Consider the following 70,061-nt stretch of genomic DNA (forward strand, 5'->3'; position numbering starts at 1 on the left):
TTTAACCCTTTGTTAACTTCTGCATTTGTTTCTTTGCTTTTAAAATAACACTACTGTTTTTGTTCTTTACTGTCTGAGAGCAACCCCCACTTCCTTTGTTTCTGCTTCATTGTTTTTTTGCCTGAGTGTGAAATGTTGTGCATTGTGTTGAAATTAACTATTTTCTGACAGAAGCACTCAGAAGTTTCCATTCTGACAAAATCAACTTTCTGGAATAAAATAGATTATCAATAACAGTTGCTAGCTATCCATTCAGCTTGTATACTGATTCATTCATTCAGTACAGGTTTAAAAAGAGAGCACCAGCCTCTTGGTGAAACTGAAACTACTCAGTTTTCCGGTTCTTTCATTGTCTCTGAGAGTTTCGGAACCAGGTTCATCCTAAAAACAGTAAGTTAATCTACTTGTAAGCCGGTTGATAATTCATGGAGCATATTGGAGTGAAGGTAAACCTGTCATTTACAATCTTCATTTTGATGCTTTTTCAGTTATTTAATTTCAGTAAAACTGTTTTTTGTATGAATAACTCTTTTATTCATAAGGACATTTGTGGAAATTATACGTGTGTGTACACACACACACACACACACACACACACACACACACACACACACACACACATATATATATATATATATATATATACATATAATATGTACTTTTTTATGCTCCAATAAGATCTGGTGTCCAGTGTCTTTAGTCAATCTTCTATCAAGTGATGGCTGTTGTATTCCCCTCTTCCAACTTTAAGCATCATTTTGGCCTGCAAAATAAAGAGGAACAACTGATTCTAAATCACATGGAAAATTCATCTACAGGTTTGTAGGATTTTCATGAAGATTCTAATAAGTGCCTGATAATCAACTTAAAAACAAAAAGAAGAAGAAGCAAAAGCTTGTCTATATTTTTATGTTTACTTTACTGAAACCAACATGAACTTCATTTGCAATTTGAAATATAAAATTTGACTAAAACTGTGATTTACTATCGAAACCTAAATTTGAATATAGCTAATTGGCCAAACAGACCTTAAGAAACAGGCTTCTTGGCGTTTCAGTTGATGATAGATCATCATGGGGAAGCCACATTGAACATGTTTGCAGCAAAGTGATGAAGTCTCATCAGAAGTTAATAGGTCATGCCTTAATTAAGCAAGACCTTCCAGACGCATTCCACTTTTTTTTCTCTCGTCATCAGACATTCACTCCAACCCAACAAGGAACCACATCAACTTCCGATCACATTCTTCATTTGTTCCTTCATCCTTTCTATTTTTATTTCCATTACAGTAAGGTGATGTTGAAAGTTTCATAGAAGCTTGTTCGGCTTCTTCCCCCTCTTGCAAGGCTTGGTTTCATAATCTTGGAATTCTACATGATATTGTTATTTTGTGCAAATAAGAAGAAAAGTAAAAGTCCCTTAAATCAAAGCATGGCGGAGGCAGTATCATGATTTGGGGGTGCATTAGCACTGGCATCTGTCCAGCCAGGCTTAGAGCGCCACTGCATGCTAATGGAAGTAAACTAAATATTCATTTGGTGATGTGATGGTTTATTTATTTATTTATTTATTTCAGTTTTGAACACATTCTCTGTTATTTGTTGACTTTGATACTGGCAGTGTTTAGAATTCACATTTTGAAACTGTCGAGAATTTAGAGCAGTTACTTTTTCTTGTAAACATTAAATCCTCAGTCCTCAATCCTCGGGACATGAATCCCAGTGGAAATCCGTGGTGGATTATCAAAAAGCCTGATTCCGAATGTAAACCAACAAATCACATTCAAAGAATTAAAAGCAATAATTCAAGAAGAATGAAACCAGATTACCTCTCAACTGTGTGAAAGGCTCATGGGGAACATGCCAGCCAGGATTAGAGCTCCACTGCAGGCTAATGGAAGGACATCTAAATATTCATTTGATGATGTGATGGTGTCTTTCTTTCTTTCAATTTATTTTCTTCAGTTTTGAAAACATTTTCTATTTATTTTTTTACTTTAGTATTGACATTTTGGAACTTTTGAGAATTTAGAGCAGTTATTTTTTTCTTATAAACATTAAACCAAAAAAAAAAAATAATTAAATGTAGCCACGCCTTTTGAAACAAAAAAACAAACAAAAAAAAACTTTTCCATAAATATTTCAGGATAATATTTGAGATTTTGTAAAATTTAAGGATGTCGAAAAAGTTTTCATTTTCATTTTTTCAAATAAATAAAGTGCAGTAGAAGTGTAAGCGCTTGGCGCCTGGCCTCCTCGTGAGGAGTGAATGCAGCGCAGCTCGTGCGCCGCTGCCGGTGATGTGATGTCAGACGGCGGGCGGGTCATGTGAAGGGCAGCAGCCGCGAGGTTCACGGAGAGTTCAGCCGCATACATTAGGTAACACATCGCTCCTCTGACATAACCGGTGCGAAGCAGGCCGAGTTGAGACATCCGTCAATAAAGAGGCGATAAGAGAAGAGAGGAGAACAGAGACAAGTCCCGCAAAAAAAAAAACTTTGTTATGCAAAGCAGCCCCGCACCGCAGACCTGGACGCGTCACGCGCTCTCCTCTCCTCCGGTGGACCGAGCGCGCGTCCAACATGCGCACGGTCTTTATGATCGTCTGCGGGAAATATAGGTTCGCCCCTGCGTGCACACGCCCCTCCGAGTGCAACACAGGCATGTCTGAGCCATAAACACTGCTTGCATGAAGTAGAGAGGAAACTGCACGTGAGGAATCGACCGTTTTCCGTTCTTTTTTTCGTCACTATACGCGCGACTCCAGACGGATTTTATTCATCATGTTTGACTTCATGGAATTTCAAGTTTTCTGTCCCGGAGAAATGACGGACTTCTACGGCAGCTCCAGCCCGGCGTGCATGCTGCAGGAGCAGGAGGAGGATTTGGCAGCTTTCTTTCCCGAGCTGATCGAGGCAGATTGGCAGGAGCGTCGATGCTCGCAATGTAGGTGCAAACTGCAGATGTTCGCTAAAATAACCCAGGAAAAGTTCATTTCTGTGCATTTTCTCAATAGGGATTGCGTTGAGTCAATGCATGTGATCGTTTCTCCTCACAGGCCCGTTTGCACCCTAAATTCTTCCCGAGTGTGATATGATACCTCATGAGGACTCAGCCATATTCAGCCTGAATGTGTGATGTTGTGCTAATGATTTAAATGCAAATCTTACAGATATTGCATATGTGTGCGCATATTAATTGAATAGCACACATTACCTATTCAAATTATACCTGCAGAAAAGCTTTGAAACATGCACACAGACATGCAAGAGAAACTCCAACACCCTGAAGTAATAAAACCATCAAACTGCTAAATAGGTCTTGATGAAGGTTTGTGACTGCACCTAGAAGTGCTTGCAAACTGAGCAAAACAGGAAGTCAATGTATGGATTGTAAAGTATCATGTATAGTGTGTATCTTAAGTTCAATCTAATGACTTGTGAAGTGTTTTATGTACTTAAATGCAAGCAACTAACTCCATATACAACAACATTGAAGCCTGAGTCTGTGTAGCAGAATTCATAGCATGCTGCCATATATATATAGCTGCAAGATAATAATTGAAGTTTGTCTTTAATTATATTGGATAGGTCTTCATCAATATTTAGTTTTAATGGTATCATAAATGGATGTTTAAAAGTTTGCTGCTCTGAAGCTGTTAAATGTCTGGTTTTAATGTGAAGTGTTGCTCTCTTTCACTCTCTGCTGAAGCTTTCTCTCCCCACAGATAAAGAGTTATATTGTGAAGCAGAGCTGCTGTGTTTGAGGACCGGGCAGCTCATGTCCGTGAGGTGCTCTGTGTTTGGGCCTGTGCAGGGCAGGGCCGGTCAGTTTGGGGTCACCGCGGGTTCACCGGACGGTCACTGGCTCAGGAGGTTAGGAGAGAGCCAGACTGCTGTCAGTGCTTCAGTGAAAGCACCAGGAGAGCACTGAGAGAATGTAAAGTCCCAACATAAGAAGTCCTGCATCACAAATGTCTCTAAGACAGACTATATGTACATTAGTACAAATACACAAACAAAGGAGGCAGTTATTCTCTTTCTAAATTGTCCACGATTGTGGATTCAATAAATTTATATCACTGTTTTTAACATTTCATCCAGAATGTTTTGAATTAATTTATTTTTTCTGTTTTTAAAAATGTTCTTTAACATTTTTTCCTCTTTTTCAGCCCATTTAATACTTGTAAATCAATAATAGGTAAATATTAAAGTGAATGATGGAGTACTCATACTTGGTAAGAGGGAAGAGTTTGCCTCCTGGTTTTGATAAAGCAATAATTTCTTGCATTTTCCAGATTAATATTTACTGTAAAAATACTAAAAAAAACATAAAAGTATGTTTGAACTGTGCACATGATTGTTTCTCATGATTGTGCAGGTATGAAGTTAATCCAGTGTCATTGAAAGGAGCTTTCCCAAAAAAGTTATAAAATAGTCAAGTGTAGTTGTAATCTCAACTTTTCTGAGAGTTTCTGCTGCTCTGCATTGATTTTTTTTTCAATTGAGAAGTTTTTTTTACAAGTAGAATTTGTATATCCTTAGCAATTTAATCCAACAGATTTTGTGTTTGTTATCTGTATTGACTATAAATTCTGGACATTTCCTTTAGTTTTACTATTTCATTGAATTTTCCAGTGATTTTCATGAGTGCCCTAAAGGGATGAAGCAGTTAAAAACAGTTTTAGGGTTAAAAAAAACAAAAAAAATATGAAATGAAAAAACATTAATTACCATGAGATCAGACAGTTATTTGTTTTTTTGGATAATCTATAGGGAACATTTCTTGGAAAAATACCAGCCTGGATTTAAATCTCTTGTTTAGACTTGATGTTCTCTGAGGTTAGGCATACATTAAATTGATATTTTCACTGAATTTGTATATATAATTCATATGCAATGAAAGCCTCATTTATGAATAAATCACACACATTTAAAAGTCACATTAAATCCATATGGAAAAAAGAATGCCGAAGGAACTTTTTCACACATGCAAACTGAAACTGTCTGAAAGAGGTTCAGAAAAGAAATAACCTTTTGAACTCTCATTAACAATTATGGCTTTTTACCTCATCAGCTCCAAGAATGCAGCACTTGTGTGGCGAAAATCTGAATATCGCAATGAAAATTATAATGTTAAATAATCTGCTTCGGAGATTTTTGAGGAAATTTCCAAAGAAAAAAAACTGAATTAAAAAAGAGTAAAGATGGATATTCATAGATCTCAAAGTGAGAGACACTTATGAGTGATTTGTTTTTTTCATGTAGCATCACCTATGGAAATTCTGTAGTTGAAATGACTTCATATTAAATATTCAAAAAGCTGGTAAATGATGCAACATTACAAGAGAAAAACAGATTAAAAAGTAATTTGAGATTAAAAACATCAATTTAGGATGACATGAGTTAATGAAAACTAAAAGTTAAGATAGTGGATTATGTGATAGAAAATGATAATATTAGAATAGATGTGAAAGGAGATTATGTCAGTTAAGTAATCTGGGATAAAAACTGAAAAGGCTCACTGACATAAATGCAGATGAAGCAAAGGGAGTTAAATGTTGAGATTATATATGAAGTGCATTTTAAAATACTTTTGAATAATAAAAAAATTTGAAGATCAGTTATCTTGCATCATTAATGAATCCAAAAGAAAATAAATAGGACTGGAGATCAGAGGTAGAACATGCAAACTCTGCACAGAAAGGCCTGAACCGGGGGTCGGAGTGAAGCGACAGTGCGAACCACTTCACCACTGCGCCCCCACCGCTCATATCGGCGATTCAGCAGCATTTTGCGTGTGTGAGTCGGTTTGTCCGGGCGTTTCAGCGGCAGACTGAGCCTTTGTGTTTCCATTCAGCTTTTCACTCCTGCCCGTCTTTCTTTACTGTAAAACAGAGCCTCATAAGTTACCTTTAAAAATGATCCGAGCCTTCAAAATCGCCGACACCCTCCAAAACTCCGGGCTGATTGAGTGTCTGCCCCGCACAATGCCTCACATCAAACAATACCACCCAAATTGGGATGGAGGCAGCCGTTTCCCTCCCTGCCCCCGACCACATCACTTTCCGCCGCCTCGGCACACACACACTCTTTCTGCCGCTCTCATCAGTCAGCGGGGCTCGTTTCAGGCTCCTGCATTGTTTTGCGTTGGGGGGAGCGGTCGGCCTGACGGGGGTGTCCTCATTTGACCCGCCGGCTCCAGGTTCAGCCAGAGGCCACGGGTTCAAGGGGATGGAGATGAGCAATTTTTCTCGTTTTTGTCCCCTTTTCAAAACAGCTCTCGTCGTTTTCTGTCAGGACGGGAGTGGTGGAGGTGAGCGGAGCAGCCGGGATCTCTGTTCTGGAGCCGTCCGGATGTGGGACGGCCGTGTGGGACAGACCAGTGTCTCAAAGTGTTGCATGACATTCAAAACTAAATATAAGACTCAGAAAACTTTTCCTCGGTCAGTTCTCTCTGCTTAGCCAGAAAAAAAAAAGAATAATGTCTTGCAAGGGTCAGAGGCATCATAGAAATTCTTAATGTCCTTTAAAGAGATGAAATGCCTCATCGGAAAGATGCGGCAGCTTGAGGGCATTAAGAGGGAAAAGTGGCAAAAGTACTGGCATGAATTACTAGAGGTAGAAAAAAAATAAGTTCTTATTTATCATTTCTCAAGTAAAAATGTGCGGACTGACACGCACACGCACACGCACGCACACACACACACACACACACACGCACACGCACACACACACACACACACACACACACACACACACACACACACACACACACACCATAATTGAAGTCATTGTAACATTGTTAGTGCAGCCACACCAGCTTAATCATTAACTCTGACACTGATATGATTCATGTTGTGTCATTTTCTTAATAACAACCTGCAATCACTTTAAACACAATGACTTCCAGTTATCTTAGACGTAGTGGCAAGGTGTTGGCATTAATTCAGAACTGGCGTAACGTGATGACAGCTCCTCAAGTTTGGGTAGTTGCTCTAATTTATTCTCTGCAGCTGTGAATAAGCGTCTGCAGAGCTTCATACTAATGACATCTCAGTTTTATTCATTTTATAAGCATTTTTTTAAAGCTTCATGCCTCCTGAAGCCAACTGGCAGAAATTTAACTTCAGTGTAACTTTAATTTGTGCAAACCTGAAGGGGCATTGATATTATTCAGAACTGGGTCTGAGGGACCTTCCGTGCTGACGAGGAAACATTTAAAGCTAATACCCACACGTGCATTCACATTTATTGCCAACTTTGAGTCATCAGCCACCCCAACATGCATGTATTTGAACTGCACTTGTAGAATTATGTAAACAGCTCAAACTCCGGTATTGTAGGTCATCTGGTTGTGAGGCCACTGTGTTAAATTCTCTACCTGCAGACTGCAGTGTTTGCAAATCGGTCAGAGATAAAATAAAGGCTGATAAGAGGAGTGCAGATTTGCACAAAGGGCCCAAACAGATAACGGAGAACTGTGAACTCCTGCAGTCTCTCTGTGATCATCTTGAATTATTTTGTGATGAGTTTTGTGCAGGAAATTGCAGATTTTTGTGTTATTCTGTTTTTCTTTTGTGCACAAATTTGCAAAAACTCCTGAAAGTTACAAAAATAATGAAATAATTTTGGTTTATTGAGAATTACTCTCACAGTGTAACTGTTTTCCTGCATGCTTTAATGCCACCTGACTTATTTTGAATTGCTTCAAGTTGTGTTTGGAACTGTGCTTCAAGCAGAGATAGCAGCAGGGATTGCATCAAGGTTCTGTGTTTTTTTTGTTTTTTTTTTTCCTTTGAGAAGACACATCAATTGTGCATCTTCTTGACGTGTGTGTGTGTGTAATAATATCTTGTGATGGACTGGTGGCTTGTAGGCTGTTTTCATTGGTTGAATCATTCGAGCATAGAATAGCTTATCTTCACTGAAGAGTTTTAACTTTCCTTGTGTTTAGTTTTTTTCATAATCACACAGATTTATAACTTATGGGGAATTTATCGTAATTAATTAGCTGTTTCTCAGTACCTAGAGAAAACATATATGCATAGAGAGAACATGCAAACTCAATACAGAAAGCTTTTGCCTTTCATGTTTAATCAGATCCGAGCCTCAATCCAACACAAGTACATTTCTCCCTAATTGGATTGGACACAAAGGGCTCTTGTTTCATTTAGTTTTGTGAGCTACTGCTGGATAAAAGCAGAATATTTCCATCAATAGCCACATTAGTTCTCTTTATTTCATCCTCAGAGTGTCAGATCAGAGTGTGAGCTTACATCAGTTTCATTCTACAGCACTTCGGATTTCAGAAAAAGGTTCGAGCGTGACGAAAAGCGTCATGAATTATCTCCTGTTACCGATCATTTTCTCAAGTAATAGATTCAATAGCGTGACTCATAAGAGACTTGACCTCCTGTTTATGATCTCATATGACAAACTAAGTCCTTCTCATTTTAAAAGCTGCGCCGCTCGACAGTTAAATGGCTTCAGCGTGACAAACGATGCCAAGATTCATCCTAAGTGGGTCAATTTTCCGTCTGTCTCAACAACCCTGCCAGCAGAGCGATGGCGTTACGGACTCGGCTCCGGATCCCTCCGCATGAATCAAAGCACGATCCGGTCGCTGATTGTTTTAATGTTCTGAGGTGTCGTATTGTGTTTCTGCAGCAGTGGAAAGCCAGAGTTCCAGCTCCAGCTCCAGCTCGGATGACTTGTTCGCCAGCCCGCCGTCCCCGCCGCCGCCCCCACGCACTTACAAGCCCTGCTTTGTGTGTCAGGATAAGTCCTCGGGCTACCACTACGGAGTCAGCGCCTGTGAGGGCTGCAAGGTAACACACACTGTCCCCTCTGTCCCGCTCTCAGGAAGCAGCAGCTGCTCTGCATCCAGCGATGCCCTTCAATCCAAAGTGCTCTTGTCTTTGAGTGATCAGAAGCAGCTCGAGAGAGGGGTTTCAAACATGCGGCTCGCAGGCCAGAACCAACCGCAAAGGGTCTCAGTGATCCCCCACAACATGAGAGAAGCATTTTATTGTTTCCTGTAGATATAAAATGTTATTTTACTTGTGCAGCTCAAATTGTTTGGTCCCTGAACACATCCTTTGGCACTCCCTGTAGTACATGCAGTAAATCTGCATGTATGAAGTGTGTTTTATCAGGATATTTTATTGCATTTTCTCATATTATTTGTTATCACTTATAGGAAAAATCATTTTTGCAACATTGAACTTGGGACATGACGCCACATGACTGTGATCAACCCGGTACATATGACAATAAAATCCATTTTCAAACATACCTCAGAAACTTGTATTATCCTGTGTTTTCGTTCCATTTTATCATGTATTATTATTTCACCAGTCTTATAATTTTGAATCTGCTCAACAGGCTTAAAAAACTGTTTATTGTGTCTTTTTCAAATGCTGTACCAAGGTTAGATCCGTATAGTCTATAATTTTTTATATAGATAATGTATTTACAATCATGCATTTTTTAACTGTTGCAGGAATCTTAACTGGATGTATTGGAGTTGTCATTACTTTATTCCTGTACTCTCTTGTCATTTTTAAGTTACCATTTGTCACATTTTTAACTGTAAGCTCCACACCTAAACAAGGTGTTTTAATTTAAACAATTTTATCGACTACATTCGTTCAAGTTCATGTTTTACTGTGTGGATTTTTTTTTTCTGCCTAAATCCATTTGTGAGCGTTGTATTTGCACATGTGTCATTATTACTGCATGAACTTCAGGCGGCTCTTCATCATCTTCAGCACTTCGGCGTCTTCGATCGTAGTAAACAAATCCGTCCTCGTGGCCTTGTGGTTCATGCATGATTACTGTCACATCCTGGTGAGGTGAATTATTAACCTCTTCCTGCGGCGTCTCCGCAGGGCTTCTTCCGCCGCAGCGTGCAGAAAAACATGGCGTACACGTGTCACCGCGACAGGAACTGCATCATCAACAAGATCACCAGGAACCGCTGCCAGTACTGCCGGCTGCAGAGATGCTTTGCTGTGGGAATGTCCAAAGAGTGTGAGTGCACGACGCATCCTGAGTCTGCAGCGGGCTTTGTGGAAGCTCATCTGCACCAACCAGACATTTACTGTTTTTGTACATTCTGGTATTTAGGAAAACTGAAATTCCATACAAAAAGGTTAGGAAAGGACTTTGTTACAATGTTTCTTGACATTAAATCACATACTTTTACTATGCTGGGTTTATTTCCCTTTCAAATGTTCCACATGTGTTACTGAGAGACATTTCTGTTGATTCCTTTTTTTATTTTCATGAAATCTGTGCCATAGAGAGCGGGTTGTGGATAGTGGATATGAGGCAGTGGGTAACTGAGCGAAGGGGGTGAAGCGAGCAAGATGTGAGAGGTGACTGAAAGTACAGTACAGAGCAATTTCAACGTCAATTATTAACTATCAGCTTGTTGTTGTTTTGTTTTTTTTGGATGCAAGTAGGACAACAGGAACAAACTGCAAGCAAATTTAAATGTTGAAAACAAGTGGAAAGGAAGCTTATCAGTCTGTAAGAACATTCAATTTTCTATTATTCTGGGTTTTTTTTTTTACAATCACCTGTCCATTTGTTAAGTTTCTGCTGGAAACTGTGCCATCTTTCACCAATACCTCATACTGTTGCTGCTGTCAGTGTTATTTATATAGCTCTTTAAAACCGACTACAGCTGACCCAGAGTGCTATAGACATAAAAACCACATGCAGGTTATATTGAAGCCATTATCCTGTCACAGTTCACAACTCTTCTCTTGAACAGCAAACATGCAAACATATCAGGAAGCCTTGAGATAAGATAAGTGCTTTATTGGCTTGTTCAGGGTTGTAGTTTTGTGGTGGGATGGACTCAAAGTGCAGACGGGGTCAAAGCGTAATGTTTAATAGTGCTGTAAAAATTCAAAATAAGAATGGCTTGTTTGGAGGAGGGGTTAAAAAAAAAAAAAAAAAAAAGCTAAGCAGTTCAGGACCAAAAAGCAGGTAAATAACTAAAGCGACTCAATACTGACACCCAATGTTCAGCAGAGGCATGATTTTACAAAGACCTGGTTTCTGTTGTTATATCATTGCAGTTAATTTGTAATCTATCAGAGACGCTGCAGGTGTTAAAGCAGCTCAACCATTTGCTTATATAAGATTTCATTTGCAGGTTTCTGATCATTAGGATAAGAAATACATTCCTCCGAACACTTCCCCAGTTTCACTTGATCTGACTCAGACCGTGAGCTGTTTGGCACGTGGGGATATTTTGGCTTCCTAAAGATCTTGAGACTCTCATCAGAGTGTCCCAGTTCTGATCACAGTGCACTGGGAACAATGCGGCCCGTCGGCCCCGGGCTGTGGCTCTCGGGCAGTATTCAGGACGGCCCAGCTTCTTTTGGTGGAAGTTATTGGGGCTGAACGTCTCAGGACAAAAAGATCCACAGACAATGTTAAGGCCTGAGCGAATGACTGAACATCCTGCGTGTGTTTGTAAAAGAAAACCGAAAATCTTCCTCTAATGTGAACTGAATCGATAAGTAATGATGGCCAACAACTGAATACCTTTAGATATTTTAAATATAGTAATGCCAGTACTACAGGTAGATAGTGTATGTATGCTTAGACAATGAATATAATGACTATGCCGTCCATTTTTTCTATTTTTGGGAAGCAAACTGCAAAAAAACTAAATGTTTCCAAGAAATCAAGTGCTGATTTTGTATTATTAATTCATCCACTGCATTTTAAAGATATTTTTATGCATCCTGTAGTGAATTGATGATAGATGCCAAGATTCATCTGTAATATTGATATTTGTAAATGGAAATTATTCCTTCTGTGTATGTTAGTTTTATATAAGTAAGTGTTGATAGTGAGAACTGAAAGACTGAACTGAGTCTGATGGGATTCAGTTCCACGTGTGAAGACCGTGATAAAAAAAGGAAAATTTATTGTTGTTGATGAAGAAATTATAAACCTGCTTTTTTTTTAAACGTGAACATTCACATTCTTTGAGATTTAAGCCATTTCGTATATTTTTTAGTTTTAAAGCATTAAAACAACTGAATTGTCTGTGACTCTAGATAAGAAGCACTTGTCAGCTTATTGCATGTTTGAACAACTCCAATTCTGCACCAGAGGGTTTCATTAGAATTGGCTTCATGTTGAAATTGGAGTCATTTTCTATAGTAATTGTCTGGTTTTGAGAAAATATAGACAAGAAATAAAACCTTTCACATTCAAATTTAAGACTCTAAGAATTTAGGAATTTAACACTCAGAATTAAATAAGACTGTACATGACCCCTGAATTGAAATGTGTTTGACACCCCTGATATAGAGAATCTAGAAATTCACAGATTCATTCACAGATTCATACACTCATTTTTGACGGTGAGCTCTAGAATGAACTTCAGTTTTCTTCAATTCATCAATTCCTCTGTGTGTATGCAGGCCACATTTATCACTTTAACATGAAGCAGAACTCCTACTCCATAGAAAATAGGATTTACAGTAAAAAAGGATCACAAACCAGACTGAAGTCAGCGTTTTGTCGGTTTGAGTGAAGTAACCCTCCACTGTACTTACACACAGCCCAGATCTCTGTCTCGTTGCAGTACACTGACCTAGATAAGTGAGAGTGTGTTATGTGAAATGTGTGGCGATGGGGCGGCTCTGAAGGATCCACCCATCCACATGCTGGCGTTGCTGCTCGCCGGCGCTCAGACGTACACACGTTACATAAACGCATCACATGTAGCAGACGGATGCAGGCTATGCAACCGCGCATTGGCCGCCGGAGCCGGCGTGTAATTTGATCGTGCTCGGAGTGTTTACACAATGACAGAAAGATGTGGGGCATGCAGAGGGAGGAGGAGGAGGAGGAGGAGGAGGAGGAGGAGGAGGAGGAGGAAGGCCGGGACGTGTTGCGTAATCCTGAGCTCCCCTGACATGTGCGTGGCTGCCTGAGCCAAATCAGTGGGACGCTGCAGAAACGTGCTGACACCGTTACCAAATCCATTCCCAGAAAACTAACCGGGTTATCTGGCTTCACGTGCTCCCCGTAGTGAGAAATAATCCACACCACTCGCTGCATGTCGATCCAGTTAACACGCTAGTGTTTGGTGGATACTGCAGTTCTTTATGCTTTATTGGGCTTTTTGATTTCTTGTGAGGAACAGAGTGTTCGTCCCCTTTTCCTTCACTAAATCATTGCATGTTTTATGCATTTTATCTTAATTATATGAAAAATCAAATAAGAAGATGCAAGAAAACTGCTCTATGTTTTTAAAAGTGACACCAGATAGTGTAGTAACACACATTTATTTTATTGTTAAGTCACTAACATTGTATTGGAAAATGTTATTTCCCAAAAAACTACAGTACAGACATTTTTTTCAATAGGATAAAGCCGATTTGTAGATTTTGTTTTTTAAACTACAAATGGGAAAAAAAAAAAAAATGTGTGATTTAAATCTTTGTTTTGCATTTTGCAAGAGTGAATCTTCATATTAACTTCAGTGTCTAAGTATGGAAGTAGCAGCATGTTTAGGTTTAAAGTATTCAGTTTGCACATATTTTACATGCCTAACACACTAACCTGGGTAAGTGTGCTGGAGTGACTGACCGAAGTGGCTTCTTGAAGCAATGTAGGTGAAAACCTGCCAGCAAAGTTGCTGCACACGAATAACCCAGAGCTTCCTGGCTCCCTAATCCCAATTAAAGGACTTATGAGTCCGAGGCTTTGCAGCAGTCCTGCCACGTTTTTGCACAGCTCCTCCTGATGCCTAAAAATGCTTCCCTGTGACATGGCTTGGATGTTTTCACTGACGTTGCCGACTCCTCCCTTGTTATATCATGACATCTGTCAGTGTGTAAACAGCTGAAGTGCTTTCCAAGAATGGGAGTGGTGGCAAGCGTTGTTTTTATAAGAGAAAGGTTGGACGCAGCCTGTATTCATGCAACACATTCAATTATTTTGTCAACACAAGCTGTAGTCTAGGAACGAAGAGAGGAATTATTTTAAAGTGATAGATGATTTCCTGAAGCATTTGTACCATTGTGACAAAAAAAAAAACAAGAAGGACAAAAAAAGAGAACGTGATGGCTCCACTTGAAATATCATATTTTCCAGAATATAAGTTGTGCTTGTTTTAGATTTACCATCTGGCACAGCTGAATTGTAGAATATGAGACAATGAATCAATGAATGTGTCTTATTTATATAATTTATATGTCTTTTTTGTCCATTTTATGATGCATTTTTTTAAAAATAGGACTTACTATATTAAGGTGTAGTCGACTATGGTAATGGAAAAAATGTCCTTTAATTCAAAAATATCGACAGCCTTTAGCAGTTTATCAGAAGAAATTTGTCACAAACAGCATCACAAATGCACAAGCAATTTAAAAATTAAAGATGTTATACAACTAATTAAACCAAAGTCCGACAGCCACATCAACCATAAGCCATTTATACAGTCTGAAAACTCTGCGACCAAAGAAAAGACATTTTATAGATAATAGAAATGTAAATGTTTTGATTTGAGAGCAGAAGCAAAAAAAAAAAAATGTGGGCGTTAAAATTATAATAATGCCACTTCTGTCCTCTGGGAGGCAGCAGGGAGTCACTGTTCTTTGTTGGCAAAAACTTAAGTACTTAAGATTTTTTAAGCCTTTTTAGTGTGAATCTGCTGCTTCTGTTCTGATTTAGGAATATCAGTAGAGTGACTCACTGCACCCTCTTGTGGTACAATATGGTATTACAAGAATGAATTCAACCATTAATTAAAAGTTTTATTTTAAGTTTTCACTCTAAAATGATCACATATCACTTCCACTGTCTATTTTTATTCCTGTAAAAGATGCACAATCACCATGTCTACAGAATTATTACACATGCAAAATGCCCTTTCATGACCTTAAAACAAAATCATTATATCCTCTTCAAAATCGTGAATTTATACTTCTTAAACAATGTATTGACTGGTGTTTTTTCTCCTCGGCAGCTGTGAGAAATGACAGAAACAAGAGAAAGGGGAAGAAGGAAGCGGTGAAGATGACCATCATGGAGACGTACGAGCTGACGGCAGAGCTCGGCCTGATCGTGGAGAAGATCTGCAGAGCTCACAGAGAGACCTTCCCTGCCCTCTGCCAGCTGGGCAAATACACCACGGTGAGTTACAACGCCACAGCTGAAGGTCGGAGTCCTTCTAGCACAGAGTTTATTCATGAAAAGACTCCAAGTTTGAAAACACTGGTCAAGAGAAGCATTTTTAAAGTATGTAGTTTGCATGTTCTCTATGTGTGTGGGTGGATTTTCTGAATGTGCTCGAGTTTCGATCCGTAATCATAAACGTGCTTGTCAAGGTTGAATAGTAATAAAAGTAAGTAAGTAATAAAAATTAATAATGAGTGAAGGATTGACGTCATTTCAATGACTTAAAGTATTTTATAGATGGCTAAAAGACTGGAAGAATTGAGTAATCAGTCCTTTTGAATGCTGAGGAAATAATTCCAAAAAGTTTTATGATTTAAGCTCTCTCTGGAACTTCTTCAAGATTTTTTAGTGCTATTTTTATGTTCAATAACCAGATTGACTTGTGGTTGAATTAACAGGAAACAACACAGCTGGCTCGTCCGTCACACACAGGACAAACTGCATTCTTCCTCATGAACCAGTCCTCCTCTGACAGTAAATATCAATGCGGTGACAAGTTAACATGATGACGCCCTTTATGAAAACTTTTCAAAACACGTCGGCTCAAATAAGAGCGAATGGTGCCTTGCGGGCGTGTGCTGGAATAGAAGCTCTAACAGGAACACAACCTGACTGGAACACATTCCTCTGCTGTTCAGACGATGGTTTCGAATCAGTCAGGCTCTCTGCCACACCAACAATCTTTTCTTCAGTTACTGTCTCAAAAAGTTTGGTAAAACTTTGAATGTTGTACAAAAAGTTCCACATTATTTCGGCTGGCATTTCAACATAGAGTTGTGTTGTGAAATGCCAGTGATTGAATCCAGACCGTCTTGTTGTGAAGCAACAAAAAGGACCACTGCACCATAATTATATAGAACAAAAAAAAGTATGTATAAAAGAAGATGGTGTCTGGGGACAGCATAAGAAGGTCCGTAACAAAAACAACCACACAAATGTTAAGTTTAACAGTTAAACATGGCATCAGTGGTGCAGTGGTTTGCAGTCTCTGCTTTTAGGAAGAATGTCCTGGGTTTGAGTCTGTTTTGTGTGGGGGAGTTAGAGTGTGTCCCTTTTCTTGAATTTGCTCCAGTTTCAGTGACCTGTGATGGACTCGCTGTGCCCTGATTAGAGAAGATGAATGGATATTAAATACAACTTTGCCTGCATCTGCATGAATAACCAGCTGTTTGCCTCCATGTTCATCATGTAAACTTCATAAATAGACAATCTAAGCGTCATGAAGGAAAGCAGTTGTGTCATTTCATGTTCGAATCGTGTCTTGGTGCCGTTTTGACTGGTGTTTTTCCTCCGTTTTCCAGAACTCCAGTTCGGACCACCGGATCCAGCTGGACCTCGGGCTGTGGGACAAGTTCAGCGAGCTCGCCACCAAGTGCATCATCAAAGTGGTGGAGTTCGCGAAGCGAGTGCCCGGCTTCACCGGCCTGACCATCGCCGACCAGATCACTCTGCTGAAAGCCGCCTGCCTCGACATCCTGGTGGAGTATCGTTCTGACTCTCCGCCTCACTGTCTTACTCTCACCCGGTGGCACTCTCGCACTGACGTGCAGAGAAGCTCTTTCTGTGACTCACGCCTTCTTGGAAATCTTGACTCACATTGTCAGTGGATGTTTGCGCCAAAGACGAACTGGAATCCAGGCTGGCAGACAGACAGCAGCCCTCAGGCTGTGTTTCCACTCTGCTTCAGCTTCCTCTGTCATTCAGTGCCAAGGCCGTCTGCAGAGTTTACCCACATCAGAGAAATCACACTGATCAGCTGTTTATAGATATTTTAATTTTTTTTTAAAACAAAATTAATAATTTGAACAAAAAGCTCATTACTCTAGAGCTTCTAGAGTGTCTCAAACTTCAGCTTCGTTTACCCATCATCATTTTTGTGTTTTCATTTCACAAAAGTTTGGTGTTTCCACAGGAATGGCTGAAACGCCACTCGTGCCAGCTGTTGTGATAAAACAGAGAACAGTACGCTGAAAACATTGAAGCCCCGTTAAACTGTCATCATTTTGTTCCACAGTATCCGTATGAGAATGAAATGTGTCTCCTCGTGATCCAGATGACTGTGTAGTAAATGTAAACTTTATTGGAGAAGCGCTGTGAAGTGTGAAGCGCACACACTGCGTTCACTGTTATGAATGAATCCCTCTTCCACATGTGGAGAATTATTTACTATGAACGTATCGGCGTTCGTGTCGGTCTTATCCTGCTGTGTCTTGTCTCGTCTCAGATCCTGAGGATTTGCACCCGCTACACTCCTGACAAGGACACCATGACCTTCTCTGACGGGCTGACCCTGACCCGCACTCAGATCCACAACGCCGGGTTCGGGCCGCTCACGGATCAGGTCTTCACTTTTGCCGGGCAGCTGCTGCCGCTGGAGATGGACGACACGGAAAGTGGGCTCCTCAGCGCCATCTGCCTCGTCTCTGGAGGTACTGAACCAGCGCCGCCTTCGGGTCGCAGCGTCATGAAGCGACAGATGCTTTTATCTCCTGTCGTCTCCGTCCCGACAGACCGGCAGGACCTGGAGGAGCCGTCGAAGGTGGAGGTGCTGCAGGAGCCGCTGCTGGAGGCGCTGAAGATCTACTCCCGGAAGCGGCGGCCCAGCATGCCGCTCATGTTTCCCAAGGCCCTCATGAAGATCACAGATCTGCGCAGCATCAGCGCCAAAGGTGAGAGCGGCTAGAAAAGTGTCTGAACGCTGTGCCGCGACCTATGAACAGAAATATGCATCTATCAGTGTTTACTTCTGGCTTATCTGCTTCTTTTATTGCAGCCTTTTGTTTGTGAGTGAACGATAAGATGGAACTTTATTCCTGTCATGATTCTGGAATTCCTGCTTTATTCACTGGAACTCTGCACACTTTATGTTGGCCGCCAGTCTGAAGCCCCGTTTACATGTTTTCAATGGAAAACTTTTGCTGTGTTTTAGATGTCAGTTCACACAACAGTAGCACAACGATCCACATTACTGACCAGTTATTATGTTATTGGCTTTAAGTGTTGTGTTCTAAATGAACAAAAGTGACTAATTATTTTCAGCTTTAAAGTTAGTGCAGTTTTTCTTTTCTTTTAAGAGATGTTGAAACAAAGGAATTTCCTGTAAAGCAGAATTCTATTCTATTCTAAAATTACATTATTGTTTTCATTATTACCAGGGCTGTCAAAAGAAAAAAAATTTAAAATCGCGATTAATCACAGGATTGTGATTGTTAATCTTGATTCATCACATTTTTAAATTGCATGTTTGAAATTCTTTTATTGATTTATTTTTTTTATTTCAAGGCAGTTTTAATCCCTTGATTTAAAGCCTTTCTTAACAAGTGTCTCAATTGGGAATCAAATGAACACAAAGAAAGAATTTTCATTTTGATCTTTTGTATTTAAAAAAAAAAAAAAAAAAAAAAGCCATATAGACCGACTGGTCTACTTCAAAACTACATCTTAAACAAAAATGCTTCTCCAGTCTGGTCATGAAACCATGACTTAGGTGGAGGTAACAACTTCCAAGTATTAAGAGGAATAAAAAAACATTGTGCTTACTCTGAGAGATTCAATGTATAAAATCGTAACATTAGCAGAACGATTAATCACATCCTAACCTGAAGTAACATCAAGCAAGTGATCTGTGACACTGGCGAGAAATTTCTTCTTCATTCGTGGAAATCAGAACACTCTAGAATATAGATGGCCACATTAAGATATTTGTAACATTTTCAAGCCTCAAATGAAGAATGTGATCCTCATAATTCACCTGCACTGCACGGGGCTGAAACAAACAAATCACGTTTATTTCACCAGGAGCGGAGCGCGTGGTGACGCTGAAGATGGAGATCCCCGGCTCGATGCCACCGCTCATCGAGGAGATGCTGGAGGATCTGCAGAACCTGGAGCAGCAGCAGAAGCAGCTGGTTCTCGCGCCGCCTCCTCGCAGCACATGAGGCGTTTCCTCCCTCTGAGACTCCCTCCACGCAGCCCGGAGGCCTTCTAGTGTCTTACCTCGGTTATTGTCCAGACCAGTGAATGATCACAGCTGGATCTGCTGAAGTGACTCAGTGTCTATTAAAAGAAACTCAGCGGTCACATTAACACCACTCTGTGAGCTCCGTCCGGTTGAATGTGGACAGATGCAGTGATGTTTCCAGCTCCACTTCATAAAACCTCCTGAGAATCAGCGTTTCTTCACTGTAACTCGTCTTTACAGTATTTATGTCTGCATGAGCTGCCACACACATTCATTTTTACCTCACCAAATAACACTTCTAGCATTAGTTTTATATAGATAGCAAGCATTGTTACTTTTTTTTTATTGTTAAAATGTCTTGTATGTTAATTTTTTTATCCATTTGTGTATAAAGAAAAGGGAATTACACATTTTAAATACATTTGAAATCAAGTTTTCTCTCACAAAGTTGAATGTTGAAAAAAATTAGAAAAAAAATAATGTAGCTGTGCTGATATGTGAGAAATAACAAAAAAATACAGCAGTGTGTGTATCAGCTTATCACCTGTTGGATATCAGAGTCCAACCAGGTAAGGTGAGTCAACCACTTCTCCCCCTGGAGCCTCACCTGGAGCCTCCTCTGAGGCCTTCAAAATAAAAGGACAATGGATGTTTTTTCAGAGCTAGATCTCAATGCTGGCCTCAGTTTAAAAATAAAAATAAAACCATGACTCATATTTGACAGGCTGTATAATGTAGTTTGAATTACAGCATAAAGTGATCTTGAAATGTTAAATTTACTCTCATTCAGTTGTTTTTTTTTTCGTAAAATTTCGGCAAATCATGAGTTAAATTAGGGGTGTTAAACATACTGCAAGTCCCGCTGCTCAAAACCATCAGAGATTCACCAAACCACCAAGCAAATCGTAACTTTTGTTTTTTTTTTTTTTTTTTTTTTTTTTTTTGGAAAACAGTGATTTTGTGGCACTGCCATGACAAACAGCTACCTCATTTATTTCAAACTAATGTTTGGTTTTGTGAAAATATAAACATTTTCATCATGTATACTCTGCAAGTTAAAATAAAAAGGTTATTATAGGTCTTTTTTTGCCAGTCCAGCCCACTCCAGATGAAACTGAGCTGAATGTGGCCACTGAACTGAAATGAGTTTGACACCCCTGACTTAACGTGATGATATGAGCAAGGTCTCATGAGGGATCAAACCGGCAACCTTGAGACGGGAAGAGAAATGTTTGATACACAGATGTGTCCTGATTTGGATCTTGTTTTTTTTTTCCACTTTTGTAAATGGAAAATGTCATTCCACACTCTAACAGAACATATCATCTCATTTCACCATCAGTACTTTTTATGTTTCTCTCATTAAAACAGGGGTCTCCTTTTCAAGAACAGACCTGCCATACATATAAATAAAACTAGATACATGAGATAGAATGGCCAATATGTTTAAACTAGATATTGAAATAAAAACAGATTAAAACCAAAGCTTGAAACAAGCTTGTATTCAGTGCTGTTGCCTCAGAGCTCATTTCTTTTCCTGTAGCGCCATCATGAGGTCAAGAGTATAGAGTCTTAACACATTTCTGCACCGGAAAAGAAGTCGTATTACACTGCAAATGCGTTTAGAATGATCTGAGATGGGAATCTGAAAATGGGCTCCTGGATATTGTGACTGTGGTTAAATTCAAATTTGAAACACCTGTTGCATAAGTACAGACTCACAAATGAACCTATTTTGAGAAATGTTTGCTAAATTTGAAAGGTGAAAGTGAAACTGAATTAAGATTGTTGCCTGAAATCAAGTCAATCAACCCCCCCCCCCCAAAAAAAAAAAGAAAACCCCTCTACATTTCATCAAATCTAACAAATATAAAAAAATAATCAGTGCTTAAAGGGGAATTATATCGTATGTGTCCTCTGCAAGAATCCACATGTGCCTGCTCAAAATGTGCGAACTGTGTCCATAATAGAACATTTATTACTTTTTTAAGTGTGGTTTCACTCTCGTTCATGTCCTCACGTGTTTCTTGATGCTGCATTTATTCGTGCTATCACGGAGAAAGACTGCGGTTCACATGATTTCTTTGTGTATTAAAGTTTATTGGACATCACTGAGCCGTTTCCTGTTTCCTCAGAAGCTGCGGGGCCTTGTTATGCTTCAGGCTTCACTTCACGAGGCTTTCAGGTCATTTAAGGTCGCGCGAGTGTTTTAAAACGTGGTCTCTGGTTCCCCCTGGTGGCCATAGTAAGAACTGCACAGCGAATGAAGGGAAATGATCATATCAAATGATTTGAATGGATTTATTGGCAATTTATAGAATAGAGTGCTACATTAAAAATGCTGATGTTCCTAACACATCAAAACATGTAATACCTGCTCAATTATGCTGTATTTCGAATGATATTGCACCAGAAATCTTTTGAGGTAACAAGTCATCTGTAGGTTGGTTATCATTTATGTGTAAGAAATTATGCAAACAATAAAATAAAACACCGTTGCTGTGTAGGGTGGGAATAAATCCTTCAAATGACATTCTAATTCCAGCCAACATAGAGACATTCTATACCAATTTATTAAATTAAATTCATCAATTCACTTGTTGTTCAGTGTTGTTGTGCTGAATCAGATCCCAGCTCACACACAGCAGCGCAACTGTATCGTCACCAATTCACCTCAAACGCATGTTTTTGGACCTGAGAGAAAAAAAATCAAAGGCCATGCATGCAAAGGAAACAACTAAAAGATTGTGGAGCAAGCAGGTGAACCACTGTGCCACCATGTGGTCCTACATGGCCACCATGTGGTCCTACATATATGATGCAAATTCAAAAAAGCCGGATAAGCATTGTCAGATAAATTGTATTTTAAATATGAAATTAGATGAGCAAAAACTATAAAAGCCTATTACAGCATATTTCAATAGATATTTTCCTGTTATTCACAACTGGAGCCTTCATGGTTTGTATTGATCTTACTTCATAACAATGTGTTTGGTCAATTTAATTAAAAAAAGAGACACTACAGGATCACATATCTGAACAACCAAGGCTGTGTTTATTATTCTTTTAATCTGTAGAAGTATCAAGAATCAATATACATTAGTAAAAGAAAAGCTTGAAAAGAGAAACTATGACATATCTACATTATGTTGTGTATTTCAACACACTTCTTAGAGTAGGCTATACTTAAACAACACACTGCCTGATTCATTCAATACAGTTTATTGTATTGCTTCTTTACATTAAAGTGCACAAACAGCTTATTTTGACTGCAGTGGAGCGGTGAATTACACACACACAAGGCTCATTTAAGACATTTGCTGGGTTTAAAGTACCCGTGAGAAACACGTGAGCTGGTTATCAGTCCTGCTGAATCTGCTGGTCTGATGTTGTGTTTTGTGAAACCAGAGTGAAAGCTGCAGGGAGGAGGTCAAACTGTTGAGTCTACCCCTGAGAAGTTAAAGTGCTGCACTCAGACTGCCCCGAAAAACAAACCAAAACAAAGTCGAACGCGTCACATGCAGCTGAGAAAGCTCGTGGTTTTTCTCTGCTTGTGTGGTTTCCGTCTGCAGATTATGTGCCGGCCTGCTTCGACAGGAGACTGAAGTTCTCATCAAGTCACTTTTCAGTGTTTTCTGCCTTCACCGTGTTCACACCGAGAATAAATGAACTCTTTGGATTCAGTCGCTTCACATCTGTACAGAAAAGAAAGACCTGAGGAGGTGAAGAGACTTGAAGTGTTGAGATAACATTTGAGCGTTTAGGTTATTAATATTACAAATAAAACATCCACTCAGCAACACTGTCGACACAGGCTGTGGGGTTTTTTTTTTTTCTCTCCAGTTTCTTGAGCTGCTTCTGTGTTACTTTTTCTTCTGGTCACTTCTTTTCTCAGGAAACCTAAAATTAAAAGAACATCCAGAAGTAATAATCTTTTTATTTCTATCATGTCACTGCTGGCCGGATTTGACTTGAATACTCATCTGTAGACAACTTATGAAAATGAAAAATAACTTTGGAATTGTTCAGTTAGTGTGTTTATTTCTTATTCTTTTTTCAAGTCTTGATTTTCCACTGAGAAGATCGACATGAGGCTGAACACGTCTCTGTGGTCACGTCATCATTATAGTGCGAACTTTCTGTCGCGTCTGTTTCCTGTGTGATTTTTAGGGCTCTGTCGCTGGTTTCGTTCGCCTTGACTTCCCCTGATGTCGTTGACCTGTGCCTGATCGTGTGACTGTCTTCACCTGCTCACAGCAGGATTTATTGATGCTCAGTTCTGTGGTTTGTGGCTGGTTTGTCTGTTTCTCTGCCCATGTTCTTTGTGAATTTGTTTTTTGGATTTCCTGGTGTTGTACTGGTTTTGTTTTTTTTGTTTTTTTTTTTTTTTTTAAAGAGCATTTATCTCAATCCCTGCTCCATCCGGCCTTTTTAATCTCCACTCATGACAGGCAGGAATCAGATTACTACAATCAACAGATCTGACTTGTTTACGCTTTCGAAACGTAATGATCAAATAATGCTGGTTGTTTTCAATCGATTATCTCATTTATTTTCAATGAGATAAAGACAGAACTCCAGTTTCTTGTTATTTTCCAAACCTCTGTCCTTGTGATGTGGTGCCGACAGTCTTACTGTTAATAACTATATTGAAGGTTCATATTTCGATCATATCACGCCGATACTCAAAACTCTCCACTGGCTGCCAATCAAATACAGAATCCACTACAAAGTCTGCCTCCTCACTCACCAGTGCCTACATGGAACTGCCCCGTCCTACCTCCGCGAACTACTTACACCCCATACCGCCACACGAAATCTCCGCTCCTCCTCCTCTTCCACCCACTGCCTCCAACAACCCAGGACTAAACTCTCCACCATGGGAGACAGGGCCTTCCAGGCAGTGGCCCCTCGGCTGTGGAATGCTCTCCCTGAGACGCTGAGGTCCCCACTAAGTGTGGAAACCTTTAAAAAAGGCCTAAAGACGTTATTGTTTCAAAAGGCCTATTAGATCCACTGTCTTCTCCATCTTGGTCTTGACTTGAAGTTTTAATATGTTTAATATGTTATGTTTAACTTTTTTTTTTTTTTTTCTGATCTTTGTATTTCTGCCTTGAGAATTGTTTTTAATCTTGTTCTGTAGCACTTTGAGATTTCTTTTGAAATGTAAAGTGCATTACAAATAAAATGTATTATTTTATTATTATTATTATATTTCATTGAACATGGAATTAATCTCCTCTTCACTCCAGTGGCTCTTTGTTCCCTTTCCGCTGCTGCTCATCATGTCTGTCTTTCATCTTCTGTTAATAATGTGACCATGTCATTTCTTTTTCCCACTTTTTACTCGAAATAGATCCCATGACCCAAAACCAGTGTAGGTGAATGGGATCTCTCACAATCTGCAAAGTTTCGTTCTGTGGTAAATCATAATATATCCTGTTTACATGATTATCATTATGAGGTATAACCCCAGAAATCAGACATGGACTGGAAGTGAAATCACGGATTCATTTCCACTTCTCAGCTTTTAAAACTTCAACTCGTGCCTGGATTTCCACTGTTCCCCGCCCACCTGCTGTGAGGTCCTCTGTAATAGTTGCTCTCCTGCAGCAGCTCCTCGATGATCGCCTGAGACGCAGCGTTTCAACATATAAACAGGAAATACCGTTACTTCAGGCAAACGTTTCAGTGAAAACTGAATCATTGTGTTTAAAACAGATGCACTAGATTGAAGGCAAAGCAAATTTATTTATACGGTACCAGTTCAGACACAAGGTCATTCACAGCGCTTTACAAGGAAACAAAGAAAATGCAATAAAATTAGGCCATTAAAGAATCCTAATTTTAAGCGACTGACATTCTAAAAAACATTAAAACAAAGGGATTAAAAAGAGCATAAAGAGGAGAATAAATAAAGTAAATGTTTTATTAAGAGAAAGGTAATAAAATAAGTAAAACGCCTGAGAAGATAATAATGTTTTATGGCCTGATTTGAAAGAAGTGAGTGTCAGCAGGAAGTTTGTTCCACAGATAAGGAGCGATGGAGATAAAAGCTGCTTCATCACGTTTCTTGTGACTCTGGGAACCATTCAAAGCTTCTCAGACAAGAAGTCAAGCAAAATATCAATTATCAACAGGGTTTAGTACTTTTATTGTCTTTTACAATAAGATAACTGACTGACATAAAGGTCATTACAGCACCCAGAATTTATAAAGATCAGATTAAGGTGAAGCTTCAGCCATCGGTCTGTGTAGTTCAGTTTGAAAACTGGAGCCAGAAGGGAAAAGGTTTTGTCCAAAGATTCTAAATATAAATCCACTCATCAGCATCTCTGAAGCCTTCAACAAACACTTTCTATCTGGCTTACTGAATCCACTAACAAAGGAAATGTAGAAAAGTGTCCAGTTGAGTGTTGCAGGGGAGTTATGTGCCAGACTGTTTCTTGGCAGGAAACAGAAACAAACCATTTCCAACCGCCTCCAGTCAGCGCTAAGCTCAGCTGACTGGCTCTTCATGGCACCAAGGATTTCATGGACATTTCAAACCATTAATAGATGAATTAAGAGGGTTTTTTTAAGGAATCAATTCACACAATTAGTAGGAACACTGTTTTTTTTTGTGTCTGTTTTAAAACTGACCTGCATCTGTTGATACGTCACACCATCACTGAGATTCCCATCAACTGCAAAGGAAGAAAACGCATGATTGGCGGTGTTCAAGATGGACGAACAACCGAATGAATGCGATTAATCTACCTGTGCTGTCGGCTGTGTGAGGGTCTCCTGTCAAGTTTTGGACCAGAAGCCACCAGTCTGAACTGGATGAGCTTAACTCCATCAGCTCTGGGGAGGCCTGGAGAAGCTGGGGGGTGAAATAACCCATGTTTATATGCATCTGACTGGAACACACAGTGTGTGTGGATGGTGACCCCTGATTCCACTTCTGAGTCCGGACAGTACAAACCTTACTGAGCTCCACTTTCAGGTTGCATGGATCACTGCCGAAGTGGAAAAGGGACTTTTTAAACCTTTCAACGAGGCGTCGTTTCACGTTGTGGTGTGGGTCGGGCGGAAGCTGCAAGTTGAAGAAAAGCAGGTTTTAAAAGGAGCCGATGAATAATTTTCCAGAAGTGGGCCTGGGAGTTAGAGGAGTGTGCTCGCATATCAAGAATTTTTCTAGTTGGATTCAAATATGGACGATTTGACAGGAAGTCAATGCAGCTGCTCCTTGGCTACTTTTTACTGAATTTCCTGCTGCAACTAGTTCCTGAGATGACCCTGGGACAAAGTCTGCCCTTCTATTGTCACATGATCTGCTGTGGCAGATCCCCCGGGAGGGAGCGGCAGGAACGCACTCACATTCACAGACAAGCATATCAGATTAAACCCTCACCGGGTTTGACTTTGACCGACACAGTGATGAAAAGAAAAACCAACCTTGAAACAGGCCAATATGAAATAAAATCACCAAACATCGGCGGAGTCCAGAGAATGAGGATTATCTGTGATTACAACACTAATCTCAGTGGATGGGATTGCACTACAACATTCGGTGTGGCTGTACTTGGGTGATGTAGATGATTTTGTGCAGCTGCACAAGAAGCCTCTGGATGGGATCATCAATCTGCCGGAGCTTCTTCTGGGAGACGCAGATCCCTGCTGAAACTAGAGCGAGAGAGAGAGGAATGAACAGACTGACAGGAGACGGCTCCTGTAAGCAAAGACAGACATTTTATTTGTAATTTTCTGCAAAATGTTCCTGCTGAGTTGCTCTATCTGAGGTACCTGGTCTTGATTTAGTCTTCGCAGAAGGAAAATCTCCACTGAAGGAAACCATAAAAAGAAAAGGAGGATGAGCAAGTGTGTTTTTGTTCACCAACAGACTTAAAGACGATGAAACATCTAGACAGATGTTTTGTGTCTATGGGTTAAATTCTTGCTCTGTGTCGAATGACTGGTTATTTGCTCTTCCTGTGACGAACATGAATGCGTATTAGATTTGACAGACAACTGCAGATGGTTATTAAAGGTTCAAGTCCCTTTAAATTGGCACATTTTTTTATTAAATATGTGTAAATATGCAGAAATTAAAAACTGATTTCTGGTTGTTTTTTTTTTTCAAATAAAATGAGCAATTCTCAACACTATATTTAGAAGTCAGGACTTGGATAGTTTTTTGATGCTGTAAGTCAGAAAAGTGCAACTTGCCTGGTTGAACTGTGATCAGGTGTAGCACAGGCACTGGAACTTAGGTCTATGAATAAGTCAAAAAAGAAATAAAGGATAAAATTATAGAGGAAATCCTCAATAAAGAAACAGTACAAAGACACAAGACCGATGGCAAAGTCTGTCTTTAAAAAAAATAACATGTAGTATAACCAGAGTCTCTTCCTTTAGAAGCAGAGGAGTTTTTTGGAGGATCACATGTTTCCACTTCTTCATCCAAAAGATCATCTAAAGAAAAAAAAAAAAAAGCAACATGTTACAATTTTCTAATGATATTCTGAAATAATTCTGATCAGAGAATCACCTTGGCGGACTCCCTGCTGGCTGTGGTTTGAACAGCAGGACGGAGAAAAGCGGCGAGCCGGAGAGTCAGCTGCCGTCACAGCTTCATCCTGCAAGATGTGCAGCGTTTATTTCATATATTCACCAAAAGGCCACGGCTCTCACAACAGTCTGAGTTTCACCAGTGTTACGTCCGAGTGGAAGTAGTCCGTCCCGGTTCTGTGCCTTTCGAGGAAGTACTTCTGTGCACGCTTCCTGTCTCTCACGGCTCGTTTTTCCAGTGCATTCTGCGAAGCGTAGAGTCCGTCCATCAGCCTCATCATGAGGTCCGAGATCCTGGAGGTCACCGCCACGATGTCCGGCCGCCGCTCTACGTCTGGGCTCAAGCACCTGGGAGGACGTCCCAGAAAAAATGGCTTTTTTTTTTTTCAGTATTAGGATTAGTGGTCAAACTAGATGCTCTTTCCTAAGGATGTTTGTAAAAGAAAAATCTTTATACTATTTTAAACAGCATGTAGATTCTCCTTTTCAAATGAACCAGTTTTCTGAATGCCATGATGTTGTTTAAATTCTCACCATCTGATCATGTCCGTCACTCTCTCTGAGAAAGTTTCCTCTTCGACGGGCTCGTAGACGCCTTCCACGATCTGCCACCACAGAAGGAGAAGACGGGATGAAGGGGTGATGGCAGGAAGCGAACCGCAGCAGGACGCGGCTTCGCTCTTACCTTGCTGGCCAGAGACAGCATGTTGCTGCTGTAGAACGGAGGCCTCAGAGCGGCCATCTGGTAGAGGATGCAGCCCAGAGCCCAGATGTCCGCTTTCTCACCGTACGGCTCGTTCTTCACCACCTCAGGACTAAAAACACAGACAGCGACGAACGCGAGTGAGATCTATATGATAATTCACGCAGCAACAGCTTCCAGTCGTTTTGTCAGACATTTGAAAATCAGGGTGTAAATCTGTTATAATGGACTTGGTACAATCAACTCTGAACTGATGAGTTATGGATATCTGTGTATTTGCTGTGAACTGTAATGCAAAAAAAAAACCCCACAGATAAACAACCCATCCATTGTGGATATGGCAGCTTCATAGGAGCAGCGTTCTGGTTCATACTGGCCTAAAGTGTGACTTCCTGGCAGGGACAGACTGCAGCCCTCCAGCTTACACTCAAATTTATTTTTGGTTTCATCTTGATAAGTCCTAAAAATAACACTTTTATCCACATTTTCAGCCTGTTCCCCTGTTTTGGGAACAGAGAGACTTGTGTCCCTGAAAGTTCTCCTGAGGATCTCATATCCATCAAATTGTATGAAACAGAAACCTTTTTGTTTCGCTTTGATGAGGTTTTATGGTTGATTTTATTAAAAATCCTTTTAAAGACACATCAGAGATTGTGCAATTTATGCTCAGTTTATTGAATTGGACTGTATTCTGCCATTTTAAGGTTAAGACTGCTTTCCATGTATTCCCGTTTTGATTCATTAATTTTACTAGGGAGGGATAAATTGTAGCTGTCAAATCAGAAAAAAACAACACAAAAAATAAGTGTATTTGGAAATCGAGGAAAAGCAGAGCTGTCTCCGTCTCTGTCTGTATTCGTCACCTTTATTTCCTTGTCTGTATGGTGCAATATGCATGAATTTTACTTCCCTGAATTATTTTCACCCTCTATCTACTTGCTGGTTTTTACAGAGAATCATCAGACGGAATCAGACTTCCTCACCAGGAGTAAAGGATGGTGCCGACCACCGACGTCAGCTTGCTGTTCTCCTGTTTCTGCTTCGCCAGGCCGAAGTCGGCTGCAGACAGAAGGAGCATAAACATGTGGGAACTTATAGAGGAACAGAATCTGAGCTGAAACACGGCGAGGAAAATAGTGAGTGCAGACGCACTGATGGTGACTCTGTCTTTTTCCCCCAGCATGATGTTATTTGGTGTGAGGTCGCGGTGGACGATCCTCTTCTCCTTATGGAGGTATCTCAGTGCCAAACACATCTGAGGGCACAAGACGAAGCTGTCCATCACAGGGTTGCAAAAGGGAATATGAGTCGAATCTTACATGTTCTGCTTTGAGAGGCCACCGTCGGGACATTTCAGCCACTGAGTCACGACTTTGTGCTTCTCCTCCTTAAATATTTCACATTTCTATGCAGTTGGAGTTGCTGCAGGGTGAAAGCGGGAGGCAGACTGAGGTGTTGCAGCTGTCTCAACTTGGTGGGAACACGTCGTAGCTGGTAGTTTATTGTTTCAGTAAACACAGCTGGCCATCTCTGTTCGCCTCATATTTAGTCTGTGATGAAGAGTCTGGAAAGTCTCCTGTCTCAACATCAGTCGGGTATTGATTACTATGCTGGGTCTGATTTAAAGTTATGTTCTGAAATTTAGAAGGACTGCATGAAGTGGGGCGTGGTGCATGCAGAATTTGCATGTTCTCTCTGTGTTTGCTCTGAGATAATCTAGTTTTGAAGATGGGAGGATGCCAGAAAGAAATGGACGCTTCAAATTGCACATTGATGCAAAACCAGTTATGTATACCAAATATAGGCTTATTTCATAAAGGTTTTTCACCTGCACGAATATATTCCAAATTCTCTCTTCAGTGAACTGCTGCTGCTTCTCCTTCAGCGAGTGGAAGTGGTCGGCCAGCGGGACGCCCTCGATCAGCTCCATCACGATGTACAGCTTGTCGCCTGAAACAGAGAGGATGCTGAAAGTTTGTGGGTCTGACGTGTAAACAGAATATAAGCTCAATCTTGACTTATCATTGCTAAAAATTAAGTATTGCAATAACCACAGTTATGAGTGTGTGCACATTTTCTTATTCAGTACATTTCACAGCATGTACTTTTGAATTAAATTTAATCAGACCAGCCTAATTTCACACATGTATCAGTACTTACATATAATATATATAAAGTATATTAGGACTTTTGTCTTCTAAGTTCCTCTCATTCTGTTTAAAAGCTTATCCAGACCTTCTCCTACCATATGCTGTTTTTGGTATGAGACACATTCTCACTCTTTGAGCAATCTTGAAGAGACATTAAAAAAAAAAAAAAAAAAAAAAACTCTCACCTTCCAGGAACGTCTTGTAGTATTTAACAATGTTTGGGTGCATCATCTAAACAGGAGGGGCGAAAAGCAGCGCCATCAGTATTTAATGAGCAGGCAGCATCCTTCTGTTTGAGCGGAGCGAGAACCTGCTCTTTGATGATCGTGAGCTCGGAGATGATTTTCTCCACGTTGCTGTCTCGGGACCGCTTGTCTTTGCCAAACGCCGGGTTGTGAAGGTTCACCTCCTTCAGGGCCAGGAGGCTCTGGCCGCTCTGCCGTTGGACCTGTCTCAAAGGATTTATTCACATAAGTCAACGACTGCTGATGGGAACCCGAAGAATGGAAAATAAAAATAAAACCAACAACAGTAAAAGTGGAGTCTATCTATCTATTTTTAAAGACGGACCTTGAAGACACTTCCAAAGGCCCCGGTGCCCAGATGGTCCAGAATGGAGTAGCCACTGATCACTCTGAGAGGAGCTCGGTTTTGATCCACAGCCTCGATACTTTCTCTCAGACTGTCCAAATCTTCCTCCTGCATCGAGGAGATACAAGTGAACAGTGGCTTTTATTTGAGAAATAAAACTGGTTTTTACTCAAGAGTTGATTCATCCATCATGTATCTTCATTTCAAATGGAAATATAAACTTCTAAACTATCTTACTGCTTTAATCTGTTTAAATTCTGTGACCTATCAGTTACATTCTTCCAGCTTTTATAGCAGAATATAGACCAGGGGTGTCAACATAAGGATAAAACTCACAAAAGTGCCCAAGAAAATTTTAAAAAATTCAAAGAAAATCTCGATTTTTTTTCCTCCAAAGCATCTTTATAAAAACAACACTGACACCCAAGCTGATGTTGCCCTGAAAGATAGCTATGTACACAAACTAGCATTAGCCTCAAAATCCATGCTATCGAGGTGAATTTGTTAAAAACATGCACAACGTAACAACTGTAGAAGAAGGTTTTTGAGGATATTTCACTGTATTATACTAAATTGGCTTTAAAATACTTTATGTTGAGATTGAAGTAATTTTCTGTAATAACCGTTTTTTGGGAATATATAGACATTTCCATTGCTTATATAACAAATAAAAACTTTAAAGTTCAGATTTAAAGGTTATTATGGCACTGTTTAACCAGTCCGGCCAACTGAAGATGACACTGAGCTGTATGTGGCTCCTCAACTAAAATGAGTTTGGCTCTCCAGGGATGAGCTAGACTTTTTTATTCTGCCCCCTGCTGGTGGAATACTTTACAAAAGTCAAGCAAGAGAAGATTCCATCATGCATGTTTTCAACTGTGGACGGAATCTGGGAACCATAGAAACACTAAATGTCTATCAACAAATTCAAGCGTATCATTAGCAATATGCCTAAATAACACGTTTGTTGCTTTTCTGAGGAATTTGATGTGTTAATTTGAACTGTGTGACTTCAAAGCACGTTTCAGTGAGATTGTCTTCACTGTGAACCTTGTTTTGTTGATCCTACTATAATGTATCTGTGAATATATCTTTATATTACTTCCAAAAAACTAGATGACAAAACACATGAAACCATTCAGAAGCAGACTTCTTACAGTGTAGAGTGAAATTTGGGTTTGCAGAGCCTCGTAGGCTGAGAGGTCCCGCACGTAATGTCCAACGTCAATAAACAGTTCGAAGAGGTCTGTGGGAAAAAGCCTGAAATGGAAAAGAGATCACAGAACAGCAGAGAGAAACATTTAATGACTTGTAGGTTTTTTCCACTGTTGCAGATATCCAGCATTATCGGATTTGAAGTGGCTTTTGCATCACAAAATTTATGGTTTCAACATTTTTTCTGTATTTTCTTGTCTTTTTTTTAAATCACCTCTTGAACAGATGTCGGTTTCGTTCCACGCTGAAGAGAAATCGAAGGGTCCGGAAAGCATAACACTGTCAGAAACCAAACAGATGATTGTTACTGTTTAGATGTAAATCACACACCACGGTAAGGACATTTGTGTTTATTTAATGATTTTGTTGCATTAACAGTGTTTCTTGTTATTGGAAGGCCGATTAATTCCCATAGTGAATGGAACCACATTTGCAGGGTCAATGCATTTGTGGAATGAGCAGTATATATGAGTGAGTCATGCCTTCAATAAAACATCCCAAACCTTCTCTGTCAATGCCAAACAGCCTATGAATATCTCTATTAAAATGGAAATAAACACACTTTCTAATGGTGGATTAATTGTCAAAAACAATGATTGCATCAAACAATTGTAATGTAATAACACATTTTCTTGCATTTTTTTAAAATATAGTTTATTTAATATTGCTTTTTGGACTAATATGTGATTCATATTTGTGTTGATGAGACATTACTGTTTGACTGTCGTCATTTACAGAAAATACACAATCTTTTATTTCTGTGGAGTCACCAGCACTGCACCTATCAAATAAATAAATAACTTACAGTAAACATATACCTGTAATGGAGTAGTCTTTGGTCCAGAGCTGGGCGGCAAAATCAGCTTTGCGATTATAAAAACACCATTTTCCTGAGAAAACAAATTGAAAATGAGCTGCAGAGGAACACATGTTGCTCAAATGGTGGTTTAATGTGAGGGTGGGGCATTCGGTTGAAACTCTTTTTCTTCTGCACTGCGCTTCACGTCAGAGCCTTTGTTTACCTGCACGATGTGGTGAGCAGATGTGTCATCCAGACTCATCTCGGCCAGAGCTGTGCAGCAGGCTGGAGAAAGGATTACAGGGGATATTACTCACTTTAGGAACTTATATTGTCAACAAACAACAACTGAGTATTGATACTTTTCTTAAACAAGAGCCGATGACTGTGAATGTAAAATGAAGTTTTCGAGGTGATTCTTTAAGGAAGCATCGAATCATGTATATTTGTAACGCCGAGACTCTGTGTCTGTGGACGTTCAGAAACAGGAAATGTACAACAACTTCCTCTAAAATGATAGATACAGCCAGTTCGGTCTCAGTGGCTTTCATGCGCTCACTGCAGGAAACAACTGTTTACATTTTCAGGCCCTGATAAAACTCCTAAGGTTTCTCTGCTGTGCCATGTCTGTTGGTCCCTGAAGAGACCCGGGATGCTTCAGACCTGACTGCAGAGCTGACGTGTTGTCCACCTCCTCCTGTGGACTCAGCTCCTCTCTGACGTGCTCCTTCTGGATGCGGCCGGCTGCGTTGGCGCTGGAGAGCGCCTCAATGGACGAGCGGTCGGAGACGAACTGCCTGTCGCTGTGAGAGAGGTGGACGTTTAAGAAACAGTGAAGGAAACTTCATTTTTAAATTTGTTTCTTTCTTTGGCCTCAGGAGTTTGATATTTGGGTCATTTCACCTGCAAACCCTCTTCAGCTGTGGGAGGGATGGACACTTGAAATAAAATACATGAATACATCGTTAATTACTTTAAAACTTGTGATATAGACTTTTTAAAGGCTAAGTGTGGAGATGTTTTATTGTGCAGTACCTTCATTATGTTTGTTTCAGTGGTCTTTTAGAAGGTGTTGTGGTCTTGAAATGTGTGTTTCAGTGGTCTTTTAATGTTTGTTTCAGTGGTCTTTTAATGTTTGTTTCAGTGGTCTTTTAGAGGGTGCTGTGGTCTTTCTTTCAATGCTCAGGATCCAGTGTTACCTCCTCCACATTATTCAGCCATAAGCGGGTTGAATATTGAACACCAGAGTAAAACTGGAGGATGTGTTTTAGTCCGTTTCTTTTTATTTATTTATTTATTTTTTTAAAGCAAAAGCTTAAGGTTTAAAACAAGAAAAGAGTTAAATAAGTCAGTTAAGTAGCGGAAATGAGAACGCCATATAGACTGGATGTTTTACACTAAGGCTAGATAAAAATGAACCATTTTCACTTCATATATCTATTTTTTCCTCAAGATATAATCCATCATATCAACACCAGTGTAAAGTTGAAGGACTCCAGCATCTGATGTGATCCACCAGTGGAGCACTAGTTCCAAATCCTGATAAAGAGAAAGTTCTGAACCTCAAAGGTCCGGACAAATAGACTGAGGAACAGTTTTGACCCCAGGGCCATGATCAGATTGAACAGCTCAATATGACGGAGATGAAAAGTGCAATAACTGACAACAGCATTTTGTATGAGTGTTTTTTAATTGTTTTCTTTTAAACCTTCTTCCTCAGTTTATATATTTATACTGTGGCACATGTACCATTTTATGCATTTTATTGTTCTCTTTTAAATTATTTACTTCTTTAAATGTTCATTTGTGGCACGTACACAGACAGAGTGTGTGTGTTTTTTTACAACGACAATAAGATTGCAAAGAATTTCTGAATTTCACCAAATCAGATAGGCAGATCACAAATGTGACGCCAATACAAGATTGTTTGAGGCTTGAGTTAACAACAACAGTAATCGGGCAAAAGTGGAAACTGTGGCAAATTAGGCTGAAACCGGGGATGAGGAAGGGCAGTCAGGAGGCAGGTTGTGTCAAATTAAAGAGACAAGTGGCTTTTTTTATAGATATACTTTCAAAGTGAATGCCTGCAAATACCAGTGAATCACATAAGTGCTCATGTTATCTGAAATCTGCTCTTGGAGGTGTGAGATGAAGAAAGACTGCCACGGTTTGTGGTGATTCAAGCCTGTTTGCAAAAGCCTCAGACAATCGTTACAACATCTTGTGGTACAAATTAGCATTGCGAAACTTGACGATGTGGAACTGGCTGATGTCTTCATAATGTCAAAACCATATTTCTATGGCAGAATTCATCAGTGGGAATAAGCTGAATAATAATGAAGACTTTTGACTGAGCCTGCTGCTCCGTTAGCTAGTCTCCCCTCCACACTGCCGCTAGAGAGACATGATATTATGTATGCATAATAGTAACAGTAATAATGAAAGAAGTATAAGTACCAGTAATGGTGAAAAAGTAAAATGGTGTTTTAATGTTTTCCAAAAAAATGTGCCTTTGAGATTATGATGTAGTGTAAGTCCTGCACTGAGATAACCCGCATGACGTCAGGATGCCACAATACAACAATAGATTTAGCAGCATGTGCTTTACAGTCACAATCTGTTGACTTTTGACCTTTGATCCTGATCATTTACTTTAAAAACCTGCACCCACATCATATAATAACTGCTGACCTGCTGAGCAGCCGAAGCAGCTGCTGCAGGCCTCCCCAGCTCCGGATCTCGGCCCTGGTGTCGGGATCCTGGCAGAGCTGGACCAGCACCCAGGACACACTCCACAGCAGCTTGAGGTGCTGAGCGTGCAGCAGGCTCAGCAGCACCGGGACGCCCTCCAGCTCCCTCAGCTGGTTCCTCACACGCTGCACCGGAGACAGGAGCCTCAGCAGCTCGGCGCTCATCCTTGAGAAGACAGGAGGCTCAATAATAACACTTCTGTGTTTTCACAATTGAGAAGATGGATTTACACCACATAAGTGGTTCCTGACCTTTTTGAGAGAAGGTCATATTCCTGCAGTATTACAAGGAGACTCTCCACAATCGGTAGCTCCCCAATGTCACCTTTGCAATCTGAGCTGTAACGACAGAAAGGAAATCTTGCAGCAGATGAGATCATTGATCAATTTACTGTTTAAGATGAAATATTTTCTGACCTTTCAGCCAACGTGGTGAGCGCCAGCAGGGCTCCCAGCAGCACGCTGCTGTCGGTAGTGGAGAGGAGCTTCGCCAGGGTCTAGAAAAGAAGAGATGGAGTTTGTTCACAGGCTGCCCAGTGGTGAAGCAGCTCACTCCTGACAGCAAGAAGCTGCATAGCTGGAGTCTGGGACTGAAGGGCTTTCTTTGTAGAGTTTTGCACATTCTTCTTGTGCATGTGTGGCTTTCTCATATATATTTAGGTATGTAGGTATCTTGTAATAAGTGTTTCTTTTCACACACAACTTAAAGTCTGTGAGCTGTGGTTCATTCCTCCGCTGCACCAACACAACTAGCCTCCGATGTGTGTTGTGATGTGACGCCAAACATCACACACTCTCAGATAATGTGAGCCTAATTTATCACTCACCCTGTGGGCGCCGCTCTCAATGACCCAGACTTTTTGACTTTGAGGAGCAGACAGCTTCTGAAACATGTCTGTAAAATAATCAGTGAGGACTGATTAAGACTGTTACGATCGCCGCTTTGTTGCAATGCCTTCGGTTTGCTCACAGGTCATCGTGACGAGCTTCTGCATCACAAACGCATCCTCAACGCAAGACATGTAGGAGGCAGTGACACACTCCATATACTGCAAAAGAAAAACAGCAGACATTAGATGCATCGAGATAAAAACACAAACACAAACTATTTGGGACATGTGAACAGAATTTACCCGTGCAAGTAACGTGACACCTTGAAGCTGATGGAAGGTTTTCTGAGAAACAAAAGGTTGAAGTGGGAAACTTGGGTGAAACGTTGTCTATTAATGTAAAATACAGTCATTCAGAAACTGCTTGAAAAATATTTCAAACGAAAGCTTTCATTTGCACCTGATATTGGGGATCTCTGATCAACAATCTGAGGCAGATGAGCACACGGAGGGCCGACTCGGACGGGGCGTGGTCGATCCATTCACTGTTGAAGGAGTGAGAATGATCAAAACAATCATTACAAAATCCTGTCCGTGTATACACCAAACAGGGAAAAATCATCTGTCGCTTTTCTAATCCAAAGGAAATAATGCTGATATTAAAAATGCTCATATGGATCTAAGCATTTTAGATATACTGAAGACAGTGTTTTACCTGCATAATCGATTCTTGACCAATAATGTGAGGATGTCCACAAATAGTTTATTTTGTGGGTGGCTGCTGAAGCATCTCTGGTCTTTGTATGTTGTGCTGAAAAAAACAAAATATCTAATCAGGCTAAGGAACGACAGACTGTATCTGTTTTCTTTTTTTAACTGAAAATACTAATCTTCTAATCAATGTTTTCCCCCCTCAAGAACAATAAACAATCAGTTAACTTCTGTTTATCACACTGAAAAAGATAGGCCTACTTATTTGATCACTCTAAGACCTCAAAAAGCCTCAGTGTTTAGTTTAAAGTACTTGCTTATACAACTAAGCACTTACACATTGCATCATATTTAATTAATGCTTGGTCCTGAATCAACTGTCGAGCTCGCAATGAACTGTTGGGACTGGTTGTCAGTGTCGAAAGTCAAAAGCAGAAAAGAAAAGCCCACAATATCCCAATGGCCCTGCAGACAAGTCATAATCTCTCGATGATAAGACAGAGGTTCATATCCTTTTCTCCCTTAAGCTTGTCATATTGCCTCTCACAAAATGCTGTGGATCACCTGCTTTGCTAAAAGATTACAGCACGGCCAAATACTGGAGACAGACCACGATCTCTGTCTGCACATCAGCACATCTTCTTTTTGATTAAGCTGTGCCATTTTCATGCCAACGTTATATTTCTAACAATGTATTCCCGTTTCATCGAATCTGTTAACATGAGTGACTTTCTGTTAAATAAAAAAAAAAATGTCTGTTAAACACTGTGAGAGTGTGCTGGCACAACATTAAAGCTTTACAAAGGCTTTTCACAGGCTCGGCTGATTCTGGTCACTGTGAGTCATTCTCTGTGGGGTTAATTCATCCTGCTGTCTTCAGGGTTCAGAAATAATAAACACATTTAAAAGGTTATTTTCCTCTGTTGTTATCTAATTTTTTAAAGTTACACAGTTTTAATTTGTGTCATTAACTTATATGTGGTGTGGGCTACTGCTGGCTGTGAACCGCGCTGCCTCTTTTGGACAATAAAGTTAATTTTAACCGCAGTTAATCAGCAGGAGTCTTCAAAATAAGCATGAAGCGGTATCCCCACATCTGTGTTTATTTTTCTTTCTCATGTGAAAATTTAATATTGTAAACCACTGAGCGGGCAGATACTTGTGCACACCCCTGCCCTTGATCTCTGACAGGTGTGTAACCCGGGTTAGGAACAAAAACGGTCATGAATCCAGATGATTATGGAAACATGGAGAAGGTATTGAAGCGAATATAGGGTAGATGATGCAACTACAAAAGTACAATGCAACTTTACTTTACCAGTTGGAAAAGACTCTGGGATTGGCAAATCTGGGTTTAAATACCTGCCAGGTCTTTCTGTGTGGAGTTTGCATGTTTATCCTCATGTGTATGAAGGTTTCCTTCAAATACTCCGGTTTCCATCCAGAGTCCAAAAACATGCCTGTGAGGTTAATTGGTGCCACGAAATTTTCCCTTGGTGTGAAAGCGAGTGTGTGTGATTGTCTTTTTCTCTGTGTTTTTCCTGTGATGGACTGACAACCTGTCCAGAGTGTACTCTGCCCTCGCCTGTGGATAGCTGAGATCAGCTCCTGTGACCCTGCACAGGACAAAACAAAATAGAACACTGACGGATTGTAATAACAAACCTAAATTTCTCCATTTCACAGGCTTCACGGTCTTCATCGCTCCTGTGTCTGCTGCTGTCTTTTGCAGGATGCACAGATCTGCCGCCTCCATTGCTGCATGCCTTACTCTGACTCAACGCAGCCCCCTGTAACACAGTGGGGAGTCTCACACAGATGTATATATACACAGATCTGCAGAATTATGAGCTGGTGTGTGTGTTGTCAAAGTGTCTAGACACACTCCCTCAGTGTGGCAACATTTGTTGTTGCTCACCTCTTGTCTGGTGCTGCTTTTGGCAAGCAGGGACTGGAGCCTCCTGAGATCATGAGACGCCCTGCAATAATATCAGGTTTTCTAACAAATTGCGGAGATGGACGTGAAATTGTGCAAAAGACCATTAAATAGCCTCAAAGGACTAGACAACTTTTCTTACTTGCTGTGGATTCCTGTGAATTTCGTGGGGACTTTTTCTGTTCTTCTCACTTTTTTAACAGACATTTTCAGCTTTAGGTTTCGTTGCCATTAGGAGCCTGTAAAACGTACAGTAGACCGTTGAAAAGTGAAACAATAATTGACTTTAAACATGAGCTTCAGGGATGACAAGGTCAGCTATGAGCGTTAATGTCTGTTTGAAAGAAGCCGTCACTGAAATCTACACTTACCCTCCTCGGTGCATCGTAAACCAAATAAATACAGTTGTCTAGAACTGCTGAAAGCAAATAGTGGAATAAAAAATATAATTTGCAAATACTAGTGACACCGTGTTTATCTCGACACAATGCAGACGCCCCTGTGTTAACAAATAAGAACAAATAATACTCAAATTTCCGCATATTTAGCCAATCAGAGAGGAGCTTTTTATACATGTGGTGGTTGCTATGGTTACCACTAACGCTTCTTTGGATTCGGAGGAATTTGCCTGTCAATAAAGTGCTTTCGAATGTTTGGATTCAAATTATTTGACATAAAAGATGATGAAATTAAAAAGAAAAAATAACATGATAATGATGATTAAATGCAATCGTCCAAAGGGTGGCAAAATCATTTAATTAAGTCATTCACTCTTATTTGCCCCGTGGTACTGATATCTCTAAACAGTGTTAAACATTGAAATTGTAATTCGATTTTGAATTAGATATTTTTTGTATGAATTTAGTAAATACTGTGACTACTTCAGAAGAAAGAATCATTTCTCGAGTCCTTCAGTCTCACAAGGTAAACAGAGCAAAAACGTGTGGATATTGTCACTATTCTAAAAATAAAATAAATAATAAAAAATAGTCTTGCTATCTCGTGTTTCACAAGAGACAGAATTTTTTTTTTCAATTGAAAAAAGCTTTTATTTCAAGAAGATACAATAACTTGTCAAGCTTTCCCTTTCTTCAGAGGGGTATTTTCAGTTGACAGTTTACTCCTTAAAATATACATTAGTACCTTTTAGTAATGCTAATTAAACAACAATTACAATTATAATAATATGGTAGTCGTGCTAGTTATCAGATATTTCCTTGGTATCAGCCCAAATATGTAGAAAATAAAATCTAAGAATGATCCATGATCTTCTTTCCCGCGAGATCTCGGTGCGAGTCAAAGAGCTCACAACTTCTCGCGAGACCACAATATTTTCTCCCCTTCGAATTCACGTACGATTTTACGTCAGTATTCCACCGTAGTGTTCCACAGGGCTCCGCGTGCTGCGTGCCTCATTGTGCGTAGCCGAGGCAGAAAGTACCGAGAAGGGGAATGTCGGCTTGTGAATGATCGGTTCTTGCGGCGGCAGGGAGCGTCAACGTTATGGGTGAGACAGTTACGGGCAGTTTACAGCCGCGGCTTACACCGAAAACCTCGTTTTTAAGTGAGACTGTGCCGATTGATAAGCGGAGTCGTTATTTAAAGGGTTTGGCTGTGCCGCTATTCAGCTTGTGCAGTTGTCTGAGCAACCAACGCCCAGTCGTCCGCCTCCACTTGGATGCAGCTAGCGAGCTAGCTGTTAGCCTTAGCTGCATAACCTAACGGGAGTGTCATTTCCTGTCTTTAACAAAGTATTTTACTTGACGTTTTTCTTTGTTTTAAGGGCCCCGCTATAACGCTGATTTGGTATTCACACAGAACTGTATAGAATATCTTCACGTTTGATTACCGTCTAACTTAGTACCGTATGTTGGATTAAATAGCTCCCGTTAATGCTAATTTCCATGCTTTGGCGAGACGACGAAAAGCACTGAATATGACCTGTTTCGGATTTCTGTTTTAACTGGAACTGAAATGAGAGAGGGTCTCTTAAATAGCCCAATGTTATTCCGAGTACATTTTGTGTCGTTTGCACTACATTTTTCCGTGGAGATCGTTTCAATCGAAAATGACCGCTTATTTGTGTTGCTGTAATGGAAGCTGCCTCCGCGTGTGATCAATAATTTGATTAAACTGCCACGATCGGAGCATTTAGGTCAGGAAGTCAGCCCTGGAAGATGTGTCAGGTTAGGTGTAAAGAGGACACCGCCGTCATCTAATCTGGATTACAGTGGATCTAGTACCAGAGTTCATGTTTTGACTTAGATCACTGGCTTCAGATAGTGGCCTCTGAGTTGATTTACTGCTACTGCTTTTCCCACCAATCTGTAGCTTCAATTTTTGGAGATCCTTTTTAAATCTGGTCCAGGAAAATGCAGCTCAGTTCCCCACCTACCATCACTTCCTATATTAGCCCTTGTTAGACAGGAAACAGTGATGTAAATGTGAAATGACAGCATTTTTTTTTCATTCATGAATGTCAGAAATGGAAAATATTAATGTGATAGTTTCCGAGATAATCTATTTGCAGAAGCCAGTTTCCAGGGTTTCTCTAGCAAAAGCTCTGCTAAAAATTAACTGTATCCTATTGGCAACTCAGCAGCTGAAGTCATAGTATCACACAGAAGACATGTGGGCTGCCTTGGGTAGGCAGGAGATGCTCCTGCGCAAGAAGCAGAAATCCTCTCCTTGCCACAGGCGATAAGAAAAAAGCTGCAACCCTGAATGGGCCTTGCTTTACGGCGCTTCTGACATTAAAGGAGCAAGTGGAGTGGAATATGTACAATGCTGGCCAACTGTGCGTGTTGTTACAGTCGCTCAGATCGTGAATCATTTTGCCTTCAGGCTTCACTACATGGGAAACTGATTCTGGAGACAGAATGGGTTGTTTGTCACATGGCCTGAGATTGATTCTCTTGTTGCTTTTTCTGTGTCTGTGCTCTGTCTGTCTCCCTGTGACCATGGGAATACTGACTGTTTCTGCGCATCGGGACCACATCATATTGATGAACGTAAAACAGCTGTAAGTAAGGAATTTATGTGTTTTGTTTCATCTCAAGAGTATAAATCCAGAATACTTTATGTGTAGACACAGTTACCAATACATGACTGGATGCACAAGCACAATTTAGATAACTCTGCTTCAGAGGATTGTCAGTGAAAACCATAATGACCATTTACCAAGTTAATATCATTTATTCGTTAAACTACTTGTAATGTCACGAGAATGCTTTGGAGCTTTTATGAAAGCATCCACTATTTCTGTTAAAAAGGACATAGGAGGGGAGTGATCAAGACTTCCTTTGAACTTTAGAAATCAAGATGCCATGCAAGATTGAATTTCTATGTGGCTTGAATGTTGTTCATTCATGTTTTACAGCAGCAAAAGAATCTGGAAGGATATGTTGGCTTTGCAAGCCTCCCCAACCAAGTGTACAGGAAGTCTGTCAAGAGGGGCTTTGAATTCACCCTGATGGTCGTGGGTAAGAACAGCCCTCAGTTTGCCCTTGTTTTCTTTGAATCATTTCATTGTATCCATTGCGGTTGGCATTTAATGTCCTTCAGTGTGGTTTGTTTTGGAGAGAGAGCCTCTGAGATGTGTGTGCACAGCCATATTTATACACAAGGGGCAAGCCCCCAGCTTTGTAGTGTTAATTGCTGAGTCAAAAAAAGGGGGGAGGGGATTGTATGGGTGTTATTAGAATTCAACTTGAGGGCAAGTTCTGAACGTTGTCATTAAAAAAAAAAAATAAAACATCAGGGGCTGCTGCATTTATCTAAAATTCCAACCAGCGAATGAAAAATACAGACATTCTTTCAAATTGCTCTGTTGTGACGCTTGACTCCCAGCCAGGATCCTCCTCGGCTGATCTGTCCATGTTTGGAGGGAAAATGTGTCCAAGGGTCACAACCATTTCCTGTGGTGGGACCAGTGGAATTGTTACCCAGCATGCATCAGAGACCATCATGTCTCTTACTACAGTCACAACAGACATTTTGTTGACTTTTTTTTTCTGTTTTTTTGAGTTGTGCACCACGGTTCATTTTAATTACTGCTATTAGGTAATTACAGCGGGATAGCACCATTACAAGGCACTTCGATTCAGCCTCCTTTGTAGTGGTTTTACGAAAACTGTCAACAGGCCTTTGATGCTTGTTTGTGATTTCACTCTGTTTATTCCGAGCCTGTCGTGCTAACACAATTTGACCATAACATGTTCTGGAAAATTCCCAAACTACCGTGGTGTGTGTATTGCTCTGCCTTCCGGTGTTCACCTCACGGGATCATTTGATCCGCATGTTTGATTTCATACGAGTTGTACTCCAGATGCCCTTCATGGCACAACCTGAGCTGTTGCTCAGGGACCTGTCCACAGTGCGAGTCTGACCAGCGAACTTCTGGTTACAAGCTTGCTCCATAAACCTCTACACAAGGGGTGTCAAACATAAGGCTTGTGGGCCAAAATCAGCCCGCAAGAAACTCCAGTCCAGCCTGCCAAACCACACGGTTTTGTGCCGGAATGTTGTCATAGAGTGCATTATCTGGGAATGTTTATTGGAGAGATTTATTTATGATGTGGTTTGAAAGCAAGAAAAGCAAAGGGAGTCCTTTGAGATTTCTGATCATTAAATGCTTGCCATTGTTTCTTTTTTTTTTTCTATTATCCTTTTGCATGCTCACACACAAAATCCTCAGCTCCTCTTGGCTCTGACGAGCTGCGAGCCCACATGTCCCCGCCGTGCCCACATGCAACGCCGTGCGTCACCAGTGTGGTGTGAAACAGGAACGAAGGGAAAGAGAGCGACTGCAGCGTCTCTCCGTGCACGCCTCATGAAACACATGACCAGAGAATCTGTTCACCGCACAGATTTCAGAGCAGCTCACTTTACACGCCCGTCAGCATTTCACATTGTAGCGTGATTTCATAAACGCATCCCGTTGGCACAGAGTTACAACACTGAAAATGCCCGGCACGAAAGTGGCACAGTGCAAGCTCCACATTAGCCTTTGACTGTGGCCCTGGTGTAAATGGCGGCTCGTTAAATATTGACTCGTGGCCATCAGCCACGACAGGCGGTGCCAGTGGCCATGTCCACTAATGATCCTGCACACAGGGACTTGGAAACTGGGAACACAATGGCCATCCGAGCTCCAGAAGTCTCCCGGACCACGCCGCCGGTCAGCCGCGCATAACAAGAGCCATTGTCCGTGTTGTTTCCTCAGCCTTTTAACTGCCACTCCAAATGGATTAATGCCTTGTGCAAATGTCAGTCACATCTCTGGACAGACCCGTGGCCTTTGATTGTGTGGAGGATGTCAGCAGTAGACTGTGCACGATCATGATACATGTCCTTGACTTTTAGACGATTTGTTGTGTGTGTGTGTGTGTGTTCTGCTGTCTGGCCAGCGCCGTAACCACAACACCAGGATACAAAGTGTTTGCGAAATGCTGACTCGCTGTCTCGTGTGTTTTCTTTCCAGGTGAGTCCGGACTGGGCAAATCCACTTTGATCAACTCTTTGTTCCTAACAGACCTGTATTCAGCAGAGTATCCTGGACCTTCGCATCGAATCAAAAAGACTGTGCAGGTACACATTGGCTTAAAAAAACATCTGAGTTTTTATGGAAATAAAAGACGACTGCGCTGTTAGCCTGCAGAAAGAGACCTGCAGGATTTTCCAACCCACCAAATTCCTGTACAGAAAACAGTAATTGAGATATTTGAGTTAAAAAGGGAGGCAGGAATGTGGCCACAGAGCCAAGAAATACACAATCGCTGCAAATCTGTGTCTGACATGCGTGCATGTGTCATAGTTAAAGAATACAGTACAGTAACGTTGAACCAGGGGACGTAACAGATGATCAAACTCAGAAGTTTTACTTTTATAAGCTCAGTTATCTCATGGATTATAGTCTTAAAATGCTACATAAAACTCCCAGTTCTGATGAAAGAACGGATACAGAAAGTTGTGGATTTCTATCTATTATTCTGTGAATTTCATTTAAAAAATGGACAATTACAGCTTTTCTGAGGCTGCGCTGTATTGTTTATTGCACATTTCCAAGGGTACAGTTAATTATATATTACACATTCATTTCTTTTTCTTTTTTTTTTTTTTTACTTTTTAATTTTCTTGCCTTGCCCCCCCCCCCCATTTTCTTGTTTTTATTCTATTTTGGGTGATATACGTTAACTCCGTGGGAGGGCAAGCGAGAGGAAGTTTAATTTCCACTGTGTCTTGTACGTACAGCAGAACTGACAGCAAAGCTCACTTTGAAAATGCGTTTTAACGACGTTTCGAACACACCAGGTTCATCATTAGCCCCCGCTGTAATTCCCCCTCATCTCCCCCAACTACAAATTATTGCCCTGAATCTCACACACCTCGAGTGCTCCACTTTGTCTGTCTGGCTCCCGACTGACAGCATTTCTGTCTCCAGATGCTCCTCTGGTTTCTCAGCATAGTTAGCTAATAGCACGGTGTGAAACGACGTGTTGCTACATGCTGCGAGCCGCTAAGCGTTTTCTGTGTGATATAAGAACTCTGTGATGCCATTAAACGTAAATGTGTTAATAGTTTTTACAGCTCCGCTCAAGTATACGTTATCATGTTCTTGATTAATTAGCCATCTAGGTAATTAAGTCACAGTTTGTGTCATTTTTTTTAAACAGTGTGTCCTGTCTTTCCTATTGCCTCTGTCAGGTTGAACAGTCCAAAGTTTTAGTAAAGGAAGGAGGCGTCCAGCTGCTGCTCACAATAGTTGACACCCCCGGGTTTGGCGATGCCGTGGATAACAGCAACTGGTAAGATTTCCCGCAGCCGTCAGCTCGGTACGGGTGTTCAGGGGTTCCGTGTCGCTGAAGCTGAACTCTGTGTCTTTTGCAGCTGGCAGCCGATCATCGACCACATAGACAGCAAGTTCGAGGACTACCTGAACTCAGAATCGCGGGTGAACAGAAGACAGATGCCCGACAGCCGAATTCACTGCTGCCTGTACTTCATCGCCCCCTCAGGACATGGGTGAGTCCCAGATTATGATCAGAGATTTCTTTGATTTAACGCGCGAGAAATGACGCCAAAAGCCAAGAAGGTATGCAGCGTGTTTGCACTTCCAGCTCCTTCGTCCCAACTCGGTATCTTTGATTTAGAAGCTCGAAATAGCTTTTATGTTTCATCCAGGATCTGGAAATATTTAATTTATATTCTAAAACTTGAAATGAATCATAAAATTCCTGAGTGATGTTATTTTCATATGCAAGTGAGAACAAGTAATCAAGCAGAATATTGTATTTGTACCAGTGCACCCTTATACTCCGGTGTTGCACCTTCAAATTGTTGTAGCTCAGTCTCTGATTTGAGACTGATAGTGACATCTTTCTTGGAAATACGACGTTTTTAACATGAGACCAAGAAGCATCAATGCTGGACATTGAAAAAGGTGTCAAGAGCAAATTTCTCTGGGAATGGCAACAACGAAAAGTCACAGTAAGGGATTAAAACTGGGGAAAAAGATCGATTAAATCAGCGAGACACTTGGACAGTTTGTCAAGACACGTGACGTACCTGGGAAAGCGTTTGGTGTTTACTGTAACAATGTCATTACCTGTAGTTCCTGTCGCTGCTTGGCGTTGTTAGTCATGCATTGAAGGCCAAGAAACATTCAAAACATTTCATCTGAGTAATTATTTGATCCAAATTTCAGAAAGACTAAGTCCATTTTCATTAAATATGTAAGCTTTATTCCTGGTCTACTTATTATGCTGCTCTTATACAAAATACAGCCAAAATGGCTTTAAAATTGACAGAAATTCCTTAAAAATCGTCAACTGCAGTGGGGCCTTTAGCCCTCAAGATCCCCAGAAGTTTCAGTTGAAATCGTTTTTCCTGTTGCCATCTCTGTCTACTGGTATCAGTACATTCCTAACGGCTCCTGATCACAGTATTTTCTGGAGTTAGCCGATGGGAAAATCCCATCGAATTTATTCGTCTTCTCTGCACCACCACACTTACCACTCATGTTGCTAATCTTAGACGGTCCAATGAGAATTCATCCATCTGGCTGTGTTATTGAAGTCCAAACAGGGCTGCTGCTGCAGCAGCAGCATGTAGCTCTTTCTCCAGCTCTTCTCACAGACATTCCAGCTGATATAATCTCTCTGACTTGTTCTGGGCCTCTAATGAGAGATGACCGGCAGGGCATCCCAATAAGTTGCTCAGACTAACTCGGCTAATTTGTATCAGTGTGGAGGAGAAGCAGCTCTTCTTTTGAGTCTCTACTGGATGCTTGACCTCTCAAGTAAGAAAATACTACATGCAAAAAAATAGGAACATAACAGTGCGGTGGGCTACCTCTCAGTTTTCTTCTCACTAACACCTCTGCAGCTTGTCAGTGCCGTCCTCAATTTGGATATTAATCTGTATGGAATGACTGCTGCTTTTCCTCACCACACTCAGGCCAGTTTGATCTTGTTTACCCAGAGACACTGTGATACTGGCCAGTCTGAGAAGATAACGAAGCTCCTTACAACAATAAGCTCACGTAACGGCTTCATTTTAGCTTACTTGAACTCAAAATCTTCATGAAGTTAAAGGTAGATGTTTAGCCTGCATTGCAAAATCTTGAAGCATTTCATTTTCTGACCGGATAAATAATCTTAATGAGCATTTTTGTGAAGTTGACACTTTTTGGAAGTCAGGAATGCAAATGGAGAAAGGAAAGAGGTGGAAAAGGAAGGGTGAGAGAACAGAGAGAGGAAATGAGTAAACACAAAATGCAAGGGAGGAAATGTAAGGTCACACTGTGCCCCGAAAGTCAGAGAAGCAGGGTTGTGATTGGAAGCGAAGGTTGCTGGTTCAGATCTCAGGGACAGGCTGGTCAATAAAACGCTTCCTCCCTTTGCACTTTCTGTTAAATTGGCTTACGGCAAGAGAATTGGTGACCCTGCTGCTTCTGAAACGGCTCAGAGGCTTACAGCCTCAAACCGTGGTCATGCCAGGGCTGCTCCTCAAAGTGTGCACTAAATACTGGCAGACATGTTGTTGGCCCACTATTACCTCTGTGGTGAATAATAAAGTAAATTTGTCCCACCAAGTAAGGGTTAAAACCTGTGGGTTGTAAAAGAAAAAAAAAAAAAGTAGGGCAGGGTGGAAGCAAGACGGAGACACTGGCAGAATGCCCAGCAGATGATTCTGATTATCAAGCGCTCTATAGAAAAAGATGACTGTGTGGAATTTGAATTACATCGCCTGTTGATCACTTGCTACCAGAGCGTCTGTAGCTGGGTCACAGATCATCCTTCTAATGAAATCTACGTGACTTCTGTCATGTCGCGAGTTGGAAAGCAGATCAACAGTTGACATGTTGAGCTCACTTAAATACGTACATATTTTTAAAGTAATTTAAAGGTAAACTAAAACACTGTAGTTTCTGTGTCTGCAGTGCGGCACTGCGTAACTTGCAAACATGCGAATACCCCCCCCCCACCCCGTGGTCACATGTCCTCAGAGTCATCGATCGTGACCTACTGTAAACAGCGAAGGAGCTGCCGTGTCCTCGTTTTGTCCCCCGTCTGCCAGCTCTCTCTCTCTCTCTCTCTGTGAGACGCTGTACAAGCCTGCGCTCTGTACCCACACAGACATTACTGTAGCCTGGAGGATGGGCAGCGTATGCTCGGGCACAAACACACCCACACACTGACAGAGCGGCCCCTCATGACAGCAGCTGACTGCTCTCACTGCAGCACAATGACCTCCAACACCCGCTAACTCGCTCCGACTCCTGATGGCTGGTTTCCCCTCAGGCTCTGAAGGGGATGACTTTACACAACTGTCTCTTCCCTTTCAAAAGTTGAATACATAGGGAGACTTGCAACTACAAGCTTATAGTCACAAATCTGCCTCCTGAGAAAATCTGTCAGTTTTTGCAATTTGCTTGTTGTTTTGGAAGACCAGATTGGAGCCTTGAGCAGGCCAGATTTGGCCCACAGGCTTTATGTTTGCCACCCCTGGTTTACATCTCATTTTAAATGAAAGCAGAGTTAAAATGAGTGTTTTTTCATAGCTCTTTTTTTCCCCCTCATCTTTCTTCAAATCAGCTAATACCACCAACCTGGATAGTTTCAAATCCTGCTGTGCTGTTTCCAGTTGAGGAAGCCATGAAAGAAAATGCCAGATTCTTCACGTACAGTAGGAAAAGTATCTGTCTGTCGGACATGTGGGAGGATTTGGGTGAAACAATTCAAAGATGTTCTTGTAGTACGTCTCTGGTTGAACAATGATGGGCAGTAAACCAAAAAGTACAGTGGTGGGGGAGGGACTTAAACCCCACAGTGGTGTTAATGACATTAATCTGTCATCGTATTAGATAGGGGTGTGAAACATGAGTTTGGCATGCAAATATACTATTAGTATTTTAGTATTTTCATGCTGTTTCTTGCACTTGCAGACTTCGTTGAATTAAATATGCCATACCGTTCCGTACATGTTGCAGTTATTTCTTTTGTCAACTCTTGAGAAAGGCAGCAGCCATATGTGCTTGTTTGGGTTAGTTGGTGGATAAAAGGTCACTCCAGGACATGTTTAGCCTGGCTGTGACAATGGTGAATTAAGACAGGTTTTTTTTTTTTTTTTTCCTGACAGCTTCTGTCCTGTTTGTTTTTGTTAAGCCTGATTAGCACAAACTGCACACCTCCCGGGCTTGGTTCTTGCAGTTAATACATTGTTCCAGTAACATGTTTCCACAAGCTGTGCTGCTCCCGATCCAGTTTGATCGATCTTTATCATACTCTCATGCATCCTAACTTAAGTTTTATCGTTCTTCTTTCAGATGTTAACAGTTTTAGAGTGCTGTCTTGGCATGCATGCCTGTTGGATCTGTGACAAGAATCCATCCTACTCAAAGTATTAAAAGCATCATATCCTCCTCCGGGGCTGCTCTCCACTCTGGGGGATATTCCTCTCAGACAATCCAGCCCAGGCTCCATTTACATTTAATTAATTTATTTATTGTAAAATGTATAAGTTAATGGTTTTTGTAATTTCGGGGGTTATTTGTGCAGCCACACGGCAGCCAAGAATAGCACTGCTTTCTCACGACTCTGGGGTCAGCTTTCAGAGACATCACAAACACGACTCGGGCGTCACAGACGTCTGTTTTTGGTTTAGCTCAGTTCATCCTTGTCTTCTTCAAGGACAAGCCAACCAAAGGGAAATGCAATAATCAGTCTTTACAAAAATATCCTCTCTTTTTTTAAAGCATTGTACCTAAATGTGATGCTCTGTCAGATCATGAAGAGATGGAGGATTTTTTTTTTTTTTTGTTAATCCCTGGTTTACTATGGGGCACGATTTGACACCGTTTGTGTTCTCCATTCGAATTCCATGCAAAGCCGCCTCCTTATCTCTCCGCAGGCTGAAGCCTCTGGACATTGAGTTCATGAAACGGTTGCATGAGAAAGTCAATGTCATCCCACTGATCGCCAAAGCAGACACTCTCACCCCAGAGGAATGCCAACAGTTCAAGAAGCAGGTCAGTGGTTTCCACAGCTGCACACAACTGCAACAGAACCAATCAACGAAGACTTTCCTTTTTTTTTTTTTTTCCTCCTCCTCTTGTGGTCTGTGGTGCAAATTTTCTGCTGAAAAGGGAAAAAGCAAATAAAAGTGCAAACGCCCTACATCATTAACCAGGTGGCGCACACGAAAAATGCAACTGGCGAAATTTAAGAGTTCACTACAAGCCAACTTTTAGCTCGGGTTGGTCCTTAAGTGTACTTTTCTAAAAGAGAAAAGAGCTAACTTTTTTTTGTGATATATTTTGAATTAGCACCTGATTTTAAATGTCATTTATTAACATGATTAAATTTACAACTAGCATCTGATTAGTTGAGTCAAATCAGGCAAATGACTAACAGTGACTCTATGCTGCCATCTCATGTACAGCTGGCCTGCATTTTAATATTCTACTTTGATAAAAATCTGATGTATTTTCATTGACGCATTGCAAACAGTGCGTTTCTAATCTTTTCATTTGTCCAAATGAAAAGAATCTGAATTTCAACTTTAGAGTTTTTGTGTCCTCTAGATAAAGACGGTGAAGTGAGTGTTGTTTAGTCAGGCTCAGCACGAGCCCCCCGCAGCGCAGGCCTGTTTTCTTTAGTCCTTTCCAGTCAGCGACTCCATCTGAGCCGCTCACAGATCTCCTTTTTTCCTGTCAGATCATGCGGGAAATCCAAGAGCACAAAATCAAGATTTACGAGTTTCCCGAGACAGACGATGAAGAAGAGAACAGGCTGGTGAAGAAGATTAAGGTATGTCATGTGTACAGTGGAGGACTGTGCTGCAAACGCAGATTCGCCCCCTTGTGTTATTTATATGGAATCTGTTTTTTTTTTTTTTCCTTTTACCAGGACAAGTTGCCGCTGGCTGTCGTAGGAAGCAACACCATCATCGAGGTAAACGGCAAGAGGGTGAGAGGGAGGCAGTACCCCTGGGGGGTCGCAGAAGGTAAGCACGTTTGGTGTCACAACAAAAACAGAAGCCAGATGATCGTTTTAAATGTTTTTCACCCTCAAATATTAATCAGGAATTTAGATGTTTCAAAAACCGACTCGATGACTCTTGAAATACTGAATCCCGTCCATTTATTAAAGAAAAGTTTTCAGTGACTCTAAACTCAAACTCCCAAAATCTAACAAAAGTTTTGACAATGTTGTGTAAACAGAGCTTTACTTGTAAACCGGGTGATGTGTTTATCTGTCAGCTTTCATAGTTAATGGACCAATGTGTTGTTTTTCTCCTCAGTTGAAAACAGCGACCACTGCGACTTCACCATCCTGCGGGACATGCTCATCAGGTACAGCCAGACACACTCTCACACACACTCTGTAGTTTACACTACAAAACAGACGGGTGCAGATGAGCAGGAAAAAGGAAAAGCATCATTTGTTATGTTTTTTTGTTTGTCTGTCGTCAGAACTCACATGCAGGATCTGAAGGATGTAACAAACAACGTCCATTATGAAAACTACCGCAGCAGGAAGCTGGCTGCGGTCACTTACAACGGGGTGGACAACAACCGCGCTAAAGGACAACTCTCCACCAAGTAAGTTCTGGAACAAAGTGCCAGCATCTACCTCCATCTCTATTTTATCAAGAAAGTACACCGAATCTTGGTTTAATATGTCTAAATAGCTTTATGTATTGTTTTATGTAGATCCTGGTGTAACTGAATATGTTAGCAGAAAGCCTTTAATGGTCCTTGCAGTGTTTTAGTTTCCTTTTTATGAGCTTTTCCATTAACCTGATTTATTTCAATTTAATGGGATTTTTTTTTTTTTTTTTTTTTTACGACAGTGTTTAAGGACATGTGGCCCGTAGAAACTGTTTGCAGATGTTTATCACATCGTGTCTTAACGTCCTTGCTTCAATGCAAGTGCTCTGGATTCCAGGCAGCAGGGAACGGCAAAGCTGGATAATAATAGATTTCGCTGCGTGTCGATTCTTTGGTTGTGAGTCGTGAAGAGCGCTGAACCTCCGCTGCCGTAGCCTCTCACCCCGCTACTTTGCATCGTACCTGATTTTCATAGTTTCAAATCACAAACGGACCAACTCATGCTTCCTCATCAACGTAGTCACAAGCAAATGGCTAACTCACCGAACTAAAAAAAAACCGCGAGCTCCACGGCTGACCGGAGGCCTCTCGCCGCTCACGCTAACACACAGCTCACCGCAGCCGGCGTCGGTTCCATCTCCACGCTTCCTGCAGTGACAAATCAGCTCAAACTGACAGAAATCATCTTAAAGAGTGTTGATCTGATTTTAGTGCATGACCTCATCGATGCATGCTGTGTGTGTGTGTGTGTCTGTGTGTGCGCGCGTGTGTGTGTGTGTGTGTTTGGTTGTGTTTTTGTGTTTTTTTTAGACTTGACACGGTTGAAGGAATGTAAGTGGTTATTTTTTTCACCTATTTCTCAGACGTTTTTTTTCCACATCTTCCCTGTTTGTCCGTGGTTGGCCGTGTTGACGTGGGCCCGCCCACTCCCCCCCACCTTCCTCTTGCTCCCTCCGTTATCCTCAGGGGGAGCAACACGAATTAACCGCCACTATGGCAATGCTTCGATTCGATCTCCTTACATGCCGCTGCTCTCTGCCCTGCTTGGATTAACAGCAGATACCTGCACATGTTGATGTTTGGAGCATTTACGGGGCGTATCGGAGTCCCAGAGCCGATTGGCCTCATCTGGTCTCCCGGAGTCACTATAAATCAAAAGCATGCAGATTGATGCTTTTATTGTGGTGCATATAGTTAATTAGCTTACAGTTTTAGTTAGTAATGATCTGGACATGCCAAGTTCAATGAAGAGGTATGTTGTTGCAGAGTTCAGTTTAATGCTCGAACACATCACAGCAGCTGGAGTTTGTTTGTTTTTTTAAATGATCCCTTGAGAAAATGTAATTTGCCGTCCCTGTCCAACAGTGTATTTTCCACCCACCAGTCTATCACTTATCTCGACAAGCTGTCAGCGTTTGAAAGGTGTTATAAAACGGCCACAACTGCAGAATAAACAACCACAGAGGATTTTTTTTTGTTAATATACTGTGAATTCTCATTGGACTTTACTGAGAAAAAAAAATCCTGTCAACCTCTTTATAAACATCTGTGATTTTAGAATAAACTGACCACAGGTTGGAAAGTTGAAATTAGTAAAGCAGTTACTGTTAGGGCGTACTCTTTTTATGATTGAATTAAAATTAATTCTGAAGGGATCGACATGCTTTTAAAATTGAAGGTGTGAAGCATCCAAACATGACCAGTTGTTTTGTGAGAATTTATACAATATCAGTGGATTTTTATTACAAAAAAGAGTAAGGTCTGCCCCTTTTGGTCCAGCAAATATATTATAGTAAATGTCAGTGTTTCTCACACTGGCGCAATTTTGTCTAGTGGGCCTGATCGGACTCTCTGTGGGGCTGATTCTGGCCTGCAGGCCATACGTTTGACACCCCTGATTTAAAATAAATGCAGCAGGATCGACTCTCATGAGTGTTTTGGAGACTAGAAATCCAGATCTGTGCTCAGAAATACACCTGATCAAATCAGTGACAGAAACATGAAGGGAGATTCTTCTTCCCCTCTTCAAAAAGTGTTGACTTAAAGTTTACCTCTGAAAAACCCATCTCATGTCCCGAGGCTTGAAATATTCCCCCTCAGCTCCGGTATCTGCTCCACACAGTATCGCATCAGGTATCTGTCTGCTCACACTGCAACAAACACCCCGGAGAGCTTCTGCTAACACTTAACCTGCCACCTCCACTAACAGTCTGCAGTTTACAGGTACCGTCCTTCCTTTAGCCTCTCCGTCCTCCTCCTTGCTCCCATCATGCCCCTGGGTTGGTTTCCTGTTCCCATCACGGCCTTGTCGGATCCCTAAAACTCCACCTGTGGCTCTGTTTCTCCCTCCTGCAACCTGAAATGTTGTTTTTCTCTGGATAAAAAGGGGGATAATATTGTCACTTTGTCTTTTCTGTGATTCGCTTTTCCCCAGGTGTTTGAAGATTTCTTCTACTCAGTGTTATGAGTTTTCTTGTAAAAGATTCAAATCTGCATGAAAAGAAATAAGATTCAGTCAAATTGCAGTTTGCATGACTCAGATTATTAATTTGATTATGTAGAGAAAAGGTGTGTGTGTGTGTTTCGATAATGCCGTGTCGTTGAAGGCGAGTGTGTGTGCTGGCTGTGCAGGAGTCCTCTGGCCCAGATGGAGGAGGAGAGGCGAGAGCACGTTGCCAAGATGAAGAAGATGGAGATGGAGATGGAGCAGGTGTTCGAGATGAAAGTCAAGGAGAAAGTACAGAAGCTCAAAGACTCTGAAGCAGAGGTACACACACACACACACACACACACACACACACACACACACACACACACACGGCTGTCTAACCAGAGGTTAATCATTGTTATGTGTTGTGATGCGTCTGCTGGACGACTTCTCGTGCCGAGCGTGAATATTTGAGTCATGGTTGCTAGGCAACAGGCTAGACGCTCGTTTGTCCAGATTTGGCAGACGCCTTCTTGTTCCTGTCAACGCAGTATTTGCAAATTCTGTGCGGTTCCAGCATTACAAGTCAAATTATTGGGATTACTAATGTCTTTCATGCCCCAGTGAGATTGCTTCTCTTTATCTTTTCTTTTTTTTATTGTGTTTTTCTAAAAGTGTGCAGAAGCTGACGGCATTAATTGAAATTACTCTGAGTTTTTGAGTTCGTTTGGATGATACATGCATGTAAAAAAGAGAAGTGAAATGAAACACTGGTCACACTGGTCAAAGTGGCCCGTCCCGCTATGAATGAATGCTCTGTTAGTATTCCTTCCAGTACATGCTCTTGATTTATTTCCCCCTCTAAACCAGATGTTGTGACAGCAGCTGCTGGTTTACAAGTGCACAACACTTGTGTCTGTGTTGGAATCTGTGCAGCACTTCAGCGTGTTCAGATCGCAGCAGATTGTGGCCTTGCTGATGGTTTCACCGTCGTCTTTTGAGCTCTGGTACCTGAGTTTCAGTGTGAAAATAGAACCAACCACCAGTGTAAAATGCACCGAGGCAGTCTAAAGCCTGAGAAAACGTATGGATGTGGTAAAAGCCTCCTGCTCCTCCTCCGTTGTGTCCCCTGCAGCTTCAGCGGCGTCACGAGCAGATGAAGAAGAACCTGGAGGCTCAGCACAAGGAGCTGGAGGAGAAGAGGCGCGTGTTCGAGGAGGAGCGAGCAAACTGGGAGACCCAGCAGCGCCTGGAGCAGCAGAAGCTGGAGGCCTCCAGGTAAAACTCCACCCGGTGCAGCGTGTGTGGTTTGTATACTGCTGAAACACCGTCAGCTACCTGCAGAATGCAGATGGAAACATTCAAATGAAATGCCGAAGGATGAATTATGGAAACAGAGCCAGATAGTGTTTCCTGCCTCTTTTGAAAACTGCTTTATACTGTGACACATTTAATTGTGAATTTTCATCCCATGAAATAAAAGCTTAACGCAGTGCTTCATATTTTTAACTTATAACCAGTGATTGATCACAAACTAGCGATTGATCAGGACAAGAAAGTGCTTGAAGTTGGAGATCTTCAGGAGTCATAACATTTCCTAGAGGCAAAGCTTGAAAAATATTGATCTGTTAGTTTTTGTGTTCACAATTATCAAATCATCTTCAAACTTTGATTCACCAGCCTTTTCATCACAGTAGATGTGTTCGGCTGTAATTTCTCTGTACTCGCTTGGTGCTCTTTTTTTTTAAATTCATCTTTCTCTTTGGCCCAGCATGCTGTCATTTTTCTTCCAGTTGCTTGTTTTGCCTACAAGCTCACCTTTGTATTTATTTCAGACACTTTTAATGGAAACACTCAAACTAAGTAGTTTTGTGACGCAGATAAATTAAATGCTGAATCACGTATTTGATTATCCTCCTTAAACTGGACAACACTTGCCCCTCCACTGGAAGAAATGAAAACTGCTAGAATGTAATTTATCAGCAAATTCCTGATTGTTTTTTTTTTTTCTTTCTTTTTCTGTTGCAGGACCCTGGAGAAAAACAAAAAGAAGGGCAAGATCTTTTAAGGACAGTCGGCAGGACCTCCCCAACTCGAGTTACTTTTGTTTGCCAACGTTGCCGGTCAGGACAGCCGTGTGTGGCACTGACGTCCCCCCGCCTCCTATTCTTCCTCTTCTCTCTCTCCTCCTCCTCCTCCTCCTCTTCTTATTTCTCCCCCTGCTGCTCTGCCTGCCAGCACAGCTGTGCTGCTGCTCCCCGCCACTAGAGGGCGCACCGGGAGCGTCTGTTTGGTCTGTGGGGGGGCAAAGCGGGTGCAGAACCACCAGCCTCGAGCCTCCTCGCTGCCTCAGGACTCATCATCATCAAGAATGTGTTTACCTTAATAACAGGAAAGATAACCCCATTTTAGTAAGGCCAAACCCATATTATTATTATTTTAATTATTATTGATGTTATTATTATTATTGTTGTTGGTATAACTGAGCTTTCCCAGACCCTACCTATTGATTTTTTTTTTCCTTCTTTCCCAAGGTTGCGTAGAAATGGCCGGTGTGTACAGATGTATACAGAGCAAAGACAAAAAAAAAAGAAAAAGAAATGTCAATGAGTCACGTCTGACTGTTGTACAATCAAGTTCTGGTGATTATTCAGTTGTTTACAGGAGAAATGAAAGTTCGTGAAGCATTTAACCCGACCTTCCGTCACATTAAATCAAGAGGACAAGGCATTAACTAATCCTTTGTGTTTTGTTTTGAGTGGTGAACCTGTAACCCATCAGAGCAAAAGGACCTGAGATCAAGACGAAAACCATCAACATGCACCTTGGGCCTTTTTATAGATTTTTTTTTAAAAAATGGCTGAAGCTTTTTTTTTTTCTTTCTCTCTCTGAAATGTAACGCTTTCTTTTTTCTTTCTCTGTGTTTTTAGCTACTCCCACTAGCCTTGGGCCACCATTTATAATGTCATAAGTGTTATATTTCACTTTAGTTTATTTTTATATATACCGAGCCAGCTGAAGTAATAACTTCTTTTGTATGTTTAGAGAATCCTCAGAGACTTGACGGCAGCGTCCACTGTCACAGGAAAACACTTAGAAACGCCTGACAGTGATCCTGGACGCATTCAAAAAGAAAATTGAAAAAAAAAAAAAATACAATAAAACAACTCTGCGGAAACCATCAGTGGGAAATGAAGAGTCAACACCACATTTTGCTTTGGCTATGTACTCCATCTCTGTATTTTTAATTTTATTTTTCATTTGTAATGTACAAAGTCACTTAATAAACCTGTGATGATATGGCGGAGTGAGATGGATTCATTCATGGAGAAAATATTCCACTAGATGTCGCTGTTTGACATAAGGACTCATGTTTAAAAAAATGTTTGAATGAGTTGGATGAGTGTGAAAACAATGTACATGATGCCAGTTAAACAGCAAATATCTTAATCATGGTTTTCCTCGGATTCTCAGTCCTCTGTGGTGAACGTTGTTCCTGCAAGGGGAGAAATCAGCAGTTATTTGGGGGGATTTCCCCTCCAGGTCGGCAGAGAGAGATGCTTCTTTTCCCCTTTTTAACCCAACATGATTGAATTTCCTTTTACTATTTATGAGAAAATCATGATCATGGTGCTTGAAATTATCCCCCCCAAAAAATCTATTCCATTCAGAGTGGGAGTGGTGGAGCTGATTAAAGCTAATTCTGAATGAAGTCCGGGCTGCAGTGCACACCCTGATCCACACGGGAACCCTGCAACGCCCAGCCAGCTCCCAGTGGTGCAGCAAACAGTGTGAAAATAAAGGAAAAACATGCAAACTCACAAGACAGCCCCCCCACTACAACCCACTGCTGTTTTTGGGATGAGGTGAGAGTGCAAACCACTACACCACTGTGTCTCCATGACGAATTAAAACTATTAAATAAGCTTTAATAAAAAAAAAAACACAAGTGTAACAATTAATGTAAATGAATGTCAGATTTAAAGGCGTCCTTTTATTAATTATAGATCACAGGAATAATGTGTCCAAAACAAGCAGATGTGATTAAAGTCTCATTCTTTTCAGACCCACCTTGATCCTCAAAGCTCCTTTTGCCCATCAGACCAACAAATGTTTGAAATTTGTGTCCTGGTGATAAATAAAAAAAAGATAAATTTCAGTCAGATGCTGTAATGAGTTCAAATATAAACTTTCAAAAGGTAAAATGAGAACAAATCTTACTTTTACGCGCTCTCTGTGCTTTCCCTGCGTAAAGAAGAGAGAAACTGTTGCTTCGGCTCGTCACATCTGGATCAAATGTGTTAACAGAATGACAGTGTCGCGGTGCGGCTCTTACCAGTGTCTTTTTTGCCCATAAGTCCGAAGTACTGTCGAGGTCCAGGTTTTCTGGTCAGTCTCACTAATACGTCTTCAATGAAACCCACGTCTGGCCATTTCATCTTATGGAAAATATGAAGAGAATGAGGATCATTCCTTCAGTTTAATCCTGTGAACAACTTTAAGCTCCACAAACTGATCGGTGTTCCCTATATTGTTTCTCTCATGCAAAAATCTTCGAATAAAAAAAAGATGTCTACCTTTCATAATTGTTATGTTGTACAGAATCAACGAAGACTCACCTCTTCAGTCTTTTCATTCCAGTTGTCAGCGTCCATCTCTCGACAGAAGATGTTTGTCAAAAGCAGCAGAAATATTAAGACAAGTTTAATCATCTCCATCGCTGCGGAGCGCGCGTAACTTCACCCAAAACGCTCCGGACGCTCTCTCTGACCTGGACTTACTGCCGATGAGAAATGTGTGCTTGTGCGGGTACTCCGCACCTCTCTGCTGGATAATTTTAAACGCTGATGGAGGACTCAGCAAACCTGTCCTGCCAGATGATGCGCCATTGCTCCGCGGGGGTCCGTCAACGCACCGTGTGCGCGCTTGGCGCTTTTTACGCACAGTCGGAGTGAATAATGTGGATCGATGATCATCTGCGGCAATTATCCGGTGAGTCACGCCACTTGACTTGGACACGTTTTTACCGACCGAGAAAAATCATATGGGAGTTTGAATTTCTGCTTTATAATAAAAATGATTTGATAAGCATCTCTGATTGGATCAATTATGAAAGTGGCTGAAATCACCTTATTCAGGTGACAAGTTTAGAAACTACTTAAGAAAGAAAAAAAACAAATGTAGTCATTCCCAAATCCTGAAAATCAGCTCAACAATTACAAAGACATTGATACATTTCATTAATTTAATTTGCAGCAGCAGAGGTTAATCAGTATTTTCTGGACAACACTAGCTAAATGTATTACCTTTTTTAAGGTGAATATGTACCGAAGATTATAGAACTGGAACATTTAACGCATTTTACATACACACGTAGTTCCTAACATGGGGTTTGGGATGCCTTTTTGGTAGGATTTTCCTGTGGTGAGATTGTGAGTATAGCAATTATTCAGTTATGTCACAGAAAAACCAAACAGGACCTGGGTGTAACAAAATTTTGGAATCTCAAAGAGGGAAAAGGTTTCAAACCACTGTTGGAGCTGATTAGAATAGAAATGCCACTTTTATTGAAAATTACTACGCTTGAATAAAAAAAAAATCATGTAACTATTCATCTTGAAAATGTATACTTTTATTCTGAGTGAATGAAGCCTATAGGTTTATTTCTTAAATGTTCTCATTCTGACTGTGGAGCACAATAGTACACTTATACATGCTATGCATGGTCATTCCTCATCCTTCTCTCTTTCAAAGCCTGTTTTATCTCTTCTGTGGAATAATCATCTTGTCTGTTAATCTACTTTATAGGGAAGCCACTTTATTCAGATTAGTATGGTGGGTGGCTGGAGCTGATTGAAGCTGACTGCAGGAGAAAACTGGTTAGGCTTTGAACAGTCCATCAAAGGATAATCACGGACAGACAATCTCACATAGTCATGCCTGCTGGCAATTTCTACTCACCACTTAAATGGCAAATTGATTTCACTTATTTAGCACTGAGTGCTTCACGCGGTCAGTCCATTCATCCTGTTGCACATGCAAATTCCAAACTGGAGATATTTTGTTGGAACTGAAGTGCAAAGAACCACAACCATTCAGAACAACTCTATCATCCTGTCCATCTGTCCGTCTGTCTGTCTTTCTATATTGGTTGGTGTCAAACATTTTAGTTAAGGGTTCAGAAGCCACATATAGTCCGGAATGATAATAATAGTGCTATAACACCCTTTAAATGTACACTTTAAGGTTTTTGTTGTTGTTGTTGTTGTTGTTGTTGTTGTGCAGATGTGATGAAAACGTCTATATTTTTGCAAGAACCAATCAATCACTGTGGAAGAAGTTAAAGGTTAGAGGACAGATAGTAAGAAAGAAAACATAGAGACAGAACTAGTAAACAACTGACATCAGACAGCAAACAAATCCACACTCTGCAGGCTTAACGGGAGTGAGGCAGTGATCAGGAACTTTCAGTTCTTGCGGAAAGGTACAGAGAAAGAGAGAACAGACTGTATGAGAGAGACAGAATGTTAGTAACAGGTAATGGTGACATGTGAATACATGAGAAGAAGCTGGCTGCAGTAAAGGAGAACACTACAGCAGCTTCACTAAAAATATGGTGCAATGTGTTCTGAACCAGTCCTTACAACTGTATCCATTATCAAATAGGGATGTTTTAAATCTGATATTGAAAGTAGAGACTGTAAGCCTCCCTAACTTAAACTTAGACTTAAGCTGTTTCAACATGAGAGGAGCCCGATGGATGAAAGCTCTGCCTCCTATTCTACTTTTAGAAAACCTATGAACTTCCAGTAAGCCGAAAGAATGAGTGGTGTCCCCAATTTAATATTATATTCATAAGTAATTTATTACATACATACATAGATAGATAGATAGATAGACTTTATTGATCTCAACCTGGGAAATTCTTGTGCTACAGCAGCATCAATAAAAACATGAAAATTAAATTAAAATAAACAGTTAAGGTGTTAAATGGACAGTAAATTAAGATGGAGTGTTAAACAGAAGTATACAGCAGACAGGTGTGGCAGGAATGATTTGCTGTAACTGTCCCTTGGACAGGAGAGGTGTACCAGAAAAGTAATGTCCATTGTGAGATTTGAGCTATTATCTATTCAACTAGTTCCTGTCCCTCTGGTATTTAATTGGAGATTTCTTACTCCTCACAGGATTCCAGCTGCTGAGATTCTTGACTTTTTTAAAAGCGAAACTCAATGGGAATCCATAGTTTTAGTCCCTCTGTGGCCACCGTACACGGCAGTAGTCCTGCCTCCTGCTCACATGTGTAAACATGTAGGTTAGGAAATCGAAAGAGGACGGTCAGTTGCGTTCTTTCTTTTAACCGTATTTATTCTCAAAGTGGGACTTTTCCAGAGTATACAGTGTCTTTACGATGCTGTGGTGAGTTCACGGCCCCTGTCTTCCAGCGGGATCATGGCCGTGGTGCGTTCACGGACCCCGCTGTTGCTGCTCCTGCTGCTTGTTGTGACAACTCATGTGACCGAAGCCGCGGGGAGACCGAGGCGGTCCGGCGGGACGCTTTCCCGGGACACTTTTGACGACGCGAGTTCCAGAACACACCCTGGAAAGGTCCTCGCAGCCGGCCCGGAGCCCGGCGACCCCGCGGACGCGTTCAGCGTCCCGACCCTGGACGGAGAGTTCTCCTACAAGCCCGGAGGAGCGCGCCGCGGCGCGGTCATCATCCACGCCTTCACCAACAAGTCGGGCTTCCTGGAGAGTCTCTGGAGCTCCGAGTCCTCCCTCGGCGCCCTGGTGGAGGGGCTGCCGGACAGCGCACAGGTGCTCTTCGTGTCCCTGGACGACTCCTCGGTCGACGATGCGCTGTGGATGAGGGAGCAGCTGCAGCGGGCCGCCGGGCGCAGGTGAGCGGGGAGGAAGCCCGGAGAGAGGCGGGGGAGTGGAGCTGCACCTGGAGGGGGGCGTTCTCTTATAATAATGATAATAATTAAAACAACAAACATGCTTATTAGGACCTTCAAAAACTGGCTTGTCTTTTATGTTTATTTTTTCAAAGTCAGAATTACATTAAGGGTACGTTTTGTTTTTGTTGAATTAATTAATCGATCCTTTCTGGGGAAATTATTTCTCTACACTCATCCATCATTGTCAGAAGGGTCTCCATTCCCACAGTGCTGAAGAAACAACGGGAAAAATACCTATTTTTCTCTATAACCAATATGAATCAGCACATAAACCATCAAATAAAAAACAAAATATAGCAACAAAAAAAGGTGTGCTTTGACAAAAAACAAGGTTTGACAAGGTAAACAAAACTAATGAAAGCGGACACAAATCAAGTCAAGAAATGTTACAGATTGAAGAAAATGTTTTATTAAAAAAGTAAAAGTAAAAAGGGAATAAAATTGAATAATTAAAAATGCGGCCAAATATAGACTACAAAATGACATTTGCTTAAATTAAAGTTAAGTTTGTGCAGCAGTTGTTTAAAAATCCCCCTGATGCAGAAGTAAGATGTCACTGTTATTAGAAATGAAGACAGAATATTGTAAATCACTGTGAGACTGGCTTTCCCTTGGATGACAGTAGAGGTTTAGGAAAAGTCTTGGGGGTGTTTTGCAAGCTTGAACTTCTTCATTTAAACTTTTATGACGAAGGCAAGCATGTAGAATAACATTTTGAAACGGAGTTTATTGAAAGAATATTGTAAATGAGTTATGGAGCAAGCTTATGGGTTAAAAACGTAGTTTAAGACTTCATACAAACTCTCATCAGATAGGTAGGCGAATCAGTTCAGCATGAGAAACCTTCACATTTGGATCCCAACTACTGATCGCAATATGTTTTCATGTGAAACCCATCAGGGAGTCTGGCTTTCACCTGTATAAAAAAGTCAATATATTGTACATTTCAGGGTAATTTTATGCTTCTTCAATGCAAAAGTAGTATATAAAAATGTATTGATCTGTTCAGGTTGTTATGATATGTTACCTGATATCACCTGGGATGACCTAAATCTGCCTTCAACCCCACATCGGGTAAAACGGGTATAGAAGAGGAATAACTTGCGAAAACTTTATAGATGTCACTTAAAACAGCAACTTCCAGAGCTTCAGCTAAACTTGAGCTTTAAATTCATCAGCTGAGAGGAACGGAAACATCATGTCTACATTTCTATGGAGAACAAAAACTGGAAAGAGGAACTGCTGCCACAACTGGACAAGACCGAAGCAAAGTTTTTTGTTTGTTTTTGTTTTTTGCAGGACTTTTAATTTAAATCTGGTTTGTCAGAGCTTGACTTACATAGTGCCCTCAACTTTCAATAATAAAACAAAGGAAATCCACCTGGGAAAAGGCATTAAAAGAAAATGCAAATAGCAGGAAAAACAAGGCCGGTTTGTCCTGGGTGAGAGTGGATGTGGACTCTTTGGTATGACGCCACGCTCTCCTGTCTGTTTGCAGCAGGAAGAAGGAGGTTCTGTCCCGGCTGCACTTCTCTCCCATGCCCGTCTTCACTCTGGGGAACTGGATCCCGGCCGTGCTTTACTCCTGGGGCTGCACGGGCCACAACTGTGGCCTGTCGCAGGCCGTTTTCACTTCCCAGGGTAAGACCGGTGTGTGTGTGTTCACCACAGCGCGCTGCTGAAGCTTGACAGATCTGCAAAGATTCAAAAAGTTGAAGAAGCTCAGAGGATTAATAGGTTAATTAACTAAAGCCATTAATTAACATTCATTCCTTCCTTTCTGTAGTGTTGCCTTCCTTCCTTCCTTCCTTCCTTCCTTCCTTCCTTCCTTCCTTCCTTCCTTCCTTCCTTCCTTCTTTCCTTCCTTCCTTCCTTCCTTCCATCCTTCCTTCCTCCCTCCCTCTCTGTCGCAGTTCATCCTGGTTCCTCCTCGGTCTCCACCAGTTCCTTGGTTGACGGTGTTTTTCCTCCTGCAGGCTGGAGGATTCCGCTGATCGTGAAGCGGCTGGACGCCCGGTACGACTGGCTGACGGCACGCTGGCCTCAGACGGCGTTCCGGCTGATGGCGGCCGGAGACGGGTGCCAGGCCTCGCCCTCGGTGTCCGGCGCCGTGGCCTGGGTGTCCGAGGGCGGCTGCTCCTTCTTCAAGAAGGTCTGCAAACTCCGCTCAAAGCCAGACCTTTTCCCCAGTAAATTACTATAGATTTTTTTCTAATTCCATTCCAGTTTGATTTTTATTCTTTTGTGTAGTCCAGTAAATTGCCTGGCCCCTTGAATAGCACTGTGTTACAATCATGTTTTTCAACCCCGATACAGCAAATCGTCCTCACTGATGTCAGCGTTTCTTTCAATTGTCATGGTCTGATTGTAAAACGTGAAACTTGAGAAATTACAGTGAAAAATACTGTTTTAATGTAACAAAGGACCTCTGGTTTGAGAAGTTATATTCACCTCAAATGACAAAGCAGAAGACAGTGTGTTGATTCTTACTCCAGCATGTTGTTTTTCTCACATTTAAAATGATTTTAATAACCGGAGACACAGAACAGAAGCACGGTCGAGGCTTGAAAGTGCATTTTGCTGTGAAGTGCTGGATTTATGATGCATGTTGTCACAGTTCTGTTCAAAGTACACACACACACACACACACACACACACACACACACACACACCCACACATACACACAGTGAAATTCAGAAAGAAACCTTCACTGTGATTATTTACACTCTGTTGCATATTTATCTTTGATCCAAGTTTTTAATTTTGCTTTTATAGTCCTTGTATGCCGTCCTGAAAGGTGAACTAAATGAAGGTTAATGTAATTATTGTGATTATGTCCTTTTAGGAAAACGTACCTTTTCCAGTTCTCCCAGTTCATTTTCTCCGTTATAAAGATTTCATGTGTGATTTCTTGACGTTCCACAGTAGATGTTCTGTCCGGTTTAAGACATAATGCCTTGTGTGACTGAAGCAGAGCAAAAAACAGTTTGAGGCCGAGCTCCATGTCCTCTTTTTCTCAAACTTCCTCTGTTAAACGGTTTCTCATTTTCATTTTGTGTGCATTGTGTTTATTATTTTAACCTTTGCCTTATAGAGGACTTCAGATTCCTTCAGCAGGTTATTTACACTCCTTGTCTGTTCGACGTAAAGCTGTTTACATGGTGTCGTACCTGGAGGAATCTATAATCTTCATTGTTATTTAACCCATATTCTCTCCTCAGTGCCTCAGATTGGCTCATTGTGTGTTTGTGAAAGAAGTTGCAGTGTGAGGAGAAACCCTGTTTGCTTCTCCTTTTTATCGATATTTCTCTTCTTCTCCTGTTATTATCATTACTCTTAGTATTATTGGAGACAATGAATTGAAATGAAGACAAGAACACGATAATGCTTGTTTTAGGATACTAAATGTCTGGTTCTGCTCCTTGTTTTCTTTCTTCCTTCGTCTTCTCCTCCTTCCTCCACCGACTTCTTCATTTTCTTACGCTGCCTTTTTTCTTTTCTTTCTCCTTCCTTTGTCCATCTCCTCCTTCTCCTCCACCACTTTTTAATTCATATTAACTTCTTTCTCCTTCTTCTTTCTCTCCTTCTCCTTCTGTAGAGTAGAGTCCAGAATCGTGGACATTTTGCTCACAAAATGAATTTTTTCAACATTAACGGAAGTCAACTGCAGAAGAAACAGAGTACGATAATATTATCAGAACATCTGCTGAAATCCATAAATCTAACAGCTTTCACTTTATATTTTGTCATCATGTCAGTTGCTTTCTTGATGGACCTTAAAGTTTTCACTATTTCATAACTTAAAACATATTTATTTCTGGTTTCTGTTTCTCAAACCTGAGAATTTGCTCAAATTTCTCATTTTTTCCTGATTTTATCACCTCTGAATTGTTTGGAAATCAGTTTTAAGAGCTCCTCTCTGACATGTAACACTGATATCTTTATTTTTAACTCTTCTGACCTGTAAAGAGTCAGTTGTGTAAATAACCTGATGATCATGTGTCACACTAACCCCGTGTTGCTGTAACTCGGTGCATTAATGTGTTTTCTTTCCGCTGCAGATTCAGACCATGGCCTTGTCCAACGCCTCGGGCGTCCTTGTTTACGCCCTTGACGGAAACCCCATCCAGGACATGAACTGCGCGGACGCCGAATGTGACGCTCCGCTCGGTATCCCGGCTGCCATGGTGCACCTGGAGGTCTCGGTGGCTCAGGCGCTGCGGTAAGACCGGATTAAAAGAGCCTCCCCCGTGTTTTCCGCTTCACGCCGTCGTTGGGAGACGAGCTGCTCTTTTAAAGGTCAGGGTTTAGACTCTGGCTTCATGATGCAAATCCTCTCCTCACAAACACGGATTTCCCCGTCTTGGTTGGTTCTTTCAGGCTCGGACAGTGGGTCAACGTGTCCTTCCAGACCACGCCGGCCCCGAACTTCTTCATCGGGGTGGACCAGCAGGGGGCGCTGGCTGAGATGGGCTGGTTCCTCTACCCCTCCTTCAGCTTCATCAACTGGCAGGCTCAGTGTGAGGAGACAGGCGAGACTTGGAGGCGCTCCATTTTCATTTAAATTCAGTAGATAAATAGAATCTCCAGAATGTGGAGGCTTCCAAGTCCTCCGCAGATACTTTTTTTTCTTTTCTTTGTTTTTTGTTTTTTTTTTTTTATCTCTGACTTCCGTCTTGTCTCCAGGTTTGATTTCTCTGCTGATCTGCAGGCCAAACTCCAAACTCCGGCGAAGATCGTTTCTGTGTTTGACAAAGTCCTGATGCAGGGCGATAAAGGAGCTGTGGCCACAGTCCAGCTGCCTTTAGGTAACCTCGTCAACGTCCTATGTTCAGCGTGATACCAAGCACAAACATGCTTGTTACTCAGCAGGGAAGAGATTCATTTTATATTTTGAATACATTACAGTCCGATCACAACATCTGAGCAGCTGATCACTGTATGTGGGCAGATCTTGAGATGAGCTACTCACATGCTCACAACTCATATCTATGAAATCAAATACAGCCTGGATGAAGAAAAATGAATGGAAAGAATGATATTTTTCCTCCTTTCTTTTTTAAATGTTTCCATATTTACGGTTAAAACAGTTTAGACACTTATAATCTGTCAGCACAACATATCATTCTGAACTGTTGATCTAGTGTGATTTACACTCGCATCAGAAGAAAGACTGGTTCTTAACACGGAGAAATATCCAATCAAGCAGGAACTGATTGAGCAAAGAGGCCTTATTGATTGAAGAAGTCAGATTAGAATGTACAGACTGGTCAGAAAAGTTACAGAAAATGCTGAGTAGTTTGAACATGCCTCACACGATCTGCTCACGGGGACTGGAATTAAAACTGAGCCAACTGAGGCACAGCTGACCCTCAACGTAACTCAAATCGTCAGAACAAGAAACTGAGGTTAAAGTCTAGATTTCTGCTGCAACTTTCAGATGCAGAAGATGAAAACATGCTTCCGTCCTGCCTTGTGTCGGTGTTTCAGGATGATTATGATGCAGTAATGGTGTTTTGGAAGTTATTTCAGCACATTTTAAAGTCCTTAGCCCTGGAAGAAAAAGAAAAAAAAAAAACCTTGTTAAAAACTGCTCCATTCAGCGGGTGGCGGTGTGCGTGTGGTTGTTCCCGTGCGCAGGCTCGCTGCTGGACTGGGACACGCTGGAGCTGGACGCGTCGCTGTCATGTCCCGGCAGGAGGGACTCGTCCTGCGCCCAGTGGGATCACACCGTGCAGCTGTTCGTGTGCTGCGACCCGCTCGGTCCGTTCTGCAACACCGAGCTGGGCCGCTGGATCACCGCCTTCCGCAGGTGGGCCGTCCCAAAACCTCCCGACACCCCCACAGTGGCTGCTGAGAGATCTTTATTTGAGATACTGAAATTGGCTTTTGATTGGTCACTTTTAAGGCCTCATCATATATTTAATAATGTTATTGAGTATGGAAATAATACAATGGTTTTTGATAAATACAGATTCTTAATAAACTCTTAATGTAGTCACACAACAGTGCTTTTTCTCTTGCCCCCCTTTAACAACCAACAATGTAATAATCCTTGTATGAAATGTAATGGAGCCGACAATGACATTACCAATAACCAAATAAGTTAGCATTAGTAAAAGTTCCAACCAAAATTGTACATAAATAAGGTTTCATGTCTTAGAAATAACACATTTTTCAGGATAGTCACATTGATTCATTGAGGTTACAAAATATGCTGCACTGTCAGCGATGGCTGTAAAAATCTTTTACTATTTTATTACAGTATTGGCAGATTCTCCTGCTATCAGCTGCTATAATTCTCCTAATTTGCACAAGATGTGATTGAGTGCCATTTTCCACATCTGCATTTCCCCCCAGCAACATATTAGAAGCAGTTTGCTAATCAGGTCTTTGTTTTTGTTTCTTTTTTAGAAGAATTCTGTCATGCACAGGAAGCTTATTTACGACAGTTCAGTCAGTCTTTTATGATTTCTGATGTATAATGCAGCCTCCAGTCACTTGTAATATAACTTAGTTTATGATTGCAGCACTTGAACCCTCCTTTTGACCGTCTTAATCAGTTCCAGATATTGGTGTTGCAGCGATGTTAACCGGGCTGACGCGGTGTTGTCTTCTGTTTCTGCAGAGGTATCGGTCGCTGGCTGACCGACGTGTCTCCTCTGATCCCCCTGCTGGACAGCAGTAACTGCAGCCTTCACGATGAAGACGGTGCCGTGGGCGATGCCTTGGATCGTCTCCCTCAAACCTGAGGTTCGGTGTCAGTAATCAGACAGGTAAACGCCAGAGTAGGAAGGCAAGGTGTTTTTCTTCTGCGAGCACACTGACAGAACGCTGCCAGGGCCGGATCATTTTCACTGCAGGAAGGAACAGACTGTCTGTAGGTGTTTACTGGAAAGCATCTGGAAACTAGACGCAACAAAGCCCTGCTTCCAGGAAACACCACCACACACACACACCACACACACACACACACACACACAACACACACACACCACACGCATGTGTGTGAACATTCACATTCAGTTTATATTTTCATAGTTGCCACAGATGGCAATTTGATTATCAAAGGATCCCATGTAGAAGGAATAAAATGTCATCCGATCTCATACATGTAAACTATCTTTTTTTTTTTTTT

General features: G+C 41.2%; 5 protein-coding genes across 7 annotated transcripts; 3 read left to right on the top strand and 2 right to left on the bottom strand.

Annotated features, from left to right (window-relative positions):
• The first annotated feature begins 2,743 nt into the window (after positions 1–2,743).
• LOC115396373 (retinoic acid receptor beta-like) lies at positions 2,744–19,923 on the top strand. Its single transcript, XM_030102231.1, has 8 exons — positions 2,744–2,945; positions 8,669–8,829; positions 9,892–10,033; positions 15,009–15,175; positions 16,522–16,698; positions 17,445–17,649; positions 17,731–17,889; positions 19,019–19,923. Exons 1-8 carry the CDS (start codon positions 2,783–2,785, stop codon positions 19,156–19,158), a joined length of 1,314 nt encoding a protein of 437 aa, XP_029958091.1. The 5' UTR covers positions 2,744–2,782; the 3' UTR covers positions 19,159–19,923.
• Positions 19,924–22,012: 2,089 nt separating this feature from the next.
• Positions 22,013–39,630, bottom strand: nek10 (NIMA-related kinase 10). The gene is made up of 35 exons (XM_030102269.1): positions 39,562–39,630; positions 39,402–39,462; positions 39,149–39,273; positions 37,488–37,583; positions 37,233–37,317; positions 37,076–37,117; positions 36,913–36,991; positions 36,770–36,837; positions 36,360–36,439; positions 36,195–36,281; positions 35,884–36,108; positions 33,856–33,995; positions 33,416–33,477; positions 33,212–33,283; positions 32,608–32,672; positions 32,336–32,438; positions 31,158–31,286; positions 30,898–31,035; positions 30,773–30,818; positions 30,266–30,387; positions 29,590–29,692; positions 29,421–29,496; positions 28,420–28,549; positions 28,269–28,339; positions 27,875–28,082; positions 27,715–27,802; positions 27,564–27,638; positions 27,393–27,438; positions 26,970–27,007; positions 26,749–26,849; positions 26,149–26,259; positions 25,941–26,046; positions 25,824–25,867; positions 24,757–24,812; positions 22,013–23,081 (listed from the first exon to the last, which is right to left on the bottom strand). The coding sequence occupies exons 1-35, from the start codon at positions 39,624–39,626 to the stop codon at positions 23,045–23,047; spliced, it is 3,180 nt and encodes a 1,059-aa protein (XP_029958129.1). The 5' UTR covers positions 39,627–39,630; the 3' UTR covers positions 22,013–23,044.
• A 1,199-nt stretch (positions 39,631–40,829) lies between these two features.
• LOC115396320 (septin-7) lies at positions 40,830–58,261 on the top strand. Of its 3 annotated transcripts, XM_030102141.1 has the most exons (15): positions 40,830–40,926; positions 41,116–41,117; positions 42,799–42,901; positions 44,902–45,008; positions 46,125–46,225; positions 46,308–46,442; positions 50,832–50,949; positions 51,638–51,730; positions 51,830–51,926; positions 52,224–52,275; positions 52,396–52,524; positions 53,344–53,364; positions 55,165–55,300; positions 56,097–56,239; positions 56,990–58,261. In XM_030102141.1, exons 1-15 carry the CDS (start codon positions 40,923–40,925, stop codon positions 57,027–57,029), a joined length of 1,281 nt encoding a protein of 426 aa, XP_029958001.1. In that variant the 5' UTR covers positions 40,830–40,922; the 3' UTR covers positions 57,030–58,261. The 3 variants fall into 3 exon arrangements, with proteins under 3 accessions (XP_029958001.1, XP_029958002.1, XP_029958003.1); XM_030102142.1 differs by lacking the exon at positions 53,344–53,364; XM_030102143.1 differs by lacking the exons at positions 40,830–40,926; positions 41,116–41,117 and adding an exon at positions 42,424–42,441.
• Positions 58,262–58,431: 170 nt separating this feature from the next.
• On the bottom strand, positions 58,432–59,812 carry LOC115396396 (protachykinin-like). The gene is made up of 5 exons (XM_030102271.1): positions 59,581–59,812; positions 59,298–59,400; positions 59,183–59,206; positions 59,033–59,089; positions 58,432–58,457 (listed from the first exon to the last, which is right to left on the bottom strand). The coding sequence occupies exons 1-5, from the start codon at positions 59,677–59,679 to the stop codon at positions 58,432–58,434; spliced, it is 309 nt and encodes a 102-aa protein (XP_029958131.1). The 5' UTR covers positions 59,680–59,812.
• A 2,437-nt stretch (positions 59,813–62,249) lies between these two features.
• Positions 62,250–69,836, top strand: LOC115396397 (uncharacterized). Its single transcript, XM_075410440.1, is given in 11 exon segments — positions 62,250–62,862; positions 64,421–64,563; positions 64,899–65,074; positions 66,985–67,145; positions 67,304–67,444; positions 67,610–67,731; positions 68,564–68,735; positions 69,552–69,618; positions 69,620–69,667; positions 69,669–69,699; positions 69,787–69,836. Coding segments are annotated over 11 exon segments (1,560 nt in total). The 5' UTR covers positions 62,250–62,413.
• Positions 69,837–70,061: the final 225 nt, after the last annotated feature.

This window comes from Salarias fasciatus, chromosome 11 (assembly GCF_902148845.1).
Source record: "Salarias fasciatus chromosome 11, fSalaFa1.1, whole genome shotgun sequence".
In the NCBI taxonomy this organism is placed as follows: domain Eukaryota; kingdom Metazoa; phylum Chordata; class Actinopteri; order Blenniiformes; family Blenniidae; genus Salarias; species Salarias fasciatus.

Excerpts from the sequence above, each read along its gene's own strand:
- LOC115396373 (XM_030102231.1), top strand. The coding sequence starts at position 2,783 with ATGTTTGACTTCATGGAATTTCAAGTTTTCTGTCCCGGAGAAATGACG. Across the intron at positions 2,946-8,668 it reads GGAGCGTCGATGCTCGCAAT|CAGTGGAAAGCCAGAGTTCC; the intron begins GTAGGTGCAAAC and ends GTGTTTCTGCAG. Across the intron at positions 8,830-9,891 it reads GCGCCTGTGAGGGCTGCAAG|GGCTTCTTCCGCCGCAGCGT; the intron begins GTAACACACACT and ends GCGTCTCCGCAG.
- LOC115396320 (XM_030102141.1), top strand. Across the intron at positions 45,009-46,124 it reads GAATCAAAAAGACTGTGCAG|GTTGAACAGTCCAAAGTTTT; the intron begins GTACACATTGGC and ends TGCCTCTGTCAG. Across the intron at positions 53,365-55,164 it reads CTTGACACGGTTGAAGGAAT|GAGTCCTCTGGCCCAGATGG; the intron begins GTAAGTGGTTAT and ends CTGGCTGTGCAG.
- nek10 (XM_030102269.1), bottom strand. The coding sequence starts at position 39,626 with ATGTCTGTTAAAAAAGTGAGAAGAACAGAAAAAGTCCCCACGAAATTC. Across the intron at positions 37,318-37,487 it reads GTCAAGAATCGATTATGCAG|TGAATGGATCGACCACGCCC; the intron begins GTAAAACACTGT and ends CTCCTTCAACAG. Across the intron at positions 28,083-28,268 it reads GTGACGGACATGATCAGATG|GTGCTTGAGCCCAGACGTAG; the intron begins GTGAGAATTTAA and ends ACGTCCTCCCAG.
- LOC115396396 (XM_030102271.1), bottom strand. The coding sequence starts at position 59,679 with ATGGAGATGATTAAACTTGTCTTAATATTTCTGCTGCTTTTGACAAAC. Across the intron at positions 59,401-59,580 it reads GGAATGAAAAGACTGAAGAG|ATGAAATGGCCAGACGTGGG; the intron begins GTGAGTCTTCGT and ends ATTTTCCATAAG. Across the intron at positions 59,207-59,297 it reads TATGGGCAAAAAAGACACTG|GGAAAGCACAGAGAGCGCGT; the intron begins GTAAGAGCCGCA and ends TTCTTTACGCAG.